The following is a 70,998-nucleotide window of genomic DNA, read 5'->3' on the forward strand; positions in this document are numbered from 1 at the left end:
TGACGGCCAGCCAAGCACTTCCAATCCTCTGCTGCTTTCCCAGGCACAGCAGCAGGAAGCTGGAGCAGAAGTGCAGCAGCTGGGACTCCAACCGACCCTCGCATGGGATGCTGATGGCCTGGGTGACGGCTTAGCTCACTATGCTACAATGCCAACCTCTGGTCTGAACTTCTGCTTGGAGGCGGAGATTGAGGAGGGGCCTCAGCAGAGAAAACAGCATAGGCAAGTTGTAGCTTGGAAAAGAAGCATGCTGGTGAGACGGGGAGGGGGTGCAGGAGGCCCACCGGAGCTGGCAGTCAGCTTGGTCATGGACTGCAGCTAAGGAGCTAGGAAGATGCATGGACGCCATGCAGCTCTGTCCCAGGGAAGATGCCACAGGACTTTCAGCTAAGTCACGCTTCCAAGTGCAGGAAAGGGGGACTCTTGGGCCAGCTCCAGCGGCCCCTGCCTTTAGCTTCATGGAAGTCAGATAGATGCAGTGCCCGCATGCCCCTGCAACCTCACAGCCAACGCAGGGTAGCACCTGCAAGACTACCCTGCTCTGAGGCCCCCGGAAGAGGGCCCCCAGGTTTGCTCCAGCACTGCTCCATGCTGTTGACACACTGGCACGATCGGGCTCACCCTGAGCCAGCCATGCCTGGAGCCGTTCCCCTCAGCACCCAGCAGCACCTGGGTTCGGTACCACAGGTGGCCCTCCTCGGGAAGCGGTAGGGGGAGAAGCCGTCAGGACTCTCTGCAAGCGAACAGTACTGGACATCCAAGTTCTCAGACATCTACAGCCAAAATAAGAATAAATAACAACAGACTTGGACTCATGACCGATCACCCTGTGGTTTACAAACTTGTAAACACGGCGGTCTTCCAAACTCAGCACCCGGGGCACCAGCTTGCGATACATGTGATGGCCCTGGGTCTGCATCAGCATGGTCGGCGGGGGCCTCGGCTCACCGGTTCCTCGCCATCTGGCCTTCACCTGAGCCTGAAAGCGAAGCCCCGGCCCCAGGACAGAGCACTCGGCTTCACACTGTGGGCAAGAGCTCGCTTCACTGCCAGTGTCAACATCCTGATATTTAGGGAAAAGGCGAACCAGCCCAGCAGCGATGAACACCAGCAGCGGCTCATGTCCCACGGGTCCCTCCTTGACGGGGAGGGCGCTGGACACTTTCTCTCTTGTGGGAGCAATCCTATGTCATCTGTGACCAGTTTCATGCTTGGGGCCTTGTTCATTTGTTCCCCCCAAGTCCTGGGTCTGGTGTCTGGTCCCAGATGTAGCAGGTGCCCACCAAACCTGTCTCCTGTGACTAAGTGAGCATCCTTGCTGAAGGTCAGCATTTGCCCCAGCCCTGAGGACCCTGTTGGGGGAAGAAGGAAGATGCACCATGCAGAGAGCCTGGGCAGGGTTGCCCGACTCCAGCCCTCACCAGCAGGTACTTTACGCAGGTCACGCCCCACCACTGAAGCAAAGAGCAGCAGTGGCTACTCCCCCACACTATAAGGTCTTGTGAGTGTGGCAATGGGGATGAAGCACCTGCAAGGGAACCCTACTGCACCTTCTTCTGCTCTGTGTTGCAGAAGGCAAGATGAGCAGGACTGGAGGAGGAACAAGGCCACAGCTTCTTTTCAGAGCCTGACCGGTCAGCAGAGTAGAGCTAATGAATGCAAGACCACAGAGGAAAAGGCTACAGGGCCATGCCTCCCTGCTCAGGGCACCGGGGGCGGGAGCATGGCTTTTGGAGCTAGCAGACAGTGCACAGAAGTGTGTGAGGACTTGCTATCAGGTGACAGGGAACTGTGGGGCCTGCGGCCACCTGGAGCGGACACTGGAAAGACTGCCCCTTCGAGGGCTGGCAAATCCATGAAGACAGTAAACAACCCACAGTGCGTTCTTCGTATGTGAACCAACCAATTCCAGGCCAGCCTTCATCCAGCCACCTGCCCTAATTGTGCCAGGGTCAGGGACCAGCCCGCCAGGGACAGTCCCTGTGCTCCTGAGCCCACCGAGAGGATTCAAGCAGACCAGTTCAAACTACGTTTGCCCCACTGCTGTCCCAGGCAAATCCCCACACGGGATTCCTGCCCCACACTCTCCTTGGCTCTGCTTGACCCTGGTCCTTCCCCTGGGGGGCGCTTTCTCCTCTTGGGAATGAGGAACCCGTGGCCTTGGCAATGGCAGTGGCAGCCAGGACTCCTGACCTCACTACACCTGAATGCTCAGGGAGCCACATTTTTAAATGCCTACAGTGGGTGGATGTTTGGGACAGTAGTCTGGATGCTACTGGGAGCCCTGGTCTCCTGTAACAGAACCCCTTGGTTCTGTTCTCAGCTCCATCCCGGATCGCAGGCAGCAGGCTCAAGTACTTGGGACCCCCCACCCATGAGGGAGACCCACACCGATTTCCAGCCTCCTGGTTTTGGCCTCGCAGAGCTTTCCCGGGCATTTGGAATATAGAATAGTGAGTAGAACGTCTCTGTTTGCCTCTCTGCTTTAAAGTAAGTAAAAATTCATTTTTTAAAAATATGGATAAGCTCCACAGTTGCCTAAGTTCTCCCTACCACTGGCTCCTGGCCAGCCACACAAAGTCCCTGGCTTATCACAGGTAACAATTTACATGGAAGGACGGACAGACATAGGGATGAAGGTAGGGTTTAGCAGAAGCACTCACTTGGCCACGTGGGTTCCCAAGGCTTCAGTCTCACTTATGCAATTGCTCAGGACCCTAGATTCCGGGTAAGGCCTCAGCCCGCCACGCACTGTGACTGCTGTCACTTTGGACAGTCAGGAGGAGGCAGTACATGGAGCCATGCTTGCTGGAGACAGCTGGGATTTAAAACTCTGCAGCTCAGGGCCCTCAGCAGCTCCTACGGGGGCTGGGTGTGGAGAAGGCTTTTCTTTCCAACCTTCTGGCCAACTCTGGCTATTTCTCTGATTCAAGGGCTTATCAGTGCTAGAAGGAGTGAAGTCAAAGAGAGAACCCTTTGGTCATCGGGTCCTGCCCGGGACAGGCTCTCCAAAGGCAACTGGTTGGGTTGCCCTGTACCTCCCTGTGTTTGCAATGGGGCATGGCGGATCTACACCTCTGTATGATCCCCACTGGTCAAGTGCAAGTGCAGTTCTAGCACTTGTATTTTTTTCAGCTTTGCTCTTAAAAGTGCATTAAGAACACTGCTTGACAAAGGACCGAACGTCTCTGAAGACGAAGACAAGGCCCTTGGATGCCAGTGTCGCTGCCTCACTCTGGGTCCTATAATGAGGCAGGGAGGGAAGAAGAAGCAGCCAGAGGCCGGTGTGGGAGCAGCAGCCAAGGGGGGCGTCTCCCTTACTCGCTGAGGTGCCACTCAGCAGTGAACGCAGCTCCCCAAGCCACCCGTCCCCCAGGCCCATGGAGGGAGGGCTGGAGCCCAATGAAGAAACAGGCTATGGAATCCAGGACTCTGTCTGAGGGTGCTGCGGTCAGGGATGGGCATGTAAGTTGCCTACTCAGAAAGCTCCTATCTCTGGTTTGATTGCTAAAGTGCAAAGCCAGCAGGGGAGATTAGCAAGTGGGCAGGTCTCATCAGGAGGGGCAGCAGTAGCAGTGGAGACTGGTGGCCCTGTTTGCACCAAAAGGAGTTCTGAGTTTAGCAAAGCTTGCTGGGGAGCCCTGGCAGCACCCCACACTCGCATGGCAGAGGCACTTGATGCTAGGAATGCAGCACCCTGGGCTGGCCCAGACACCGGCAGAGCAGGCGTAGTCACAGCCTCCTCTCCTGAGAAGGGCAGACACAAAACTGGCCCTGCTTCTCTCTTGCTGGAAACTCAGGAAAGGGTTAAGCAGCCCAGCAATGGCAGGAGCAGCGCAGAAAGGGTCTTGGTGGGACCCCAGGAGGCAATGGATGGCAGAAGAGGACTGTCCCCCAACGCCCCGTCAGTGCCTAGAGCTCCCAGACGATCCCCCATGTGTCTCCTTGGCCACTCTGCTGGAGCTCCTGCTTCTGCCAAGGTGAACAGTCTGAGTGGCAGAAAATGTCAGGAGGGCAGGCAGGTCCAGCACCAGCCCACGCACAAGGAAGCAGCACCCCTGAACACGCTCACACTCAAGCACCCCCACCCTCACCCCTGAGCCACAGCTGGCAGTGACTCGCGTCTTCTAGGATGTGTTCCCAAGAAGTATGCAACCCAGTGTCTGGCCTGATGCCCCAATTGGTTAATCCTTCACCTGCAAGTGCTGGCATCCCATCCAGGCCCTGTTCATGTCCCAACTGCTCCACTTCGCATCCAGCACCCTGTTTGTGGCCTGGGAAACTAGTAGAGGAAGGCCCAAAGCCTTGGGACCCTGTACCCACGTGGGAGATGTGGAAAAAGCTCCTGGCTCCTGGTTTTGGATCAGCTAATCAGCTCCAGCTACTGAGGTCATTTGGGAAGTGAAGCAGTGGATGGAAGAGCTTTTCTCTGTCTCTCCTTCTCTCTGCAGATCTGCTTTCCAATACAACTAAAAAAAAAAAAAATGAAGAAGAGGAAGAAGAAGGAGGAGAACAAGTATTTAGCCCAAAAGGCAACCAACAGACAATACCCTTGGAAAGCCCATGCCAGCAGGAGTTAACTTGCCAGGTGGACCTATGGACACACAAGACCCTGAAGCACAGAGAGGCACAGCAGGCACAGACAAGGTCAGAGACGGCCATAGGCTTCACCTGGTGGCCTCACAAGAGGTTTAATCAAGTTCTAAAACTGCTCAAAGTGTCCAGTGTTGAAGGAATGTCTTGTGAACTAAAATGCCAAAGCTATCGGTTTGTTTCGTTAAGGGAAGATTAGCCATCATGCAAAACTGGTCAAGCAGTTAATAAAACAGGCCTATCCCACAAAAGGGGTTGTACATCCCAGTCCTTGCAAAGAGCAAAGCGATCCTAAACCCCACACGGTCCGGACAGAGAGGTCCCCAGCTTCCTCAGGCCGGCAGCCCCGGGTTCCTGGGGCCAGGGCCGGGTCAGGTGTTATAGATTCTGGAAGCCCTTTTGGCTGCAGTTTGAGTATCGGGCGGGTCTTCTTCCTCTTCCTCAGTTTGCTTGTGTTTCAAAAACAACTCCGACTTCAAGAAGCGGCTATAGCTGTCATATTTCATGAGATTGAAGATCTGAGGAGGAAAAGAAAATGATGCTGAAAGCTGGGGCTAACCCAGGCCATGAATCATCCCAGCCAATATTTATTAAATATCTAGTGTGTGCCAAAGAAGACAGAGACGTAGGAATAAACATTGGGAAAGCTCGAGTGAGCCATGCCAGACAAGAGCTCCTGCACGGCCTTGGTGGATGTGCAACAGCTCAGCGGGACACAGCTCAGGGCCACGGGAGGGGAGAGTCCCACAGCCCTGATGCACATCCTCAATGCAGGGGCTCTGCCAGGAGTCTCCCCTGCACTTGGAAAAAGATCACAAGGACAGGCTTCTTCAAGGACAGAGCTGGCTGCTGCCATGGCAGGTGATTCAAAAGTTACTGGGTACCAGATGAGGGCAGTGTGGTGAAGACCCCCATCTGCCTGACATCTGAGATCTTACACAAGCCTCTAAGATGCCAAGAAGCCAAGCACAGACAGAGCAGCCACAGGAGCATGTCTCGGGGAGAGAGACCTGCAGCTGCTATGAACACAGGCAGGGCGGCCGAGGGGATGGGTGTCAGCTGGGAGAGGGAGCCCAAGGCGGCCTTGGGTCCCTTGGATTCGAAGCTTACATATGCTGGCACCACAGCGGGTCCTGGGGCTTCCCAAGCACTGACGTCCCCCTTGCTGTCCTCTGGACCTTCTCTGGGGTAGGGTCCCTTTGCACAGCACCCACTCTGCTCTCCCACCTGACCCCGCACCAAGGCTCCTCTCCTGGCCCGCCAGCGGGAGGGAGGAAGCACAAGGGCAAGTGTTTTCCTGCTGGCAAGGGCCAACCCTTCATCTGTCTCTTGGATCTGTTTTTAAAAACACTACATTTATTTGGGGAAGGAGGGCACCCCTGTGGCATAGCAGGCAAAGCTACCACCTGTAGCACTGATATCCCATACGGACACTGGTTCGAGTCCTGGCTGCTCCACTTCCGATCCAGCACCCTGCTAGCAGTGGACAACAGCCCAAATGCTTGGCCCCTGCACCCAAGTTGGAGATCCCGAAGAAACTGGATCTTGGCATTGGACTAATCCAGCCATGGCCATTGCAGCCACTTAAGGAGTAAGCCAGAGGATGGGAGATCTCTCTCTCTCTCTCTCTCTTTATCCCTGCTTGTCTGTCTTAAATAAATAATCAATGAAAAAAATTTTTAATGTATTTAAAATGATAAAGAGAGATCTTCCATTGGCTGCCTCACTCCTCAAATGCCCACAACAGCCAAGGCTGGTAAGCCCAGAATTCCCTCCAGGACTCCCACGTGGGTGGCAGGGACCCACATTCTGGAGCCGCCCCTGCTGCTTCCCAGGGTATCTGTTAGCAGGGAGCTAGAACTGGAGGTAGAGCTGGGACTCCAACCCAGAGACCCAGATTCGGATTGAGCAGGTCCAGGGCAGCACCAAACACCATCCTGCTCTCAGGCCTTTTGACTCAACTCTCAAGAAGATTCGACAGGGCAAACATCCACACCGTGCACCCTGGTGCCTTCCCTTGTGGCATGCACACAAGCTCAACCAAGCGGAATATTCCAGAAGTGTCTGGAATGTTGCTCACTGCCAGGTGGGGCTGTTGGGTGAGTAGCAAAATCCTGACATCCTTTAAACTCACTCCCTCCCAGTGCACTTATGAACAGTAAATTAAGCATTTGATGGGTTCTAATCATTCAGGACACCTGCTCCAAGCGGGGCTGAAGAACCTAGCTGTCTGAGGGCACCCAGCCCTGCACCGCCTCCGTGCCAGTTCCACGAGAGATGGCACCCACCACCCGGCCTGAGCAGGATGCGGTGCAGTCGGCAGCATCTGAAACCTGAACGTGTGGGAGAGAACATCCTGTTTGCCTGCCGTGAGTCTGAGCCTCCGACTTCAAAGGAGGGGAGAAAAACGGCATGAGCGCAGGTCGTCGGGGGGCCAGAGACGGCGGGGAGCGGAGAGGCTGCTTGGGCATGAGGAATGGGGTGCAGGGAGGACTCACAGACACAGATTCTGGCTGCCCCAGGCTCTTCCTTACACCATTCAGCACACACCAGGGGCCAGCTCAACAGGAGGGGGCTGTGAACCACTGCACAGGCACACCGGGCCTGCTGTGAGTGAATGCAAAACCCAGAAGGCCCAGGGGGCTACCTCCCCCAGGGGGACAGCTGTGGCCACCAGTCCCCAGCCAATTTGTGGTTCCCAATTGGGCAACCCTCCTGGACTAGGCAGCTTGATGGCTCTTCTGGACTGCAGGCTTTCCATGGCCACTGGTACAGCCTAACAAGGAGTGTATTATAGAGCCGGTATGGGGGCACTTGGCGAAAATGATGGTGCGGTGGCTGGAGAAGAAAACCACATCAAGAAGGTGGCCGAGGACAGTGCAGCAAGCTATGGACCATAGTCCGGGTTTCCAGGGCAAACGGCCATGATGGAGGTCCAATGCAGGCAACCCTAAGACACACTACCTGGGGAAACCAACCAGGGTGGGAGCACCCTGCTGGGCGTACCTGTCACCACGCCTCTAGCCACACCTCAGGCTGCCTGGGTTCCAGGCCCAGTTCCACGTCCAAATGCAGCTTCCTGCTCACGTGCATGGCGGGGAGGTGGTAGGTGACGGGTTCAGGAATTGTGTCCCCGCCACTCACATGCAAGACCTGGCTTGAAATGCAGGTTCCTGCTTTGGGCCTGGCTCAGTCTCCAGCATGGCAGCTGTTCGGGGAATGAACCAATAGATGGGAAAATTCTCTCTCTCTCTCTCTCTCTCGCTCTCTTTCTCTCTCCTTGCCACTCTGCCTTTTAAATAAATAAGTAAGCAAACCTCAGAAACAAATGTGATTTTAATTGGACAGAGGGCTGGTTAAGAGTCCCAAGATGAGATCATCCTACATTTAGGGTGAGCCTTAAATCCAAGAACTGGTGTCCTTCAATCAGACAGAGACACACAGAGGAAGTGGCTGGACCAGCACGAGGCAAAAAAGGGTCCTCCCTACAGGCAGGAGGAAGGGGCTCGGTGCTTCAACCCACGATGTCAGACCCCTGCCTCCTTCACTACCAAGGGCAAGCCCTGGCAAGCTCCAGGCCCTTTGGGTGGTGGCCATCTGCTGTGACAGCCCAGGGAAATGGGCATGCCTGCTTACTGACGTCACTGCACCCCCACTCAAGCTGGCCCCCAGGCATCACAGCAGAGTCCACTGAACCGGGATGTGCTGATGGGGAGTGCAGGCCTTGCCACAGTTGGACCGTGACCGCCACAAGACCAGCACTGCCAGACTCCTCGCAAAGTCTGCAAGCAAGGAGAGAAGCAAGCAGGGACGAATCTGCAAGGAGAAGCCTCTGGCTGGGCAGAGGCAAAAGACCTCGGAGCACAGCTAAGCCAGCGATTGGTTTGAGGTGGGCAGCCAAGAAGCCAGAAAGCTCCGGCTCTCAGCTGAGTTTCATGCCTTATTTTTTTCAGCCAAGACAGCTGTGGCTTTGCACGGTTTCAAGTTTTGGCAGCCCCTGCCCCTATGAGCCAGATGCCTGTACTGCAGAGTGTTTCTATCTATTACCGCATTATCCATCCTACACCCAGACTGGTTTGGGGGCCGAAAGACAGTGGGAAAAGTGGAGGCCCCACCCCTACTGCCCAGGCAAGAACAGAATTCTGGGTACTGTGCAGGCTGTACGGACAAGGCACTCACTGCGATGCCGCCGCTCTGGAGGTGAAGACTACCAACCCCTCCCCCTACAGCACACAGCAGGTGCACGAGGAAACCTGAGAGCAATCGGTAGACAGCACATGCTTGCCCTAAGGTCCCACATGTGCCACATGGAAGGTTCTGTCCCCATGGATGACATTCCTATCCTGCAGATTCGCCTGCTTGAGGTGGGAGGCAGGCTAGGGCTGGGATCAGAATTTCAAAAGCAGCCTGGAGGGAGAGTGAACCACTTTCTCATGAAGTCCAAGGCAAAGCCCCAACAGTACGGTGTTTCCCACCTGCAGGGAGGCTGTTCTGCTTTGCTTCCACCATCAAAGGGAGGATCAAGGGCCCAGTGGCCCTAAGAAGCTCCCAGAGTATTTCCAACTTGATCCTTTATGCACTGTCCTCCAAAGCAACAGGCTAAGGAGCCAGCCTTCTGTCCACTTACAAGCCAAACTTCAACCTGCCCTTCTGGCTTGTGCATGCTGGGAAATGAATTCTGGGCTGGGTTTGGTCTCTAGCAAAGAGTATCAACTGACACCTGCAACAGGGTGACACCCTGAATTCCAGCCACTGGCTTCCTCCCCAGCCTGAGCGAGTCAGCTGCTCAGAGTGGGCTTGGGCCGAGGTCCCAGTCGGAGAAATGGTTGGTGAGAGCAAGTGGAGTTCCCAGCCCTGCGCACTGGGTGAGGCAGTCTTCCCAGCTCAGCCTACCTCTCAGATTCAACTCCCAAAAAGGAAACGCCTCTTGCTGCTTGGGTTCTGCGGAAATTCAAAGAAACTGCAACTTCAAAAGGGGCCCAGCTCAAGGTTCCTTTTTCTGCAAAGGTGTGGCTGGGAACCCCAACACCTCTGTGAGCGCCAGCCAAGCATCCAGGCAACGATGCAGCCTGCACTCTGCCTCCCCCCGGCCGACCACCCCTTCCCCCAGTCTGAGAATGCGATGTCCACTGGGGCCTGCTGAGGGTGTCTGGGCAGCCATGAAATCTTTTCTTAAGGTGTTAGCATTGGAGCTCCTAAAATTAATGGAAGATGAGCACCCCACTCCGAACCGCTATGTCTGTTACACGCATGCGGAAAGCCAGGATCTGCGGCTGCTGCTTGCAATGGCCTTGCCCCCTCTCTCTTCACCACTTACTGCTCATGTGTCAATCAGTGTTCCTGAACCCACTGGAGCAGGACCCCTAAGTTAAATCTTTCCTACAGGACTACACCGGCATCCCACATCGGAGCACTGATTCAGGCCTGGGCTGCTCTGCTTTTAACCCAGCTCCCTGCCAATGCACCTCGGAAAGCAGTGGATGGGGAGCGGGATTGCACCATGGTGCACAGGATAAGCCTCTACCTGCTGCACCGGCCTCCCCTTTGGGTTCTGGTTCAAGACCCAACTGCTCCACTTCTGATCCAGCTCTCTACTAATTTGCCTGGGAAAAGAGCAGTAGATAATCTAACTTTTCACTCCCCTGAAAACACATAGGAGACCCAGAGGAAACTCCTAGATCTTGGCTTCAGCCTGCCCCTGCCCCAGCTAGTATGGCTATTTTGGGGAACACACTAATGAATTGAAAATCTCTGTTTCTCTCTATTTTTATCTGTCACTCCAATCTTTCAAATAAATATAATAACTCTTTCCTCTAGCACAGCCCATATCATGAGTACACTTTTAAGTGTTCTGTTCTTTCTTCTTCTTTTTTCTTTTTTAAGGAAGACTGATGGGTCTAGTGCAGTGTCTCAACTGGCTAATCCTCCCCCTTTAAACATCGGGATCCCATATAGATGCTGGTTCGTATCCCAGCTGCTCCACTTCCCATCCAGCCCCCTGCTTGTGGAAAAGCAGTGGAGGACGGCTCAAAGCCTTGGGACCCTGCACCCACATGTGAGATCTGAAAGAAGTTCCTGGCTCCTAGCTCCTGATTGACTCAGCTCCAGCCATTGCGGCCACTTGGGGATGAACCAGCAGACAGATCTTCCTCTTTGTCTCTCCTTCTCTCTGTAAATCTGCCTTTCCAATGACAAAAACATAAAAAAGAAAGGAAGAAAGGTACAATGACAGAGCAAGAAAGAGAACCACCTGCTGGGTCACTCCCCAACAAGGCTCAGCAGCCAGGGTTGGGCCGGGCCAACACCTTGAGCTAGGAACTCCATCTGGGTTTCCCATGGAGTGCAGGTGCCCAAGTACTTGAGCCATTTTCTGCCACTTTTCCAGCCCATTAATAGGGAACCTGATAGGGAGCAAACCACCTGGGACTCAAACCAGCACTCCGCTATGGGACATCTGTGTCGCAGGTGACAGCTTAACCCCCTGGACCACAACACCATGCCCCAGTCCTGTGCTTTTACATCTTCCCAGTAATGTCTTCCAAGATCAAGCCAATGAATTTCCCACTAAGGAGAAGGCATAAGGGTTAGGCCTAAGGGACTCTAATTTTACACTTCACACCCTCTGAACCACATAAACTTTATCATGAACGTGTACTAATTTGTCACAAACCATTTTAGGGTGGGTTTTTGGTACATTGGCTAAGACATCATTTGGGACACCCACTGCGATGTCCACACCCCATATTAGAATGCTAATGAGCACCCCGAGAGGCAGCGAGTAATGGCTCAAGTAGATGGGTCTCCATCACCCAAGTGGCAGAGCTGCAATGAGTTCTAGGGTCCCCGCACTGGCTTGACCCAGTCCTGGCTTTCGTAGGCATCTGGGGAGTGAACCAGCAGGTGGAAGACATGGGGGCAATGGGAGAGTGGGGAAGAGCAAGCTGAATAAGAGTCTTGCACTTCTGTTCTGTTCCCAGTTTCTGCAGGCTACACAACCTTGGGCTGATCATGGTGCCCTCCTGTGACCTCGGGCTGGTCATGCCCTCAGCTGCAGTCAATCTTCTCATATGTACACCAAGGTACCAGGTCCCACCTTCCTCGCCATACATCCTACTATCCTCCTAGGTGGACAGGGCCTGATTGCCTGATTGCCTCACTGCACACACAGAGGCCGGCCCTCTGTAAATACCAGCGGCATGAAAGAATGAATGGAAAAAACATCCACAAACCAGCAAGCCAACCAGAACCAAAACACATCTCCCAGAAGTGGGCTTTAAAAGGAAAATTATGTGGGCCCAGCACAGTGGCTCAACTGACAAATCTCTCCCCTTCAAGTGCTGGAATCACATATAGGCGTTGGTTGGTGTCCTGGGTGCTCCATTTCCCATCCAGCTCCCTGCTTGTGGCCTGGGGGAGCGGAAGAGGATGGCCCAAGGCCTTGGGACCCTACATCCCCATGTGAGAACCAGAAGAAGCTCCTGGCTCCTGGTGTCAGTGAACCAGCAAGTGGAAGATTTTTCTCTCTCTGTTAATCTACCTTTCTAATAAAAATAAATTAATTCATTTTTTAAAAAAGGAAAATTGTGTAAAATGACACTGTCTGCAGAGAATGGCAATTCACCAGAGAAACCCACACTTTGCAAGCTGGCCGCCTACCTGCCTTCCAGATTCGTACACTTTCTGATTATCGGCAGCAGCCTCTGCTTCTGGCCAGCGCAGTGCTTGCTGGACACACAACCAGGTCAGGCCTGCAGAACTGGAGGAGGTGAGAGAACGGCCTCTTTCCTTACAAGAATTTTCCAGATAACAAAGAGCTAAGCCCCCAGATCTCTTTGAAGTCATCCTGTATGACATGCTTATAAAAACCTGGCACCTCCACTATCATACTGCAGGTGTGAGGTCACCAGGCTCCCTGCTCACACAGCCGCCCTTCAGCTCAGACATGCCCACTGTGTGGCAGACAACAATGTGGGTCCCCACAACCCATGACTCCAGTCTCTTCCGGCCTCTCACACCTGCCCTGAACTTAAAAACGGGGACCTGTCCGAACCATGTGCAAACTGAGAGGAAAGATTAGGTGCCAAGGGAGAGGACAGCAAGCGCTCCTGCCAGTCCTGGGGCAGGTGTGTGGCCCAGCAGCCAACACACAGGTGAAGGTGCCTGTGGCCCCATCAGAGTCGCCTGGTTCCATGCCCAGCTCTGGCTCCTGACTCCAGCTTCCTTCTCACAGACCCCAGGAAACTTGGTGATCGAGTCCTGCCACTCACATAAGGAGACCCGGCCTGAGTTCCTGGCTCCCAGCTTTAGCCACTGTGGGTGCTGGCAAGACTGAGTGGAGAGGAGCTCTCTTTTGAACAAGTGATCAATATGGTGTGAGGATATCAGCCAACCAATCAAGCCCAAGAAGGACAGCCCCACCTTCTAGATTCCAGCTGTACCCCTAAAGCCAAAGCTGCCCATCAGCCCCTCTGGAGAGACAGAGCCCTGCCCCTGCCACAGGAAGCCCACTCTGTGAGCGCAGAGGGCACAGAAGGCAGCCCAGAGGCAGCTTTCTGAGGTTAGGACAACCGTGGCCACCAGCTGCTCCCCCCTCATTGCACATCCCGACTCAGGGGACCAGCGCACGGGGGGAACTGAGAGCCACATTTCCAGTTACCAACCGTGCCCCAGAGGCAGCATTTTCCAGACTGAATTAGAACCCATGGCCCGGCTTGGAGTCTCAACATCTGGGTTGGCTAAGCTATGCCATAACACCCACTGGCAAGTGCCAGAACTGGGCCCAGGTTATGCCAGGCTGGACCATAATACCCCTGGCAAGTTCCATGAGTCAGGACTAAGAGCAGGCCTGGTAGGAAAACTGTGGACACCACTCTGTTATGCTGCAGCTCTCACTTGTGAGCATGACAGCCAGGGCAGATGGTGGACTGGGCTGGGCAAGGTGCATCAGCATGCATGTGGGCCAAGTCTGGGGGCAGAGTGGGCTGGGCTGAACTGCAGCGCCCACAGGTATGCATGAAAGCCAGATGGGAGGTGGAGCAGACTGGGCTAGGCTGCAGCACATCCCAGCACACACAAACTGGGGTTGGGGCATGGGCTTGCGGGGGTGCTCACTGGGGGGTTGCCATGGCTAGGCCACAGCACCTGCTGGTATGCATGAAGACCAGGCCTGTGGCTGGGCTAGGCTAGGCCACAGCAACTGACAATTAACATGACAGATGAGAGTAGGGGTGGACTTGACCAGGCAGCTGTATCCACCGCTACGTACACTGGCTGGTATAGGTGACAGACTGAGCCTGACCTTGCACTGGCTGGCACACACACAAGAATCGAGTCTGAGATCAGCCCAGGCAAGGTTTTTATGGAACACTTTCCAACTAGACTATTGACCTCAAGCCCTGGCCACAGGGAAAATCAGAATATATGTGGTCTGACCTTGGAGTACATGTTCTGAGACTAGGTCTCCTCACATGCTGATGCTTGTGTAATAAAAAGTGCACATGGAAGACACCAACTAGCTCATCTGGGCCAGCAGAGGATATCAAGTGCCCCATCAGAGGATGGAAAGCAGAACAGGTTGGACCACGCTCTTGGCCAAGCTTCACAGCAAGTATCTGGGTATGTGGATGCACTAAGGTGGACTTGGTCAGCCAATACTCTTGGAAAGATTTTTCTCCACCCTGGTGCAATGAAACCTACAATGTCTCAGAACTATCAAAACCACTCAAGTAATACCCTCGGAACATTCTTCCCCACACCAGGGTGTCTAAAGTGTCATCAAATGACCGTGTCCCCACATCTGGCTACTGATACAGTAAGGAGCGGCCCCCTTCCCTTTCCTCCCTGTGGACAGGGGAGGAAAAAAAGTTGAAACCTTTATCCCACCCACCTTCCACCATACCTCCACCCTCCTGACCCTAATCAAAAACCCACATGGTGTGCAGCCCTCTCAACTATGCAAACAATGTTAAAAGTAATAAAAATAAAAATAAAAATAAATCTGATTTGCACCCAGTCATGCCTTGGAGACAATCATCACAGCCTCTTTCTCCTTGTTAATCAAAGGGTACAACTGTGCTGTTCACATTCAATGGCTTGAAAATCACATCTGGAGCCCGGCACAGTAGCCTAGCGGCTAAAGCCACCTTGAATGTGCTAGGATCCCATCAGGCTGCTGGTTCTAATCCTGATGGCCCCACTTCCCATCCAGCTCCCTGCTTGTGGCCTGGGAAAGCAGTCGAGGACAGCCCAAAGCCATGACCCTGCACCCATGTGGGAGACTTGGAAGAAGCTCCTGGCTCCTGGCTTCCATTCAGCTCAGCTCTGACTGTTTCGGCCACTTGGGAAATGAATCAGTGGACGGAAGATCTTCCTCTCTGTCTCTCTTCCTCTCTGTACATCTGACTTTCCAATAACAAATCTTTTAAAAAAGAAAATCGCATCTGGTGTGTGTGCTCATGTCACTTAGTGCTTCTCCCAGGTATGGAACGGTAAGGGCTTGCCCCCTCTTTATATTGTAACCCCTCAAGCTTCTTTTGTTGAGCATGTATGCCTTTCAAAGTTAGGCATGAAATATGTCAAAATGATTGGGAAAGTTTGCAATTAAAAGGTAAGCTTATTTTGGTGCTAAAACTGGTGAAATCTATGCACTCAAGAGTGCTTCAAAGAGTCCACAACACGCATATTACGAAAAATACCACATGGATTTAAAAGTTTTCTGCACCAAAATAAACTTCTCCCATGAATGCTTTGAAGCTGCATGTGCATGCTACGTGTGGCAGGGAGCTCACCAGGACAGCTATGGGTAGGAGGGTGCTGTGGCTACTGAGACAATCTCCAGCACAGGGTCAGTCCCCTAGCCCAGAAGGAACATGCTTCAAGCATGCTGGGCAGTTCTACAGACACTCCGAGGTCCCTGGTGGGGCAGACACCCCCACAAGACCAAGGCCACAAGAGCTACCTTTCCAACACACTGGTACTTCCATTTCAAGTCCACATCAACAGTGTCCCAGACCTTGGCTCAACAGCGATACCTCCAGGAGGCCCGGGAGCTGAAGCTCCTTCGACGCCCCCATCTCACTCCAGAGGCAGGTGGAATCTGCACTTGCATTGTGCTCACTGGAAAACATTTTCAAATTCCTTCCTATGTTTGCATTTCTTTTCCAACGCTGAGGTCTCTTGGCTGCTGGGACACATAACCGGGGATCAGAGCCGACCAAGCAGGCAGCCAGCGAGTGTGTGCAGCATGGCCTGGGGAATCTCAGAGGCAAGTGGCCACTCTGGGGCCAGGCCCCACCACCTGTTTTATCAGGTTCTGCAGGTGCCCGGGGCTGCCTGACTTTGGCGACCTATTGAAACAGATGCAGAAGCCCTGCCTGATCTGTCAATAGAAGTCTAGAACATCCCCTCCCCTTTAAGTGCCAGAAAGTTGCTGCCCACTCTTCTGGGTCCATCTATTAGTATTGTGGCATAGCAAGTAAAGCTGCCACCTGCGACACCAGCATCCCATAGGATACTGGTTCAATTCCTGGCTGCTCCACTTCTAATCCAGCTCCCTACTAATATGCCTGGAAAAGCAGTGGAGGGTGCCCCCATGCGCTTGGGTCCCTGGACTCGCATGAGAGACCCAGAAGAAGCTCCTGGCTGCTAGCTTCAGTACAGCCCAGGTCTGGCTGTTGTGGCCATCTGAGGGGAGTGAACCAGTAGATGGTAGACCTTTCTCTTTCCATCTCTCTCTTCCTAACTCTGAGTTTCAAATAAACCAATACATCTTTTAAAACAACAACAAAACACCTGATTTCTCCTGCAACGAGCAGTGCTGTGTGCTGCCCACCGGTGCTCACACTTCCGTTCTGACGCAGGGAGCATGGTATCACGCAGTCAACAGTCAACAATGTTGGGCCAGCAGAAACAGATGGAGGCGTCTGGGTCCTGCCCAGCAGCAGCCCAGGTTCCCTGTCTCTGGGAGCCTCTGAGCGTGCATCCCAGGTTTTACCAGTTAGCACACACAGGCTGCTTCCCCGCGCTGGTTCCTCAGAGAGCCCCCAGCCACCCTCTGCTCTGGGTGTGGAGACCCAGAATCTGCTGGTTCACACTGTGCACAGGGGGTGAGCGATTCTGGCAGGTAAAGCCCTGCCCCGGGGGGAGGGAGACGAGTCTCCTCCCTGGCAGCACCGCGACCCTCAGCGTGCCTGGATAACTGCAGGCTCTCTGGGAAGTCATACCTGGTCCTGAAGTTTCTGGAACATCAGCGGGTGTGGTTCTTCCAGAATCTTCTCGTTGAGCCGAGACTGGCCCTCCACGTTGACCTGTGACGAGGCCTTACTGGACAGGAAGGTCACGTAGATCTCCTTTGCCTTCTCTTGCATCTGCAGGAGATGGGGGGACGGGCTGTTATCTCCAAGCACAGCCCTTCCTGACCCGAGCCCAACTCCACCCCCATCCACACCCCAGCCAAGTCCGAAGTTGTCACAGTAAGAGAAGAAACGACCGCACTGCCTGCAGCCACTCCACAGCCCGACTCCACCTGGGAGGGCTGCCAGCGGCCGCATCCTTCCCCTCCCCTCTTCCAAGGGTCTGTAGCCACATGTCCAGTCAGACACTTGCTACACTCGCTGCTTGGAAATGATGACATATGGTCATCCTGTGACTCTTACAAAGCAAGAAGTCATGGGAATATTATGCAGCCATGAAAGAAGTGAAGGTGTGAGCCGAGCTACAGCCTGCCTGGACCCTGGGAGCAATCTGTTACATGGAAGAAGTCCTAGGGCCGGCCGACTCAAGTTCTGGCTCCTCTACTTGTGCTAATCTGGGAAAGACATGGCCCCTGGCTTCAGACTGGCCCAGGCCTGGCCATCCAGGGTTATCAACAGATGGAAGTTCTCCCTTTCTGTCACTCTGCTTTTTGAAAAAAATAAATCTTAAAAAAAAAAAAAAACCCAGGCTGTAAGAAGCCCAGCCCAGCCCAGCACGAAGGCCAGGGTAGGCGATTTCATTCCTTCCAAGAACGGGGCAAATCCACAGGCAGAGAGCTTGGCGGTTGCTGCCAGGGGCTGAGGGGCAGAGACGTGAGGATGATGCTCCATGGGCACTGGGCTTCCACGTGCAGGATGACACCAAGTCCTGGCAGCAACCGTGACAGTGGCTGTCCAGCACCACAACTGCACTCCACACTGCTGAACAGGCATCATGAGGGTCCACGATGGCTCAAAGGGTCGATTCTGTGTTACATGCATTTTGCACAATTTTGCAAAACAAATTCATTAGGGCCTGGCACAATAGCCTAGTGGCTAAAATCCTAGCTTTACATGCACCAGGATCCCATACAGGCACTGATTCATGCCGCGACTGCTCCACTTCCCATCCAGCTCCTTGCTTGTGGCCTGGGAAAGCAGTGGAGGATGGCCCAAAGCCTTGGGATCCTGCACTTATGTGGGAGACCCGGAAGAAGCTCTGGGCTCCTGGCTTCGGATCGGTTCAGCTCCAGTCATTGTGGCCACTTAGGGAGTGAACCAGCAGAAGCAAGCTCTTCCTGTCTCTCTGTAAATCTGCTTTTCCAATAAAAATAAATAAATCTTTTTAAAAAATCAAGTTCAGCGATGCACACTAATCCCTATAGCCATAAGCACCATTCATGCTTCAGACTGGAGCTATGTGTGGCTCCCTCCATCCCCTGATCACGCCCCAGAGCCGGAACAGGTGGAGTGGCCGAGGAACCTCCAGGGGGCATCTCAGGTGCCTGCCCAGCCTCCGGGGCAGGGTTCCTTCTTCCCAGGAATGAGGTACTGAGGGCGAGCCCTGGGGAGCACCTGCTGCCTGCTTGACCTCCCAGATGCATCACTGCACAGGTGCCTACATCCTGGTCCCTTGGCAGGACCACCCAGCCGGCTACCTCCTCTACAGCACAGCGGCTAAGTCACCGGCCCATTTGCACTCCTGCTTCCCGCAGAGCCAGCGTCCCAGCCCAGGCCCAGGTGCTGACAGACAGGGCAGGCCAGGGCAGCCGGCAGTGACAGAATCATGAGGCCTTCTCCTTCTGGACTTCCCACGCAAATTTGTTCTTTCAGAAGAAAAGGAGACTTCCTGGGCGAGAGCCCCCAGGGCAGGCAGAAGTGAGGCTGTGGCTCCCGATGTGTCACCTCACCCTGAAGTCAGCAGAGACCACGAGGCTATGATGCAGGAGGTGCTGGGACGGAGGAGAGGGAGGGCTCTGGGAAGCTGCCTTTCTCTCTCCAGCACCCACCTGGGGCCTCCAGCATGCTGCAGGAGCTGGGCTTGGGGAAGCCACTAGAAAGCTCAGTAACTGGGGTTCTAGGTCAGGAGCTTTCTATGGCCGCAGTGACTTGACACGGAAAGAGCCCAGGACTGTTCAGCTCCACCGCCCCTCATAAGGACAGCCTCTCGCGCTTGCAGGCAGCTAACCGGGGGAATCGAACCCCCAAAGCCAGGGGGCCTGGTCCTCCGTGACAGTCAGCAAACCCACACCAGCCTCAGGGGGCCTTTGGAGGCGGACTCGGTTGTTCCAGACCAGGCAGAGCAGCACTGGGGAACTAACGTCTCGCCTCGCCAACAGTAACGGTTCTCCCCACCCCCCACCCGGCCTCCCATCCCCATTCTGTCAGGAAGGAATATTTTTGGAAAAACCACTTCCTGTTTGAAAGTTACTTCATAAACGTCCAATGTCAGCCGCCAGAGGAATGAACACCACGCAGGTCTCCGGGGGGCAGTGAGCACTCCACCCCCCACTCCACCTCCACCTACCCACCCACTTCCGCCGGTTCCAGGGGCCGGGGTGCACAGGTGCACAGGAGCGCTCCCTGCCCCAAATGCAGTATGACTGGGGAGGCTCAAGATGGGGGTGGGAGAGGACCAGAGCTGCAGGTCTCCAAGCCCTGGACACTCTGGGCTCCTGCCTCTCCCCCTGGCCAGCCACCCCTCATGGGAAGGTGGGTGCCCAGGGCAGGGTGACAGAGCATGCGTCCTGACTACAGCTGCACAGGCTTATCTCGGTGGGACTAGGAAGCGTGACAGAAAAGGGAAACCCTGAGACTGGTGACCGCAGGCCAGTCACGGGGAGGCCTGCTGCCGGGTCGAGAACGCTGGACAGGAAAGAAAAGCCAGGGTGTGCTGCTATTCTGGTAGATTGTTCCAGAGCTGTTAACCCTAGTGTAGCCATCAGGAGCACACTCACGGAAGTCACCCGCTGGTGGATGGGGGAAGAGCAGGTGGTTTCTTCTTCCTCACCCTGCAGGTGCACCTGCCACAGCACAGACCACACGTGTCCCGGGGCCGTCCCCACCCCCGCCACTGTGCAGAAGGGCCTGTCTGTACCTGACAGGCTTCCTGGCTCGTGTCAATGGGACTGTCCTTTCCTACTGCCCCTGTACCCAGGCCTGGCAAATCTTTGGCTGTGGGGCCAGGGTTCAAGCAGGAGTCAGCACCTGGAGCCTGCTGCCCAGGAAAGCACATCCCTTGCACTGGTGCCCTGTGCCAGGAGCCCCAGAAAGCCCATCTGCAGGGGAGCAGCTGCGGGCTGCCCAGAGCCCCACGGGGCATGGCTGGGTACACTGGCTCTCCTCCCTCATCAAGGGAAGCACTTGAACTGCCCCCAGTGTGCAAAAGCCAAGAAACTGCCTGGATGTCACATCTCAGAACAGGTGCCCACCTCACTTCCTTCCTTCACTGATGCGCTCCAGGGACTCCCCTTGGTGGGGGGCCCTGCCCACCACTCTCTCCTCTACCTCTTCCCGTCAGGCTGGGGAGAGTCTGGTTCTCTCCGGATCTGCCAACACCTTCTAGCTCCTGACACAGTCCACCCTCAGTCCCTTCCTGTTCCAGCCACCTGTGACCTGAAGGCTCAGCACAACCTTCTCCAAGCAGCTGGCCAAGAGGCCGACTTGGATGTTTTTTAGAGACAAAATTTCAACCTCTTGATTCTCTCCTCAAACACTTGCAATGCTCAGGCCTGGAGCCGGGCAACCAGGACAGCTCTTCCACCTGGGTGGCTGGGAGCCAATTACCTGATCCACCCGCCCTCCCCCAGGATATGTATCACCAGGAAACTGGAATCACACCCAGGCACCTGATGCAGTACACAAGTGTGTTAGCTGCAAGACAACCAAGCCTACCAGTGTGGACACTGATGGTCCAGATACCCTGAGCTTACCCCAAAGGTAAGGAGCGGACTCTCCTGGCCTGAAGGTCCTGCAGTCTCCACCCCCAAGAGCTGCAAACGGGGATCCCCTTCAACGCCTCCTCACCCCACATCCTGTCACCAGACTCTACCCCCATCAGCCCACCCCCTCCCTGCTCCTCTCAGTCTGCCAGAGATGGGCCGGGGACAGAGAACGCATAAGAGAACGAAAGGACCCCTGTCCGCTCTAGAAAGGGAACGAGGCAGAGAAAATACCTAGGACCCCAGGACACTTCTGAGAACTGGCTCAGGAAATGGAAAGCAGCTGGAGGGGAACAGGTGATACTGCAGACAGCAAGAACAGAGCTGGGCCTCTGCAGGGCTGGGGAGGGGTACAGGGCAGCAGAACCACACCCCAGCGTGGCGGGCGCCCTGCAGTGAGGGGTAACCCACATGCCAGCGTCCTGAAGGGCAGCCAGAAGGAGCTAGTGAGCCCCAGGTTCCCAGCCCCCACCTCACACCTGTGCATCCAGGAGACATTTCAAAAACCGACTCAGGGGAACTGCAGGGTAGAGGCCTGATGGGGAGGCGAGGATGACAGAGAAGGGCAGAGAAGGGTGCTTGAGGGAAATCCAGGAGGCAGAGCCCAACCAGCTCCTCCCAGGCCACCCAACAGCCTCTGTGTACTCACAAACAGGAGTGTGTGGTCCACAGGCAAGCGAAGACAGCGATGGGAACAGAGTAGAGGGGGAACTGCCCAGGAGCAGGGACCACAAGGCCAAGAGGCAGAAACTCGGGAGGAAAACAAAGAAAGGGCTCGATCCAGGGCCACGGGACATCCCTGGGGGACAAGTGGAAGGAGGGAAGCCACGGAGCTAACAGCCAGAGCACATTTCCCAGACATGGAGCGCAGAGGGGAGGAGCACCACCACCACACGGTTTGAGAACACAGTGATGAAAGGCCCTATTCCAGCCAGAGGGGAGCAAGCAAACGAGAACACAGTTTACACACAAAATACACTCAACCAAAGAGAATCTCCAAAAACCCGAGTGTAGACCTAGAACCTATAAGGTTATCAGCGTCGTGGGAAAGTGGGGGAACACATTTTGACTCTGCGGCTTTCACATGCCTACCCGCCAGGATCCCTGTCTGCGGCGGCTAACAGGTTAAGCATTCCCCACCAGAAAATCCAAAACCCAAAATGATTTTCGTGCTGACACGATGCCACCAGTAGAAAATTTCATGCCACGAAATTTTATTTTGTGCATAAAACTTCTTAAAATATTGTGCAGGGGCAAGCACCATGACATAACAGGTTAAGCCATTGCCTGTGAGCCATATGGGAACTAGTTCGTGTCTCAGCTGTTCCACTTCTGCAACTGCTAATGGCCTAGAAAAAGCAGCAGAAGATGCTTCAAGTGTTTGAGCCCTGTTACCCACGTGGGGGACCAGGAAGAAGCTCCTGGCTTTAGTCTGGCTCAGTGCTGGCTATTGCAGCCATCTGGGGGCTGGGATGAACCAACGGAAGAAACTAGCTCTCTCCTGTCCTCTCCTGTCCTCCCCTCCTCTCCTCTACTGTCTCTTCCTCTCTTCCTCTGTCTCTATCATATCTCTATAACTCTTTCAAAATAAGTAAATAAGTCTTTTTTAAAACTACATACAACATTAAGAGCTGGCATTTTGCGAAGTGATGGAGCCACCAGTTGAGATGCCCACCTCCCATATCAGAATCCCCAATCCCTGGTTCCCGCTCCTGACTCCAGCTTCCCGCTAATGCTGACCCTGAAAAGCAGCAGTGATGGCTCAAATGACTGGGTTCCTACTGCCCACGTAGGAGACCTCCTCTGTGTTTCTGGCTCCTGGCTTGAACCCCAACTTGACCCTGGCCCAGTCCCACCCCCCACCACTGCAGCTGTTTGGGGAGTGAACCAGCTACATCCATTATGGTCACTTGGGAAGTGAATCGGCGGATGGAGGATCCTTCTGTCTCTCCTCCTCTCTGTAAATCTGACTTTCCAATAAAAATAAATAAAATTTTAAAAAACCTTAGAGTAGTGATAAAAAATGATGAAGACACAGAAGCTGGAAGGGTAGCACAGTGGGTAAAGCTGCCACCTGTGGTGCCAGCTTCCCATGCAGGTAGTGGTTCAAGTCCTGGTTGTTCCTCTGTTGATCCAGCTCCCTGCTAATGTGTCTAGAAAGGCAGAGCAAGATAGCCTGAATGCTTGAGCCCCTGCACCCACATGGGAGACCCAGAAGAAACGCCTGGTTCCCAACCAGCCCAGTTCCAGCCATTGTAGCCATTAAGGGAGTGAAACAGTAGACAGAAAATCAGTGTCTCTCCCTCTCTCTGTAACTCTGTGTTTCAAATGGCTAAATAAATCTTTATATAGATATATGATGAAAACAAAGTAGACAGTCAAGAGATGCCACCTAAACGTGATGGAGGAACCAGAGTGGTCAATACATTTTATCTAGAAGCACATGTTAAGGACCAGGAGAGGCAGCCAAAGCAGTCAGAGAGGCAAGACATCAATTCTCTGTGTGTTCACTTTAACCTGAACCTCAGCTTTCCCACCCCTAAGATGGGTATAACAATACCACCTGCCCTGCAGGTCTTCTGAGGATTACATAAAATAACCCATATAAAAACTCTTGGAGCAGTGCCTGGGACAAAACAGACATAAATAGACAGCAGCCACTGTTACCACTGGCACCGCTCTTACTTCGATCATTTAAGATTCACATTCCTTGCTTCAGAAGGGGAATCTAGGGGGCTGAACCTAAGGGACATTTTGAGAACTGTCAAGCTTAAAGGAATCCAGGAACTTCCCAGGGAAAAAAGCATCCACTGGGTTTCATTTCCCGATTTTGAAAAGGAAGGCATCTCACTGGTGCTTTCCTAAGGCATCAAGGGACTATACCCACCCTCGCCAGTCCCCACGCAGAGCCCAGGGAACAGCTGCGGCCCTGGGCAGTGCAGAGCCAGGCCCCCAAACACCACAACAGGCAGCTGGGTCCCCCAGGTCTGAACTGGACTTAGCCACATGCACATCAGAGGCCATGCGTCAGAACCAGTGTGGTGCTGAGGCTGGCAAGCAACCCCAAACCCAAAGGTGCCCGAGTGAGAAATGGGGCAGCCGGGATTAGAACCGGCACCCGTATGCACCCAGTGCATGCAAGGTGAGGACTCCAGCCGCTAGGCTATCACACCAGGCCCGAGAAAAATCTTAAATCGCAAGGAAAGTGAGAAGGAAAAGAACTATTTTAAAAGTTGACTGCTGGGTCCTGGCACAGCAGCTCAGTAGCTAAATCCTCACTTGCACATGCCAGAATCACATAGGGTGCCAGTTCGTGTCCTGGCTGCTCCACTTCCCACCCAGCTCCCTGCTTGTAGCCTGGGAAAGCAATAGAGGATGGCCCAAAGCCTTAGGACCCTGTAGCTGCTGGGGAGAGCTGGAAGAGGCCCCTGGCTCTTGGCTTTGGATCAGATCAGCTATGGCCTTTGTAGCCATTTGGGGAATGAACTAGCAGATAGAAGATCTTTCTCTGTGTCTCCTGCTCTCTGTAAACCTGACTTTCCAATAAAAATAAATAAATCTTAAATTAAAAAAAGAAAGAAAGAGAGAAAAATAAAGTTGACTGCTGAATACAGAGCACAGGAAGGCACGACAACCACACACCCCACAGAGGGCACAAGAGGTGTCACTGTCCCCGTAGACACCCCGTGTCAAGCTCCTCCTATATTAAGACTTGGGAAGACACCAGGACACAGGGTTTCTGGGAACAAAGCCCCAGATGGATAGAAAGCCTATTCATGTCTCAAGCCCATGGCCCCGACCAAGGTCACAGCACAGGGCAACAGATGTGCATCAACCACACAACTGCCCCAGCTGACCCAGGACCGAGAGAAACCCCACCACGGATGCCCTGCCCAGCAAGATGTGGTAAGTTTGATTGTAAAATTCCGTTAGTCCACTGCTTCAACTGCTTCAAGCGCCTGCAGTCTTCTCCAGTGTTCACAGGCTGAGCACTCATACGCAGGTCGTACTCCCCACAAGACAGAATGCCCAGGCCTGGAGCCAGAGACCCACCCTGCCTGTAACAAGCCTCAGGTAAGGAACAGCTGCCCCAGGGACCCCCAGCTGGGGGCTGCCTCCACATAACCTGCCCACCTGTCTCATAGGGGGTTCTGGGGGAAGGCTAAGTACTTAGGGAAGCTCTGTCTATAGGATTATGGTCTTACAGTAGCTTTCCTGGGCCAGCATGCAAAGTTCCCCAAGGTTCCCCAGCCTCAAATACACCATGACAGCTTCCCTCCCCTCATCTGGCCTCCTCAAGCCCCCAGTGCTGCTCCCTACCAAGGGAAGACTGCTCTGAACCCCCCACTTCAGATCCCATTTACAAGTTACTCCTCCAGAGGGTCTCCCTACTGACTCAAAGTCCATGCCCTCACTGACCCAGCTCTAAACTCACAGAACCTGCAAAGCCTTCCTCCCTTCTCCCAAGATGCTCATCTGGCTCATCCCTGGGCTTGGCACAGCACCTGGTGCCCAGCAGGCACTCCATGAGGGTTGGGTGACTTTTGCTGAACCACCACACAGCAGCAGCAGGTGGACAGGAGATGCCCAGGGTGACCTCTGGGTGCTGGTTCAAGTCCTAGCTCTGTGTCATGTGAGGGGCAGATAGCAACCTCCTCATCTACCCAGCATGTGAGGCCTGGCCTATCCCGCTCACTTGCTCAACTCTGAGCTGGTCACAGCAGGTGCACACCATGGCCTTGTCCCAGTTGCTGAGACACAGGAGAACCAGGAGTCCTCATTTTCCCAGTAGGTCCTTCGACTTGCTCTCACTTCCTCAGGGGCCTTCACTGCCCAGGAGGCCCCAGCCAAAGACACCCTAGGGGAGGAAGAGGCTGGAAGAAGGCAAAGGCCAAGGGGCCCACCCAGAGAGGGCTTTTAAAACAACTAAAATCCAAACTAGAGGGAGCCCCTCTTAGAATCTGTCCTTGCCACCTGCAGAGGAAGGCAGGAGCAGGGGGGTCACACCCCTCCCTCCTTTAGACCTGCCCAATGAATTACATATTCCCACCTGTTGCCTGCAGACCTGCCAGCCCCATGACTTCAGCTTTTGCAGGCAAAGGCTCGAAAGCTGGCAGCTCACAAGCCACATCTGGCTGAGGCTGTGTTTTGCTTGGCTGGCAAGGCTGCAAATAAAAAAAAAAAAGTTCCACCACCCCATCACTGCCCGCAGTTTCACTCATTCACATCATTTCCTGCCTGGCAGGCAGCCTCTTGGGAATCCGTGGACACAGGCCCTAGAGACCCACCACAATGAGCAGCCTTCTTGCTCATAACCTCATCCACCTGCTTGCCTCCAACCATCAGCGGCAGAACACTCAACCAATGGGGATAAGAAGCTGCTCTGAACACAGCACTCCCTACCCTAGAGAACATTCAGCAGCTTTCTGTGCAGGAGAATCTAGGCAGGGGCCTGGATGGAGGCTCTGGGCAGGTGGGCAGCGCCTGAATGGAGGCTTTGGGAAGGTGCCTGGATGGAGGCTCTGGGCAGGTGGACAGCACCTGAATAGAGGCTCTGGGCAGGTGCCTGGATGGAGGCTCTGGGCAGGGGACAGGTCCTTGAATGGAGGCTCTGGGCAGGTGCCTGGATGGAGGCTCTGGGCAGGGGACAGGTGCTTGAATGGAGGCTCTGGGCAGGTGCCTGGATGGAGGCTCTGGGTAGGGGACAGGTGCTTGAATGGAGGCTCTGGGCAGGAGGGCAGGTGGGCAGCGCCTGAATGGAGGCTCTGGGAAGGTGCCTGGATGGAGGCTCTGGGCAGGAGGGCAGGTGGGCAGGTGCCTGAATGGAGGCTCTGGGCAGGGGGCAGGTGCCTGGATGGAGGCTCTGGGCAGGTGCCTGGATGGAGGCTCTGGGCAGGTGCACGGGCAGACAAACCTATCAGATACATACAGTCCTTCTGTCATGACACAACTGCATCCAGAGTTGCCAATGGGACAGATCTCCAAACAACATAAGCAGTTGTTTCTACTTTAAACCTTGGTCCACTTGGACAGCTTCCTTTAAAACCAGCTTACCTTACTCCTTTTTGAATTATCAATATTTGATCAACATGAGAGACCTGATCTGAAACTGAAATTTTCCCTACAATCTAATTGGAATCAAGTTTCCTTAGATAATTTCCAGGTCTACCGGAAAGGCAGTTGCGACTTCATAACCACCGGAGGAAGACAGTGATGGGCCAGCAAAGGGGGTACCTGCTTCTTATCTTCCATCTTCTTAAACTCTTCACACGCCAGCCAAAACAAAACATTCTCTTCGCTGAACTCCTTTTTTAAAAATTCCTGTGCATAAAGACAAAAACCAATCATTCAATGAGTCTCCTTTTCAGAAATAATAAGGCAAGTCCCTATGATCGCCGAGTTAACAAAATTTACCAGCTGAACATGGTCCAGTCGCCCCCTAAGAACTCCACCCTGAGAAACAAGGAGTATGTTGAATGTACAAGCTAAGATTTCATATGCATTTGACCTTAACGGCTTTGACGTAGTAAGGAAGAATAAAAATGAGGTTGGAATCTACTCACATTGCTTAGCTGACAATAAATTACCAAAAAAGTAAATTAAAATGGGAGATACATTAGTTCTTTCCAGACAGTGTTTAAACAAAGTGCATTCCTCTAAAATCAAGCCCATTTTTTTTTTTTCAAACAAAAGGAGGGGGAAAAACACATCAGGCTTGTCTACAAATGCCAGGAAGAAAACTACTTTGAGTTAAAGGTGTGTTTCCATTTGGCCGCAACTGGAGGCTTCGTGGTACAGAGAGCCACTCCGTACTGTACAGGCCTCCCTGAAGTTGTGTGAGGCTCACAGTGGCCACTGGGAACTGGGGCCTGGCACAGGAGCCTGGCAGCATGAGGGCTCCTCCTGTCTGACTCATGACCTAACCATAGAAGTTGCTGGAACACACTCAAAATTCACACGTGGCCTTCCCCCTTATCCCTGAGGGTGGCCGAAAAAGGGACTTTCAGGGGTCACTGACGCCCTCCCCACCTCCTCCTTGCTGAGTCCTTGACCATGCATCCTGAGACTTCCCACTTCCCCCCTCCTCCAGGGGTCACACAGCTGGAAACCCTCCCTAGAGACCCCAGCAATGTCATGTCCCTAGTCTCCTAACCCCTCTGCCCCCAACTACACAAAAACCAGGAGTGGACTGTAAGCGCCCTTAACGCCATCTGTGCCAGCGTTGCCCATGTGGTCACACTGACTAACACCTTCTTACCCTCAAGCCAGGACAGGCAGAGTTTAGGATCAGCCTGTCCCCTGCTCCCCGCGCTCAATACAGGCAGCCTTCTGTAGACCCCCATCAACCCTAATGAACAGTGAGAAAGGCAAACCCTAAATCTTTTGACGCCTTCTGGGTCTTCCAGCAGATTCTCCAAGGACGCTGCCCATCTGGCCGTGCTCCTGAGGCTCTGGTGGCTGCTACCGGAGCTGCTGTCGCTGTCATGGAGGTCTGCAAGGCACAGCAGAGACCGCATCACAGCCGGCAGTACTGTCACGTGCATAGCACTGCATGGCTAACACACAGACCCTGGCACAGGCCAGCAGATACTGTCACGTGCCTGTGGGCCATCCCCAACCACCAGCACCACACAGCTGAAACATGTCAAGTTACATGTACAAGTGATACTCCAGGCGCCTGGCAACATGGCACATTATAGGAGTCCCTGCTCTTCACAGAAAGGAGAGCTGAGGGTGGCGGCGGGGTGGAGACTTGCCTTGTACCAACATGCGCCTCTCCCACTCATCACCCCACACCTGGCTCAGTGTCCCCTCCCAGGGAGCCCAGATTCAGCCGCCCACCACACTGTGCTGTATCCATCTCCCTTCCCCTGTCAGATCATCTGGAGCAAGACTGGGATTTGACTTGGGGCGTAAGACTTAAGAAAATTGCCAAAACACTCAGGCATCAAGATAAGCCATGTTTTCTGACTTTATTTAAATCCAAGCGGATATAAAAAAAAAAATTCAGTGAGCCAAATAGCCAAAGCTTACATAAAGACGAAATTAATCTGGCTGCTTTTTCCTTTCATCTGGGTCCCAGCATCTCACGGTCGCCTTTTCTGTCTGAATTTACAAACTTCTGATGTTGAGTTCCTCGGGGAGGTTGGTGCGTTCATTTCGCTCCTCGCTGTCACTTGATTCCTGGGAGTGTAGGCCAAGGTCATCCCCCGCCAATGCGTAGACAGACTGTACGATGGTGCCGCTGGCTCCTTATCCCCACTCGCTGACTCTCACAGGCCTTCAGGCCCAGAGGAAAGGACAGCGACCTCCAGCTAACACTAACAGGGGCCACAGACAGGCCTCATTCAACAGAATTTGATTCCTCACTGAAGTCAAGGAAAAAAATCACAGAATGTCACTGTGGCTGGCTCAGTTCTAAACCCAGCTAAAGCAACTCCAACGGTTAAGACCCAGGCAAAATCTGTGTGTGTGTGTGTGTGTGAGCTAGCTCCCCCACTCAGGGTCATCCCACGGCCATGGAGGGGAAGCACACCAGGCCCCCAGCGGCAGGCCTGGCACACACACACTCCTGACAAACTCAGCACGTCCTCTTCTTCCCTAGACAAGTTAGCCAGAACCTCTCCGGCTAATCACACTCTTTGCATTGTTGGCATTAATGTTATTTTTTTTAATTTGTTTATTCATTTGAAAGGCAGGGTTCCAGAGAGAGAGTTTCCATTCCTGGTTCATTCTCCAAGTGGCAGCAACAGCCAGATCTGTGGGGTTTCTATGAAGATGACCATCCAGTGTTCTGGAGGCCAGTCCAGCCACGCTTGACAACTTGAGGCCAAGTCCCTGTCCCCAAGGTGAGAGGAACATGCAGCACTGAGCATGTTTCAGGAACCAGAAACTTGTGCCTCTGTGTTTCTTTGTCTTGTTAGAGATTTATTTGTTTTTATTGGAAAAGCAGATTTACAGAGAGAAAAGACAGAGAAACATCTTTCACTCCAGTTCACCCCCCAAGTGGCCGCAAAGGCTAGAGCTGAGCCGATCCAGAGCCAGGAGCTTCTGCTGGTATCTGATGCAGGTGCAGGGTCCCAAGGCTTCGGGCCATCCTCCATTGCTTTCCCAGGCCACAGGCAGGGAGCTGGATGGGAAGTGGAGCTGCATGAATCAGTGCCCATACGGGATCCCGGTATATGTAAGGCATGGATTTTAGCTACTAAGCTGCAGCACAGGGCCCGCCTCTGTGTTTCTTAACGCACAGGCCTGTTGGGGAGACGGGGAAGCTGACACACTGTGCTCCCTAGTACAGAGCACAGGCATTGCTGGAACGCCTGAAACATGCACCTCACTGTGGAATCTCTTGTCCCAATCAACTTTTAAGTAGATGTGTGCCTCGTGGGGGAGACACTCAAGGATTCCCAAAAAATGTGGGGGCCCACGGGCCATCCGTGAGCCAGAGTCGCTTTAGCAGACAGCAGTCTGACAGCAGTCTGAGTGAAGTTTGCTTCTGAATCAGCTGTGTGGCTTTGTCCACAGTTCCTTACCCGTGAGGGCTGAGGCACAGGCCCTGCTGGGGTTCTGGATTCTGCTCTCTTTTTATCTGAGGCCAAGTTCAGCCAGTGCATGTCAAAATCCAGGTAGTTTCCCAGATGCTGGGATGAAGAGATGGATGGAATATTTTAGTCCCAGCAGAACACCATGGGTCATAGCTCTGATAATATTAAGTCTACTGTGTTATGGAATTAATTTTCATTTTTAGCTATGTGGCTGCTACCTATTTCCAGCAATATCTCTCTCTCTCTCTCTTTAAGGCATTTATTTACACAAGAGGCAAAGGGAGAGAGAGTTCTTATCTTTTGGTTCACTCCCCAAATCCCGGGACTGGACAGAGCCCAAAGCAGAATCTGAGAACACAACCCAGGTCTCCCACAGCGCAGGCAGGAATCCAATCACCCAGCCTCCCCAGTCTTCATCAGCAAGCAGCTGGAGTCAGGTGGCAGAGGTGGGTCTTGAACCCCAGGGCACTGCAATATGGATGTTAGGGCTTAATCATAACCATTAGGACAAACGCCAGCCTCGGAGTACAGACTGACCTCGACTGGCAGTCTCTGCAAGGCCCTTCACTTAATGGCATCTCTTCTTCAAGTCATTACCCGCCAAGGAGATTGATCCACCCGCTCTGGTCCAGCTCTCAGCTCTCAGCTGTCCCTTTACCTAACAGGCCATGTGCAGTACTCAGGGCCCTCCCCCCGAGAGACTTCTGCTGCTTCCCTACAAGAGCCAAGAGTGGGATTTCTAAAGACCACAGTCAGTCCATCGATGTATATGCGAGATCAATGACCTTTCTTTAAGTAGCAAGCAATCAAGCTTTTGAACTTAAGAGTTAAGCAATCGCAAGATTTCACAGCTGCCCACTTCCTGGTGCTTCAGCAACCCCCCATCTCTTTCCACTGGTAAAAGTGTCCATTTAGGAGGATTCCGCCAGATGTTGCTGGAACGCAAGATGGAGGCAAAGTGCTCAGCCCACCGCCGAACAGCTTCAGATAACACCTCAGATAACACCGGCTCCCTCTTTGGCCTGCTTAGCTGCCCTGGCCTGCTATTTTGTTCCATTATAAAACACATTTGCAACAAATAAAGGATATTTTGTTGTTGTTTTTTTAAGTGCCTGAACTCTTTTACATCATTTTAGACCTTTCAGTTTCTGCATGTCCAATATTTGCTTTCAAGAAATTCATCTTCCTATTCAATCTGTCATCAGGGAATACTTGAAGAGCTAAGGTTTCCAAAAGTGTTTGCCACATGCACTGCATACTGCGTGGAGCTTTCTGTGTGGGTTCAATCACCCAGTTCTCACAAAAGTGTCCAACACGCTCTCCCCTTCCAGATGAGACAAGTGACGCACCCTGGAGATGGAGAATGCACACCAAGGCCCCCGCTTCAAGAATGCAGGAACACAGATGTCTGTTCACCTGCTCACCCACACAGGCGGAGGGGGTGGCCATGGTGAGGCTGGCCACCCGGGTGTCCCGTGGAGAAACGAAGTCACGTGAGACAGGTGTGAACCTCTGGCACACACGTACCACGTGCACACACTGTCCACTCCTGTCTGACTTCAGGAACATCATCATTTCAAAGACAGGCATGGTACCACAGGGTGGGGGGACAGGGAGCAGAGCTGGCCGGGCGCAGCCTGTGGCGTGCCACATTACAGATGCTGTCACATCATACCGAACAGGGACCACTTCCAGATGCTCATTGCTCAGACTCGATCCTCACAAGGCATTTGTGATGCTGGTTAGAACAAAGTGCTCATGGCCAGGGGTTCTGCTTTTTAAAAAGCTGCAGCAAAGTGTGTGGCCAGTGAGACCCCCATATCCAGTTTCTCAGCCTGTCCATCTTAAGTACACCCTGCCCCCTCCCATTCAAACTCACAGCACGGCAAAGAAAACAAAGTCAACATTCCAGTCCAGGTAAAAGCTGAGACGTTGTCCCTGTGTTTGCAACTGGCTCACAGTCACCCACACACTACACTCCCTGCAGACACTCTACTTGGGGTTCAAGTTGCAAGGAAAGTATACAGCCCATAAGACATACTGAAAACCTCCCATCACCCACCCTATGTCAAAAGTATTACATTAAGAAACAAAAGCTACCCCAATTTCAAATCAGCAGTCACTGGTTACCCCTGGTCACATGTAGAAAGCTGCACAGGTCATGGAAACACTGTATCGAAAGGTGACTTAAGTATGTGTCCACTGAGCACCTAGCTCGAGAGAACTCCCAGCAAGGCAGGGCTGCAGGAAACACAGTGAGCAAATAACCACAGGATAACCGTAATGGGAGCCGGCATCCAAGACAAGACAGCGCAAGAGGGTGGTATGGCTGGGAAGGGGCATGGTGGCATCCTCACAGGAGGGCCCAGGCTGCAGAGGAATTCAAGCACCCACAGCGGCTCCTCAGGGTCACCTGTGCACCCCTGTGTCTGCCGGCACACTCCAACCTCCCACTCCTTCCCCTCCCCAAGCCAAGAAGCAGGCCAAGGCCATGGGCAAGCTGAGGACACCAGCTGCAGGGGGTGGGGAACCCATTCCTTACGTTCCATGCTCTGGGGTCCACACAGACCAAACTCCACAGCCTTCGGGGAGCCGTGGTACTCGTGAGCACTCTCGGGAACGAAGGCAGAACAACCCCAACATCCTCTTCTGACTGGACTAAACAACAGATGGCCACAGTCTCCAGCCTCCGCCAGAGGGAAGGAAATAGGCACACCCACAGCTGTCTGCAGCCACCTGCAGTCCTGGCTTTCTAGGCAGAGCCTTCCCCAGAGGCGGTCATGAAGACCCGCCACGGACAGGCTCCTGGGCCCAGCGACCCTGAATGCCCTGTGGAGGCCTGTTCTCAGCTCCTCTCCCCAGCCCCCTCCACCTGCCACCTCTGGCACCAGTCAGACATGTCTGGAGAGCGAGGGCAGAGCCTACCTTGGGCTCGGCACGGCGTCTGGCACTGACGTGTGTCCTACCCTGATCAATGTTGCCCAAGGAACAAGCAAAGCCAGGACTGGGTGAACAGAGGGTACAGAAGGAAGGGCGACACTTGACAGACACACCTGTGTTCACTGTGCATGTACCAGATCCCATCTCTGCTTTCCAGCAGCCCCGGGGGGTGGGGTCATCATTGGCCCCATTTTACAGAAAAAAACTAAGGCACAGAAAGGTTAAGCAATTGACTACTGCTGTTACTGCTACTACTACTAATAATAATAATGTTACTACTAATAAGAGGAACAGGTTCTGTGGCACAACACCCACATCCCATCCAGAATCCTGGGAGGCAGCAGTGATGGGTCCAGCATTTGAGTCCCTGCCACTCACAGGGGAGACGTGGAAGGAGCTCCTGGCCCGACCCCCGTTCTATGGTCATGTTGGGGGTGAACCAGCTGATGGGAAGAAGTGAGCTCTTAGTCTCCCTCTTGCTGAGCCATTCAAATAAACACAAATAGAATAAACAACTTTGAAAGAAATCAGGTTTGGAAGGGGAGGAGCTGAGACCCCCCCCAGAGGAAAGCTCAGGGGAAGCTGCGTGAAATCAAAGGTAGAGGACAGAGCTGTGACACAGCTGCCAGCGTTCATATCCCAACTGAGCCCCATCCTGCTCCTGGCTAATGTGCCTGAGAAAACAGAGGATGACTCAAAGGCTTGAAACCCTGCACCTGCATGGGAAACCCAGAAGCTCCTGGCTTTGGATTAGCTCGGCTCTGGCCATTGCAGCCATCTGAGGAGTGAACCAACAGATGGAAGGTCTTTCTGTTTCTTCTCTCTCTCTTTGTAAGTCTTTCAAATAAATAAGTAAATCTTGAGAGAGAGAGAGAGAGAGAAAAGAGAGAGGAGAGGGAGAGAGAGAGAGAGGAGAGAGAAATGGAAGGTGGGAACCCTTTCCCCACAGCAGGGAAAGTGACCTAAGGAGACCAGGCTGGTGAGAAGCTGACCCGAGTGGAACATGAAGAAGCGGCAGAGGGGACAGAGGAGTGCTATCTGAGCCTTGGTCAATTCGGTTGTCCGTGGACTAGATCCGACCTGGCTGTGTGCCTCTTTTTTTTTTTTTTTTAAACAGACAATGGTATTTATGGTCGTCCCCTATGTGAGAATCAGTTTGTCTCAGCGTCACTTACCTGCAAGACAACCACAGTCCCAACATACTCAGTGGAAACTTCCAGAAATAAGTCATTCGTACTTCTAACTTTATTTCAGTATGTTACAGTGGTTCTGTGTCAATCATCAGTTGCTGCTGCGAATCTCTCACTGTCCCTAATTTCTAAACTAAACTCCAGCACAGGTGTCTATACAGGAAGAACACAGCATGAGGGTGCCTGACAGAGGATGGGAAATGAGTTACAAGATAAACTTATTTTGGTGCAGACATTTTCAAGATGTATGCATGTTTTTTTTCTGATTATTGGCAGGTCCCAATGTGTACCGTGGGTTTGGGACCACCCACAGTCTCAGGCAGGCACGGCGCTCAAGAGCCACGCACAGGAGCCCTGAGCAGCAGTCTTCCTCTTGTCCCTGCCCCCAGCCGCCTAAAGCTTCTAGAAGATTCTTGGGCATCAGGCCAGGTACCTGGGATTCCATCTCTCCTGCTGTTTGGGCTATTGGAACGCCCTTTTGGGAAATGATAAAAATGGATGGTAATGGCTTCATTTGTTTTTAACTGGAAAGAGGAAGAGTGGGCAAGAGAACAGCCATCAGCCCTCCAGCTGGCTGGAGGCCATCTCAGCAAGACGACCACGGAGGGGAGGCTGGGCGCGGCAGGCCCTACCCTTCCAAAGTGGTCAGCACTAGAAAAGCTGCCAAGCTCTCCTGAGAGGAGGGGGCCGCTGCTGCTCAGACAGGTTGCACTCGACAGCCAGTGGCGGTCCCTCACTGGGCAAAGCAGAGGTGGGGACGTCCAGCTCCCCAGGGAGTGTGAGGGGTGTGAAGAAGCAGGCAGGTCGGACTTTGACCCAGCACTTGCAAGAGTTCCCCCCACTCCCAGACCAAAGGGGAGGGGAAGTGGCCAGCAGGGGAATGTGCCCCTCAAGTCTGGAGGGACGGGTTCACTGTAGGGGACACCTCCCACCAGCCGCCTGCCAGTCTGGGCCCCTTCTGCCACCCTGGGCGGCAGCAGCAGCCAGGAGCTATCTAAGGGAAGCAGAAGGAACCAGAGGGTAAATTTAGTGTTGTTTAAACAGCAAGTTCCCGGAGTCCAGCATCCAGGGGCTGTGAGCGTGACTCAACTTGCAGAGGGAAGTGACTGTTCACCCAGGAAACTCTAGAAAATGGCCACCTGCCTTGGACCCCACATGTTCAGCCAGTGAGAGAAGCAGGCCGTAGAGCAGCTAGAAATCACACTAGAGACAAACACGACCTGCCACCACGCAGCTGCTCTGGGGGCCAGGGCTGGCTCCTTCGCCCCAGATGCTCATGGGCCAGCCACACACACCTGTGCCTGGACTAGCCCCACCTCGCTGTCCCTGCAGCTCCAGGCCTGGGCCACCAAGGATCTGCTGGGGAAGTCTCCCCTGAGGCTGGAGCTGCTGGTGAAAGCAAAGACATTAAGTTGGGAGGCCAACTGTCAGCTCTAAATAAAAACTTAAGCCCCACCATAAATCTGAAACCATTCCCAAGGGTTTAATGAGATAATGTGCAACAGGCCTGGGTGGCCTGCCTAGCAGGGGAAGGATTCCCCTAACTGGCACCCGTTGGCCTGGCTGCAGGGTGAGGGTCCAGGGTGCAGCCCAACCTGGCGGCTTATCAACAAAGCCAGGAGCCATGGGGGTGGGATAAGCAGACAGACTCCTTGCAGGGGGGTTGCTTCAGTGGCCCAAGAACTGGCATGCCTGTCCCTCTTCCCATCTCCAAGTTACAGTGGTTGGGTCTGGGGCTGAGACCTGGGAACCTGCATTTATCAAGACCCCTTCACCCTCTGTGGTGGGTAGAACACACTTTAGAAAAGAATAGCAAGGCAAATTGGGGAGTCCCATGTGGAAAGCCGGGTAACATGGGATCAAAACTGTGAAGGTTTGAGCTAAGGTCATGTCTTGAGTAAAGTTTTGGCCCAAATCCCAGGAAAGGCCTTAAGACAAGGTGTTGGGGAGTGGGGAGGGGAGGCAGGGCAGCAGCCAAGTTCAAATCAGGGGTCCCACAGAATGGGTAACTTGACGCAGGGTCTGAAGGCCTCCTCGGCTGGCCCCTCCATCCCCTGAGCCTCTGTGTGGTGAGGGCTTGGCTCGCCACCTGTCCCATTAGGGAGAAAACACCATAACCCTAAAAAGTACAGCAAACCAAGACCCCAGCTATCCGGCATGCCCCAGGATACTGGTCACCAGGTTTGTTGCCCTCAGGGCTGACACTCGGCCTAGATGGTAAGCCACCTCATGCTATAGTGGGATGCCTGGGTTCCAGTCCCAGGTCCAGCTTCCTGTTTATGCACACCCTGGGAGGTTGTGCCAGGACCAGGGGCCCTGCCATCCATGGGACAGACTCAAGCCGAGTTTCTCAGCTCTCAGCTTCAGGCTGACTCAGACCTGTTTACTGCTGGCGTTCGGGAGCAAACTAGCTAATGGAGGTTTCTGTCTCCCTACTTCTCAAATCAACATTGTTGCCCTGGGCTTGGCACAATAGCATAGTGATTGAAGTCCTCGCCTTGCACGCACTGGGATCCCATATGGGTGCTGATTCTAATCACAGCAGCCCCGTTTCCCATCCAATTCCCTGCTTGTGGCCTGGGAAAGCAGTCGAGGACAGCCCAAAGCCTTGGGACCTGCACCTTTGTGGGAGACCAGGAAGAGCTCCTGGCTCCTGGCTTTGGATTGGCTCAGCTCAAGCCATTGCGGCCGCTTGGGGAGTGAATCATCGGACGGAAGATCTTCCTTTCTATCTCTCCTTGTCTCTGTATATCGCCTTTCGAATAAAAATAAAATAACTCTTTAAAAAAAAATTTGCCATAAAGTAGCTAACTCTACTGATGTCCCTAAAACTGTCCTCAGTTCTTTCTAGGGATACAGACAGGTTAGAGGTAAAAGAATACAAATCCATATTAACTCCCTGGACTCAGTGGTTGTTTTGGGGGATCCCGGCAGCCACTCATGGTTACTATGCATTTATTATGTGACAAGCTTTATACAAGGGGCTTTGTGTATTCCCATGTATTCAATTCCACCACTTTATGAGACCCATTTCACAGATGGGAAAACTCACAAAGGGGCTGCTGGTATATCAGCTTGTAGTGTGTATATGTGAACAAACCTGGATTTTTAGCATTTGCTGATTTCCATAATGTAAACATCTCGTCACACCTCATTTCAAGCTTCCCAAATAGCCAGTCACTGGCTCCTGCAAGCAGTGTGCAGGACGAGGACGAGCCTAGCAAGGCACTGGACATCCCTGGACGATGGCTACCACCCTCCCTTGCTATGCTTGTCCTCGTCCCACGTCCTGCCTACTGAATGGGAAGCACCAGATTAATGCATCATTTGATGGGCAGGCCCTGAGGGGTGCTTCCAGAGATGGGGGCTGCTGCGGGGCATCACCATCTTGCATCTTGGTCCCCACGATGCACAGAGGGAAGTTCCCACGGGCAGGGGTACAGGTAAGATGGGGTCCCAGCTACTCAGATTCCCATCTCTTAACCACAAAGTTCCCTGCTAAAACGCCATGCTCCCAGGAAAAAGGAAACGAACCTGCATCACCAACCAGAAGTGAATCCTGCGGTGGATGTCACAGGGCCACTGAACTCAGACATGCTCCCCAGCACCTGCTGGGTCTGACTTAGGACAAGTTACCCAACACCCACGGCTCCAGGTCCCTCTTCTTTCCCTTGTTGGTCCAGACCCCCGCAAGCATCAACAGCAAAAGGCTAAGGGGGTGTAACATAGAGTTGGGGGTGGGGGAAGAAATCTCTGCAAGGGTTTTTTGTTCTCTCAAGTGGCTCCCAACTGCGGTCAGGTCGGTCCCAGGTGACAGCCGGAGGAACCCTTCCCAAAGTTAGAACGTGGCTGGCGTCAACCACAGACGCGCCTTCGCCACCTAGGGGTTCTGTCACCCACGCGGTCCCACATTTCCGCTCGGCGGTGCAGAACCTCAGCCCCCGCCCGCCCCACCGCTGGCGCTCCAGGCCCCACCGCCGCCGCCGCCCAGGGGACGCCGGGCTCCAGCCGCGGCTGCTCCCGATGCACGGCATCCGTCCCACCCACGCCCGCAGCCCAGTGGATTGTAGCGCAGGGAAGCCGTCCGCTGAGGAATCTGGATCCCGCTCCATCTCCAAAGTTTGAGAGTTTGCATCTCCTTCTTCGCCCAAACCATCACTCAAAAGAAAACTGCCACCGTTCGTCTTTCAAACTTCCTCCCCGGGAGCCCCTCCAGGTTCTGGAGCAAGACTGAGCGTGGAGAAGCGCGCGGCCGGCAGGGTCTCCCGTCGGGGCGCACTGCCCAGCCCCGCCCGAGCCCAAGAGGGAGGGATGCCCCGCGGACAGCACCGGCCCGGGTGGCTCCCTGGGGCCGCTGGGGCTCCCCGGGGCCGCTGGGGCTTCCTGGGGCCGCTGGGGCTCCCCGACCCTCCCAGCACGCCGACCCCGGGAGCCGCTTACCTGACGGCGGCCGCTTCCTGCTCAGCCGGCTCACGGCGCGGTTAAACATCGCCGCGGGCACACGGGGAGGAAGGAGGAGCAGGCGGCGCGCGGCTCTGAGCCCGAGCAAGGCGAGGAGGAGGAGGAGGAGGGCAAGGAGGAGGAGCCGGCTCAGCGCCGCCCCGGCGCGCTCCGCTCCCGCCCCGCCGCCCTCCTCCCCGCTAGGCGCCGCGTGGCGCGCTCCTTGCGCCCTGCCTGCCCCCACCCCAGGGTGCCAGGAGCCGGCCCCGCGCCCCGAGTAAAACGAACGCCCCGGGTCTTGGTTTCCCTGGGTGCGTGTCCTGAGGTCCATGTAACCTGCGGCGAGGCTTGCCCGCCCAGTTTCCAGCTCCCGCGTTCTCCCTCCCACTCGCTGCCCCAGAGAAGTGGGTACGGCGCCGGGACGCTCGGCGCGTCGTGGCTCCTAGCGCGCCTTCGTGGGCGGGCGGCCGGGGTGGGTCACCCCCTGATCACGGATCCGGACGCCTAGGCCACGCCATTCTGCGCAGTCCGTTCGCGGCCTGCCCTGCGGCCTTGGTCTCCTGGCCCGCCAGCCTCGATCCACCGAGCGCAGGACCATGCACGCCGCGCCCGCAGGTGGACGGTCGCGAGACCCGGGTCTCAGTGCCCGCACGCGAAGAGAAACGAGTGACCACGGGTGGGCGTCCTCTGCCCGGCCGGAGCCCTGGCACTTTCTCCCGCCCACCTGGCGCTCCTGGGCCAAATTCTGCAGAAACCCCTCTGGCTCATTTTCTCACCAAGAGGTTGAGCGACAACGCGGGTGCGCAGAGGACTTCTCTAACTTTGGGGACGCGTGGGCGCAGCCCCCGAAGGGCCTTGGCGCTTGAGTAGCTCAAGGGTCCACCGCGCTGGCTGCGTGTCACCTGCTCTGCGCCGCCACGCGTGTTCGTGCCTATTGTCTGCTTCTTCTGCAAACCAGCCCGAAAAGGGCTGTTATTAGCCTCGTTTCCTCGAACATTTGGTTTGCAAGGAATTGTCTTCTTGGCGACTTTTCTCTTTGTGTATCTGGCTTTGTCTCCAAATTAGTCTTTATTTTTAGCTGTACTAATTGTTATTTTTCTCTCCGGGCCCCGGTCCTCGCCCCGCCACCCTCCCGCCAGCCTGGTGCAGTATTTGCACTGGCTGGCACTTTCTTTCATGTCTGCTATTCTGAGCTTCCCGCCCGCCCTCCCTGTGCCCAGCCCACCGTCCCTAGGCCACCCCAGCTCAGGCCCTCCTCCGTGGATGTGTCTCCGTTCTCCCTCTCCCCTTCATCTCTCAAAGTCCTTGTCGCGGGTGTTCCCGTAGCACCATCGGCTCCCCCTCTGTCTCCTCTTCCCCCTCACCAAAATGATTGGAGCAGAATTCCAGGCTCCTGAGGGTCACAGCTGCTGTCAGCTGCAGCTGCGGAAACCATGGTGACTTAAGAACAGGGTTGCAGCCTGGCACACCCTGGGCTAAGTGACCCCCCTCCCGCCCCGCGGCCCTTGCACTAGGAGCAAATGTCCGTCTCAGCGCACTCCTCCGGAAAACGCTGACCGAGGCCTGCTTCCAGATGAGCTCATTCAGTTCTAACAGCAATGGAAGCCTGGAGGCACACACACCTCCCCGGAAATGCCTGGAAACCAAACTGAGACCCTTGCCTGGGAAATAGGGAAACTGACAGGCACTGCCGGATGGGAACAGGCGCTGCTGGATGGAAGCAGGCTCAGTCAGCTCCCGACTGCCAGGTCCTCCTTTCCCACCAAGCCCACACACAACACTGGCATGGTCTAGACATGCCTGAGTCCAGGCTTCTTTATAAACAAATGAGAAGATGACAATCTCAAGTCATGCTTACTATCCTATTAGCAGACCACACCCATGGCCGAGGTCTAAAATACCAAGCTGGGGTTGGCCACCATGGCAGAGCAGGTTAAGCCTCTGCCTACAGCCCTGGCATCTCACATGGGCACCGTTTCATGTCCTGGCTGCTCTACTCCCCATCCAGATCTCTGTGGCCTGGGAAGGCAGTAGAGAATTAACCAAAGCCTTGGGACCCTGCCCCAGCATGGGAGACCTGAAAGAAGCTGCTGGCCCTTGGTTTTGGACCTCCTAGTTCCGGTCATTGTGGCCATTTGGGAAGTGAACGAGTGAATGGAAGATTGCTCTGTCTCTCCTTCTCTCTCTGTAACTCTGCCTTTCAAATAAAAATAATAAATCGTTCTAAGGAAAAAAAAATACCATAGTTTCCAACTTTGTTTTGGGGACACAGAAAGACAACCTTCATGAAGTTGTTACTAATATCTGTGTTACGTTTCTAAAGAGCCAAAATCTTTCATCACACACTGCAGACAGGCAAGCATAGTGATGCAAGGCTGGCGCCCCATACGAACACAGGTTCAGGTCCCCAGTACCCCTCTCTGCTCCAGCTCCCTGCTACTGTGCCTGGAAAAGCAGTACAAGAGGGTTCAAACGCTTGGAAGATCCAGATGGAATCCCAGGCTCCTGGCTTCTGCCTGCCGCAGCCCTTTTGGGGAGTGGAAAATACAGAAAAAAGCTCTTGGCATGAAGTCTAGAGACCTGGCCTGTGTGCCCGCAGACGCCTCACAGCTCCATAAGACAGAGCAAGGAGTGAATGACTCCTGCATCCCAAGAGGGTAGCACTCAACAGCAATAAACAAAAAAGCAGGTAGCATGGTGCCCGGAATAACAGGGCACACAACAAATCATGGCAAACTGAATCATTCTCATCCATCCTACACCTCTGTTTAGGTGAGTAGTAAACATTGGCTTCCCTGTCCAAAGTTGCTTGTTTTAAATTACAGCAAGTTGGGAGGTTAGTAGGAGTGGACGCTCACTTGGTGGAGGGAGGAAGCAGTAACTTTTACTCCCCTGCTGAAGTCGAGGGGCAGGTGTGTTAAGATGTGAATGTGGCTGTGACTCTCAACAAGGCTGCTTTGTTTCTTACATTTCTCTTTCCTATCCTGAAACTGCTATAAGCCCAGGTTTTTGTTACCACTGAAGTCAGTGTGATATTTCAGGTACAGTCTTCTCAACAGCTTGGTACATGACAGGATGCCTTTTCAACACCAAATAGTACAGCAATTCTTGCCTGGCAGCATAGACTGAGAAACCACATCTAATTTGCCATCCAAAATCACTTTTCCTGTAAACCCCACTCCTTCAGATGACTAGACATTGTAGAGAAATCTAACATGCCTTTATTCTTTCTACATCCCAGTTTACAAATGCCACTCTTCATGCAGTTAACTACACATGTCACAAATCTGCATTTATTTTCCTTCCTTTAACTCGTGCTTATAACTTAAAACAATAGCAACAAATTTGTAAAAATACATGGCATATTTGTATATCTGTGAGTAGTTGTAGATTCTGTTGTTAATAAATGCATTTTGAATTTTTAAAAAAGAAGAAGGAAAAAGAGAAGGAGGAGAAAAGATGTATATATAGGGCCTGGCGCAATAGACTGATGGCTAAATCATTACCTTATAGCACCAGTTCACATCCACTTCCCATCCAGCTCCCTGCCTGTGGCCTTAGAAAGCAGTCAAGGACCCTGCACCCATGTGGGAGACCCCTTAGAAGCTCCTGGCTTTGGAGTGGCTCAGTTCTGGCCATTGCAACCACTTGGGGAATACACCAGTGGATGGAAGACCTTTCTCTGTCTCTCCTTCTCTCTGTATATCTGACTTTCCAATAAACTAATCTTTTAAAAAAATGTGGCAGGGCTGGCATGACAGTTCACTGGCTGATCCTCTGTCTGCAAGTGCCAGCATCCCATATATGTGCTGGCTCGTGTCCTGGCTCATGTGCCATCCAGCTCCCTGCTTGCTGCCTAGGAAAGCAGTGGAGGATGGCCGAAGTCCTTGGGAGACCTGCAGGAGGCTCCTGGCTCCTCACTCCTGGCTTTGGATCAGCTCAACTCAATCCATTGTGGCCATTTGGAAAGTGAACCAATGGATGAAGATCTTTCTGCCTCTGTCTCTCCTTATTTCTATAAATCTGCCTTTCTAATAAAAAAATAAATCTTCCAAAAAATGTTTATGTGGCAATATGAATCAATCTTCAGAATATTTATAATGCTACAACTTGGCATTTGTGCTAAAGGAGGAGCAAGAAATGCAATGATTTATGGGTCAAGTTTAACTTCATGCCACTTCTTTGTATCAGAGCTATTCATAGTAGGCAAAATGCATATTTAGAGAATGACCAGGGACTGGTGTTGTGGTACGATAGGTGGAACCACTGCTTACAACTAGCATTCCACATGGGGGCACCAGTTCCAGTCCCAGTAGCTCAGCTTACAAATCCAGCTTTTGCTGCCACTCATGGAATTCCTGGCTCCTGGATTCAGCCTGGCACAGCTCAGGATGCCACCGCCTTATAGGGAATGAACCAGCCAATGGAAGATATATCTCCTCCTTTTCTCCCGTACTCTTTCAGATAAGTAAATCTTAGAAAAGAGAGAGAATGCAATCAATCCTGCTGGGTTCCAGTACGGTAGCCTAATGGCCAACATCCTCACATTGAAAGCGTCAGGATCTCATATGGGTGCCGGTTTGTATCCTGGCTGCTCCACTTCCCATCCAGCTCCCTGCTTGTGGCCTGGGAGGCAGCAGAGGATGGCTGAGTACTTGAGTCCCTGCACCCACAGTGGAGACCGAGATGAAACTACTCCAGACTCCTGGCTGCAGACCAGCCTGGCTCCAGCTGTTGCAGCCATTTGGGGAGTGAACCAGATGGAAGATCTCTCTGCTTCACTCCTCTCTCTGTAAATCTTCCTTTTAAATAAAAATGAATAAAATTTTTAAATTTATGTATATTAAAAAAAAACAAACAGAAAGAAGAGCAGGACTAAGCTGTAACGGGTCCTAGAAAACACGATGAGTGACAGCAGCCCCGCCCCTACTCCCACCCCTCCCGCAGGTTCACTTCCCGTGGACGCAGTTACTTGCAAGCAACTCAATATCTGAAAATATGACATGGGAAATCTCATAAATAAATAATTTGTGCCTTTTTTATACTTTAACATAATTGTTCTATTTTATCATCTTACCGGTGATTTCCTGTTGAACTTAATTTATAATTGAAGTTTTATGATAGGTACATAGATAATGGCACATACCTAGCACATGAAGGGCTCAGTACTGTCTGCCATCCCATGCTTCCATGGGCGTCTTGGCAACAGCCCCGTGGGGAAGGGGAGGGCCCTGCGGCTGCAGAGCATTCTGTGAACTGGGGATGTGCTTATGACAAAGGGGGCACTGAAAAAATCAGGATGCCTAGGGCAGGCATCTGGTACCATGGAAAGGTGCCTCCTTGGGATACACACCCCTCCCATATCAGAGTCCTAGGGTTCACGTTTCCCAGCTGCTGGGAGTTCATTAACTGCCTGCTACAGTGTGCCCTGGCAGGCAGCAGACAATGGCTCAAGCACTTGCATGGTTGCCAGTTATGTGGGAGACCCAGACTGAGTCCCAAGCTCCCAGCCTTGCTTACCCAGCCTTGGTGAATGCGGCATCTGGGAAATGAATCCGCAAATGCAATCAGCCTCCATCCTCTCTCCCTCTTTCCCCACCCTCATCGTCTTCTTTTTAAGATGTATTTATTTTTATTGAACAGGCAGATTTACAGAGAGGAGAGACAGAGCGAGATCTTCCAACCACTGGTGTACTCTCCAAATGGCTGCAATGGCCAGAGCTGAGCCACTCCAAAGCCAGGAGTCAGGAGCTTCTTCTGGGTCTTCCATGGGGATGCAGGGTCCCAAAGCTTTGGGCTGTCCTCAACTGCTTTCCCAGGCCACAGGCAGAGAGCTGGAAGGGAAGTGGAGCAACTTGGATACAAACTGGTACTATATGGGATACCGGTGCTTATAGGTGGAGGATTAGCCATTTAAGCAATCGTTCTATCCCTCCCCCATCTTCCTTTCAAATAAAACTGTAAAGCATTTTTAATTAGAAAAAATCATGATATAAATTATAAAGAAAAGTTTTCGTGGGAAGAAGTGTGAGGAAGAAATATTAGTGTATTTATGTACACAAAGTGGACAGTTAATTACACCAAAATATTATTAAAGTTTATCTCTGATATAATAACAGATGACTTTAATTTTCATTATTATATTTTCCTGTTTTGCAGAATGTCTGCAGTGAGCATATTTTTTTTTTAAGATTTATTCATTTTATTACAGCCAGATATACACAGAGAAGGAGAGACAGAGAGGAAGATCTTCCGTCCGATGACCCACTCCCCAAGTGAGCCACAATGGGCCGGTGCGTGCCGATCCGAAGCCGGGAACCTGGAACCTCTTCCGGGTCTCCCACACGGGTGCAGGGTCCCAATGCATTGGGCCATCCTCGACTGCTTTCCCAGGCCACAAGCAGGGAGTTGGATGGAAAGTGGAGCTGCCGGGATTAGAACCGGCACCCATATGGGATCCCGGGGCTTTCAAGGCGAGGACTTTAGCCGCTAGGCCACGCCGCCGGGCCCCAGTGAGCACATTTTTATACCAGAGAGAAAAGTGGTGGTGATCAAAAACAGGCTGGAATCTGTCAGGTTTCAAGCTGCAGTTATGTGAGGAGCTGGTCGCCATGCGCGGCCTTTTCCATCTTCATCTCCCCAGCATGTCCCAGCGGGGAGGATCCGCAGCATCAGCATGTCCCACAGTAGTGCCGCAGACTAGCCAACCGATACTCAGAGAGGAGCTGGCTCTATGCTAGCCCGGACGAGGCTCCAACTTATGGACCCACAGGCAGGGAGCTTTCCGGGCACAGCTCTCTCTACCCCATGCAGTGCTGCCCGCTGGCAGCAGTGCCTAGCAAGGGGGGACCTTCATGCAAGTTAAAGATTCTAGCGGCAGGAGCGGGGGCAGGAGAGGCTGGACACCAGCACCCCTCATCAGCGTGTCCCAGCTGCTCCCCAGTCCTAGTTCAGCCAGTGCAGAACATGGGAGGCAGCAGGGCTGGCCTTGTGCAAGGTCACCATGGAGGTCCCTGGCCTGGCCATGGTCAGCCTGTGTGTAAGTGGCTCCCTCGCTCTTGAGTCCCTTCCTTGGACTTCCAGAACCCCAGGCTCTCCCCCTCCAAGCCTGTACTCTACCCCACGCCTGGCTTTTGGAGTTTGTTTGCTCACTCTCTCTCTCCCTCCTCCCCGTCCCCTGATTGTCACATCAAGCCTGGTGGCTTGGAGTATTACTTCTGTAACCCAGGCAGCCTTCTGTTAAGAGGCGTTCAAGGGCCAAAGAACCCTGCCATTGCTCAGATAAGCAGCCCTGGAGCCACGTCTCACACTTCCCATCTCCACACCAGCAGCCCCTCAAAATAACCCAGAGCCCACCCACCCTCCACCTGCCCTGCCACTCACTCCTGCTTGCCTTGAAAAGGCCACCATGCACCCACAGTGTGGTCCTAGCCCTCTTCATCTTCACCCCAATGTTGCCTTCTCAGGGAAGTCCTGCACCCATCCCTCCTGCTGCACGTCCACCCTACCTCAAATCTCCACAGCACACCCCACCTCTCCTCTCCTCTTGTTCCATGTGTTTGCCTCCTGCATGGTCCCTGCCTGCCAGGCAGGTGCTTGTCTCTTGGGTGTGGGCTGGGTGAGGGTGAGGATTCCTTCCGGCAGCAGACACCTGACTGGAGAAGGCATGGCAGAAAGGGGGCAGTAGGGAAAGAGACATATTGCCCAGCACACAAGGAGCCACCATCTAGGGTCATGCGGGCACAGGGGCAGGTGCAAAGCGCCAGAGGGGACTGCAGACCACCAATCCGGACAGGGAGGGGCTGTAGGCCACCAGTAGCTGGAAGGCAAAACATAGGACAGAGAAGAGTGGGCCCTTCAGGAGGCCTCCCCGACCCAGGGAATAGAGACGGTTGGGGCCCAGGGGCTCTGGTTTCAGGGCCAGGCCAACAGTCTAGATAAGCTCAGGGCTGCGTGAACTGAGGCCCTCCTGGTGGGCCCCTTTCTGGCGGCCAGGAATCTCCCTCTAACAGCAGAGGCTAACACTTGGGGGCCCCCTGGATAGGACTGCTCGGTCAGGGTGATAATGCAAATGACAAGCCCCTTTCTCATACATGGTGTCCACCTGAGCTTTTGACAGCTCCCTATCAGCTATGAAGGCTGCATGAGGTCACAGACACTTAAAGGATGGCTTAGAAATGAGGGAGAGAACTCCACTGCTGGTGGGGCTGCAGGCTGGTACAGCCTCTATGGGAATCAGTATGGAGAATATTCAAACAACTCAAAATCAACATACCGTATGATCCAGCAATAGCACTTCTAGGAATGTATCCAGAACAATTGTTTTATGAGAAACCAACATGCACTCCTATGTTCATAGCAGCACAATCAGTAATTGCAAAAACATGGAAGCAGCCAAAATGCCCATCAGCAGAGGATTGGATAAGAAAGCTATGGTTCATCTACTCCATGGAATACTACTCAGCTATTAAAAAAAACAAAATGCAGTTCTTTGTGGCCAAATGGGCCAAACTGGAAACCATAATGCTAAGGGAAATGAGCCAATCCCAAAAGGTTAAATACCACATGTTTGCCTTAATTTAATATGATATGATGTTATGTATAACATGTTATGTTATGTATGTTATATGTTGTGTATAAACTAAAATTGAAATGTCAATGAGGTGGTCACAGAAGGTGGCTAGGAACTCGCATTTACTTTTAACATATTGGTTACTCATTACTATGTCAATTAATTCCATAATGATGTAAATTTTTGCTGATGGTATGTTGGAGCTTTTAATTGACTGGGATGATACTCTGCTGGCTCTGTCTTCAGACCAGAAAGGGTATACCTAAGAAGCCGTTGAACTTGACTGGACAATAAGATGCTGGACTCTATGTTTGGTATATGCTTGCAATGGGGGAATCTCAACTGAACTTGAGCTGTGGTTATGCAACAAGGTGGAAGAATCCACCATGGTGGGAGGGTCTGGGGAGGGGTGGGGAGAACCCAAGTACCTATGAAACTGTGTCACATAATACAATGTAATTAATGAATTAAAAATAATAAATAATAATAAAAAAATAAATGAGGGAGAGAAATAGCAAATAGCAATATAGGATACAGACAAGGGAGAGGGTGGAAATAACTACAATCAAGGACCGGCGTAGTGGTGGAGTAGGTTAAGCTGCAGCCTGCGAGGCTGGCACCCTCTATGTTCTCTGGTTGAGTCCTGGCTGTTCCACTTCCCAACCTGGAAAAACAGCCGAGGACAGCCCAAGCTCCTGGGCCCTGCTCCCACATGGGGACCTGAAAGGATCCTGGCTTCAGCCTCACATAGTCCTCATTGTTACAGTCACTTGAGGAATGAACCAGTCAATAGAAAAATCTCTCTATAACCACTTCTCAAATAAACAAAAAAAAATTTAATTTTAAAAATAAATAAAAACTAGAATTAGAGGAAGGAGAAAGGAGGAACAGAAGGCCACCTCATATGCAAAAGAAAAGAGATTAAAGTATAAAAATAGATAGACAGCTCCCTGCTTGTGGCCTGGGAAAGCAGTCGAGGATGGCCTGAAGGCTTGGGACCCTGCACCCGCGTGGGAGACCTGGAGGAAGCTCCTGGCTCCTGGCTTCGGATAGGCTCAGCTCCGGCCGTTGCGGTCACTTGGGGAAGTGAATCATCATACAGATCTTCCTCTCTGTCTCTCCTCCTCTCTGTATATCAGACTTTCCAATAAAAATAAAATCTTTTAAAAAAATGTGGAGACAAAAACACTCCAGTAAAGGGTTGGAAAGTGAAGCCAAAAACTGGAAAAAGCAGAACAAAGAAACGTAAAATGGGAGAAGGATTATACAACCAGCCCGAGGAGCAGGCGTTCCAGCAAGCCACTGCCGAGGTGATGCTGGCGAGGAAATCCCGGGCTAAACCCCGGAGATGTCCCCGGCCGCGGAGGAGAGCCCTCGATGCCAAAGAAACCCAGAGTGGGCACAAAGGCAGACCTGGGCAACAGTACAGCCGCAGGAGGCCTCGGCGCCTGAAGACCATCTCCAAATACCTTCCCCAGAACATACTCTGGGAGGGAATACACAGTCACTCCAGAGAGCAGTTTAGAAGTTTTTTAAAAACTTGAACATATGCCTGGCACTTCATCTCAGCCTTCCACAACGAGGTATTCATGCTAGAGGAACAGTTGGACACACACACACGGTGAAGAATTACTGACCCCTTCAACAGGCAGATCTCACAACAATCACTCCCAGGAGCCAGATGGAAAGCTGCTGGTCCTTGTGGTTCCACTGGTTTAAAATTCTAGAACCTGCACACTGAGCGGCAGAAGCAGCCCTGGAGAGGGTGGCAAGGCTTCCAAGAGGACGACTGCAACGTGGCTGTGTTCAAACTGTCATCCAACACTTTATACAAAGTTTCATGGAAACGTCAAAAAGTTCATGGAGATGCCAATCTTTCCCATGTAGTTTCATTTTTGAGTTTGTTCATATAGGTGACAAGAACACATGCCCATGAGGACCACTGATTAGGATAGTGAGGGTCGGGGTGGGAAGGGGTGAAGGTGGTGGGGACGAAAGCTTCCAATTTGCCTTTTCTTCGCTTTTCTTCTAAAAAGCACAGGGGAGGAGGGAGGAGTAGGGAGCCACTCCCAGCTGCCAAACTGCATCCGTACCTGGGGATGGGGAGATGTCCATCTGATGCCATCTTAGAAACCCCAATGTAGAGAAGAATGTTCCGAGGGTATCACTTGAGTAATCTTGATAGGTCTCATTGCTCCAAGATTGAGAAAATCCTTCCAAAGTCCATTGGCTGACAGAGTCCACTGCAACAGATACCTGCTGGAAAAGCTTGGCTAGCAGAGTTGTCAAATCTATTCTGCTTTCCATCTTCTCGATGCCATTTGACATCCTCTGCAGGCCTTAAAGGCTGGCCATATGTACCTGGGAATGCCATCTGCTGCACAGGCATCAGCAGCTGAGGAGCCCAGTTCCAACACATGCACTCCAAGGTTGGATCACAAATCCTGTGATTCTCCCGGTAGCTGGAGTTTTGGATCCAGTAGTCCAGTTTGGAAGTCCTCCAAGAAGCCTCACCTGGAGTGACCCTAGACCTATGTCTTGCAGCTAGTACAGTGTCAGATTTAACAATCACTGTATCATCCTATGCACACATGCTGATTGTAATTGCCTGGTCTATTCCATCTCCAGCACCATGTCCCATGCAAATCAGTGGGTGCTATGGTAGCCCAACCCAGCATGCCCCAGACCTGTCCCTTGCACGCATCAGCAGAAACTACAGCCTAGTTGGGGCAACCACCCATAATTCCCAACAGACCTGCTCCCAGCCCCAGTCCCTGTGCATGCCAGTACATGCAGCAGACTAGTCTGGGCCATGCCACATCCAGTTGGGCTCTCATATGCACCTACAGGTGTTGCACCTTAACTCAGCCCACCTCACCCCACGAAGTCCACATATATACCAACAGGCGCTGCTGCCCTGTTCAGCCTGGTCTGCCCCAGCCCTGGCTCTCATGCACATCAGAAGGAGCTGTGTTCCAGCAGGGGAGGGAGCGCCCAGTTTCCCTGCTAGCCCAGTCCCAGTTCCTGATCTTGCATCTGCAGGGAGAACTGTGATCCAAGCTGACATGACTTGCACCCTGTCCTGGCATTTGCCAGTAGATATTGTGGCAAAGACCAGCTAGTTAGCACTTAGGCTGCCTTCGCATACTCCAGTAGATGCAGTTGCCGGGCCTAGCCGGGCCGTCCCCCAAACCCAGCTTGGATGCAGGCCAATGGCTGTTGCAGCCCTCCTCAGCCTGGTCTGCCTCCTGGCTCTCACGCTCATCAGTGCAAACAGTGGCCCAGCAAGGGAGCTCTTACAGTCCACCTCCCCACCGGGTTTGCTCCCAGCTTGGGGGTCTTGCATGCGCCAGTATGTGCTGCAGTCCAGTCTGGTAGGTATTGTCTCACCTCAGCAGGAAATGACAATTATTAAAAACCATGCATGAGCTTCAGCTTCAAAATAAATTCACCTTGGGGTGCCCGGTACGATAGCATAGTGGCTAAAGTCCTCGCCTTGAAAGCACCGAGATCCCATATGGGTGCCAGTTTTAATCACGGGGGCCCCACTTCCCACCAGCTCCCTGCTTGTTGCCTGGGAAAGCAGTTGAGGACGGCCCAAAGCTTTGGGACCCTGCCCCTGCATGGGAGACCCGGAAGAAGCTCCTGGCTTCAGATCGGTTCAGCTCCAGCTGTCGCGGCCACTTGGGAGTGAACCATCGGATGGATCAAAGATCTTCCTCTCTGCCTTTCCAATAAAAATTAATAAATCTTAAAAAAATAATAAATTCACTTTTAATTGTTTTCTGTGAATTCTGACATCCCCTTGTGTATGTGCATTTTATGTCAGTTATACCTCAACCTGTTTATGAAATTATATCCATATGATGAGAATGTAAACAGTGCTGCTGTTTTGGGGAGGAATTGGGCAGTTTCTCAGAGACTTAAACAGAGGGGCTGGCAGCTGTGGTGCAGCGAGTGAAAACACAACTTGCAGTGCCAACATCCTGTGTCAGCAGGCAGGTTGGAGCCCCTGCTGTTCTGCTGAGGATGGTCCAAGTGCCTGGACTCCTGCCACCAACGTGGGAGACCTGGATGGAGCTCTTGACTCCTGGCCTCGAACTGGCTCCAATCCAGCTCGGGTGTGTGTGTGTGTGTGTGTGTGTGTGCATTTTTGCCTTTCAAATAAATACCTCTTTAAAAGCTAGATGTGGAGGTCTCCTATACCATGCTTCTCTCTGTGTGTCCAAGAACAAGGACAGACGTGCACACAAAAATCTGTATGTAAATCTCCAAGACATGCCCAACAGCCAAAGAAAAGATGAACAAATGAGGCCTGTGGCATGGAACACGGAAGGGGACACACCCTGCAACACAGATGGAACTCAAACATTCAATGCTCCGAAGCGCTTGGGACCATCAACTCCAATGAAGTCCCAGATAGGACAAGCTGCAGAGAGAGGAAGTAGCTTTGTGGTGGCCACATCCTGGGAGCTGGGCTGGGGTGGGATGTGGCTGTGAGCAGCTATAACCTTTCCTTCTGGGATGATGAAAACATTCTACAAGCAGGTTCTGATAATGTGTGCACAACAGCCTAAAACCGTTGAATTGTATGCTTCAAACGGTGAGCTCAGAAGTATGTACATTCTAGTTCAACAAAAACTGTTTCAAAATTTACAAAGAGCCAAAAAAAAAAAAAAAATAGGCCACATACAACGAAGCAGGTGTACTTGGAAAGCCACAGAGGATATCCTGCAGAGAAAAGAAAAAAAAATTGAGCAAATGCAAAAAGGAAAAAGCGTGCAGGTTGTCCAGGGAATGGAGTGGGACAGCAGTTAGGTCCTGGTCAGCTGACAAGCTTAGGGCAGTCAGGCCAAGCAAGGTCAGGGGTATGAAGATGCCCGGAGGCCCATTTGATGACTTTGAGGGGTAGGAATTATGCTGGAAGACACTTGAGAAGTCTGTTACTATATTTGGTTCAAGTGAATGACCAGTGCCTTGAAAAGTAACCCAAGAAAAATCAGGTAGTACTAACTCCAGGATTAAAACACACAAAGCATGCAAGACAACAGAATCAAGCAAAATGCAACAGACCCCTTGCGATCAGCATTGCTCTAATTCTTAAACACCTTTCACATATTTGGGGATGAGGAGAGCTAACTCCTGGAAAGTCACGGGAAGTTACAGAAAAAAAGTCATTGTAGGGATGGAGGTTGCTGGGCATCCCCGGATTGGGGTGCCTCAATTTCAGTCTCCACTGTACTTCTGCTTCCAGCTTCCTGCCCATGCAGACCCTGGAAGCTGGCAGAGGGTGCCTCAACTGGCTGAGGCCCTGACACCCACCTGGGAGACCTGCCTCGTCCAGCCCTGGGCTATCCTAACTGCTCCTCTCCCAGCCCTGGGATATTTGAGGCATTTTGGGGAGTGTATTGGCAAATGAGAGGTCTCTTTCTTTTGAACAAATGAAAAAAAAAATGTCAACAGCCTTTTCAAAAGAGGAGTAGCTGTGTGTGTGTGTGTGTATGTGTGTGTGTGTGATACAAGGAGGCAAGAATCGGAGGAAGCAGCAACTCCGAGGAACAGGCCTGGAAGAGGATGGGGAAATGCGTCTGTTTTTCATTAAAATGTTTAGTTCTGTTTTGACTTTCTAAACTATTAGACATCATTTTCATAAAAATAGAAATTAATTTTTAAAAGTTCTGGTAAACATCACTTGCCCAGACCCTAACACAGGTGAGCAAGCTTGGTAACGGAACACAGAACAGACCACCTGCGCCCCACACGTGTTTCCTGGATGCTAGAAACTGTTCCAAGCGCTGCTTTCGGTGCTGGGGTTTTGTTGCTATTTTGTTATGACTGAACCGCCTGTGAGGAGGTTCGCCATCTCTCGCCTGCACTGCCTCTTAGTCGAGTTTTAACTGCTAGTGAAAGTGAGGCTGTTTATGAGTTGAAAAGCACAATTCATACGTGAGTCCTTTGCATTTTTCACTAAGCCTTGTGCATGGGAACCTGCAGGAATAACAAGTTTGAAAAAACTGCTCAGCGTCATCGCAGGTGTGAATGAAAAAGCAGGCCTGGGGTGCTGACTGGCTCATCCACAACTACTCAAAAAAAAAAAAAAAAGACTTCTAAAGGAAATTGCCTTTCAGGAACGTACTTTATAACATTGGTCCCTCCTGCTCATCTGAACTCATCCTTTCAAACATTTTCTTTCTTTCTTTCTTAGAGCAGCAGAAACAGACAGAGAGAATGTTACCACTGGCTGGTTCATGCAGGAGCCAAGCTGGACTGGGACTGGAGTAAGATCTGGGAACTCAATCCAGGTCTCCCACCTGGGAGACAGGAACCCGCAGCCATGAGCCATCAGCACTGCCTCCCAGGGTCTGCATGAACAGGAAGCCAGAGTCAGGATTCAGAGTGGGGTACTGAACGCAGGTACTCCAATAGGGGGCATGCGCTCTGTCACTTTATTTATCCTTGTTTATTTGAGAGGGAGAGAAAGAAAAACACCAACTAACTGACCTTCCATTTGCTAGTTCACTCCCCAAATGCCCACAATAGCCAGAGTTGGGCGAGGCAACCTGAAACTCCACACAGGGCTCCCACATGGGGGAGAGGATTCAACTATTTAAATTACCTTCTGCTGCCTTCAGCAGGAAGCTGAAATCAGAATTAGAGCCAGGATTCAAACTCAAGTATGTGGACATGGGACGCAGGCAGTTTAACCACCTGCCCCCTCATTGGCATGATAACTGCTAGACTATAAAATTCTCCCTTGCGGATTTTTTTTTTTCAGACTTGTTTACTTTTATTGGAAACTCAGATTTACAGACAGAAGGAGAGACAAAGATCTTCCATCTGCTGGGTCACTCCCCAAGTAGCCGCAATGGCCAGAGCTGAGCCAATCCAAAGTCAGGAGCCAGGAGCTTCTTCCAGGTCTCCCATGTGGGTGCAGGGTCTCAAGGCTTTGGGTCGTCCTTGACTGCTTTCCCAGGCCACAAGTTCAGCTCCAGCCATTGCGGCCTTTAAAAAAAAAAATCTTCAAAGACTGATCATTAAAATGTTATCACTTATTTTCCAAATATCATTCAGCCTTCACATTTCAACCAAGATATTATTTCACACATTGTTATAGAAAATGGTTTTTAAAAGGCAGTAAACACTTAAGTCATCTGACAAAAATGCAGGGACTGCAATTTAAGCCACAAAGCTACTTTTCAGAATCACTAATTCTTCGTTTCACGTTGGTCCAGCTCTCAGGATACTTGGGGGTTATGAGTTTGCTATTTTCATCAGGTGTTAAAGGGGCATTATATGTATTATTATTAGTGACTCAAAAGAATTTAGCATCCCCACAAAAAAGCCAAAGTAACAGCTAAAGTTGTACGCATATATGATCTTGGGCATTTCTCCATCCAAGCAAGTCTCTTAATTCCATTTTTTATAAACCAGTTATGTACCCTCACATATGTACCTACATGTATGTATATACAGGTGAATGTACATACTTAGCGGTCAAGGCAGGCCTGCTCTCCTGTATAGTGGCAGAGGCCCAGACACTGCAGCCATTCTCAGCTGTTTTCCCAGACACGTAGCAGGCCTGGAAAGCAGAGCAGCCAGGACTTGACCTGGTGCTCTGTGCTGGGCTGCTGACTTCCCAAGCAGTGGCTTTAACTCACTGTGTCGTAACACTGACTTCCCAAGCAGTGGCTTTAACCCACTGTGTCATAACACTGGCTTCCCAAGCAGTGGCTTTAACCCACTGTGTCATAACACTGGCTCCAGGTCCAGGTCCTTGCCATAATTAAGCTACCTTTACGGGGAGGACACGACCACAGACTTCCGGTTAACACAGTCACCAGCTAGTACACTAAGGCACCGTCACCAATACAGTCCATTCCACATGCTTCACAGTCTCTTTAAGAGCTCTAAGTCCTACACATTTACGTAATAGGCTGCCACGTGCCATCTTGGCTCTAGCACATCTTTTTAAGCGATTTATACATACAGGTACACAGGTATTGCCGGCACTAGTTACAGCCTCCGACAGCATTTCTGACTGAGGCCAAGTCTATTCTTGGCCACTGCTAGCCTCACCCTTTTTTAGTCAGGGTCACCAGAAAGTTGTCTCATCTTAAACACAAACAGCAGTAAATTCTCCAAGTCCACATGTCCACTCTTGACTTTATAGGCTAATGGGTATGTGGTGTGTGAGGACTCAAGATTTGGTAACTGCTCCTTCTTGCAGGCATTCCGGGGGCTGCTGAACCATTCTGTGTCTTTAGGTCTCGTGGGTCTGTGCCATTAGATCTAAAATGCCAGGAGATGAACATCACCTTCCAGCAAACCGAATCAAGAGGCCATGTGCTAACACGTTGATTTAGCCAAGGGCCTGACTCCCCAGCAAACATTCTCTTCATCAAGCTGCTTTACGGAATGCACACTTGCTAAGGCCCAAATGTTTCTAAGTCCCGTTTCTCAAAAGGAAATGTCTCGGAGAAGTTATCCACCAAGGAGAAAGCTGAGTGAATTCCCACTGCATCTACTTCTGCCCGAGAAAGCAGCTGCAGCACAGAGCTGGGTCTTAGTGATGCTTCTCCCGTGTACAGTTCCGTGGGGTGAATTTACCTGTGTGCACTGGAGTTCCAGGAAGCATTCCTGCTGCAATTCTGGAGTTCCTCACCCGTTAACAAACTCTCCTGCCCTCCGCTCCAGCCCCTGGCAGCCACCATTCTTTTTCTGATGTCTAGGAAACAGTCCCCTAAGCAGCCTCAGAGTATTTATCTTCTTACTTAACTAACTAGACTGTTCTCCAAATGCACAGGCAGCACAGTGATGTCAGAATTCCACATCTTTTTTTGCACTGGATGATATTCCACTGGTGTCATGGGCCACATTTTGTGTATCCATCCATGCATCCATCCACCCACCCACCCATCCATACTCCCACCTATCTACCTATCCACCCACCCACCCATCCATCCATCTACCCACCCACCCATCCATCCAGACATGCACGTTGCTTCTACTTCTTTGCTGTTGTGACCAGTGCTCCCACACCCATGGCCACACAAGCCCCTGTCCAAGAACCTGCTGCCAATGCTTGTGGCTATATACCAGAAGTGAATCACATGGTAGTTCGAGAATGAATTTTCTGAAGGAACTCCATACTTTTTTCCATAGCAGTGGCACCTACCAATAGTGCACAAGAGTTTTGGCTTTTCCACATTTTTTAAAAAAAAATATTTATTTATCTTTATTGGAAAGGCAGATTGAGAGGGAAGGAGACAGAAAGATCTTCTGTCCATTGGTTTACTTCCCAAGTGACTGCAACGGCTGGAGCTGAACTGACCCAAAGCCAGGAGCCAGGAGCTTTTTCCAAGGTCTCCCACGCAGGTGCAGGGGCCCAAGGCTTTGGGCGATTCTGTGCTGATTTCCCAGGCTACAAGCAGGGAGCTGGATGGGAAGTGGGGCAGCTGGGACAGGAACTGGCGCCCATATAGGATCCCAGCACATGCAAGGCGAGGATTTAGCCACTAAGCCATTGTGCCAGGCCCTTTTCCACATTAACACTTGTTCTCCTGTCTTGATCAAAATAGTTAAGTATTCTTTTACATTCACTATAAAATTTTCAGTTCAGGCTGTTACTTAAGTTGAAACAAATGGAAGAAACAATGGTCTAAAATGTTTCAATTACTAAAAAATTTAACAGTTGACTAGATCATTGTTTTCAGAACTTAAGTCTGTAACTTTAGGGTCTTTCTTTATTCAGTTTTCCATTAATCCTCTTTTAAAAAATACCCTATATTTATCCCAAATGTTGCTAGAATTCTATCTAGAAAAATCTTTAATGAGAAGCTCATGAGAGGGAAAATGAATAAGGATGCAGCCAACATCCTGAGTAACTGGACAGCAATGGAGAAGGGGCAAGAGACCACAGGCATGACAATGGCACAAGGCTTCGCCCCCAGAGAGCTTCCCTCTCGGAGGGCTACCTTTCAGCAATACCTCGAGCAAGCCCTACTAGGAGAGCCACACACAAGGACACTGTTGAATTTTGGCAATGAAAGCAGCAAGCGAAATAGGCACATGTTGCATGTAAGTATACCTGAGCCAAGTTCCGTGGAAAGGGGGTAACAGCTATTAAAACTGAGCATTGTGGTACACACTTTAGGCTGCCATTTAGGATGGCCCCATCAACTGGCCTCATTAAATCAAACTTCCTGCTAAGGTGCACTCTGGGAAGCAGCTGATGTTGGCTCAATTTCTTGCTTCCGTGGGGACCTAGACAGAGCTCCCCGCTCCTAACTTTGGCCTGGCTGCTGTGGGTGCTTGAGAAGTGAATTATCAGATAAAGGCCAGTCAGCCTGCTTTCCACAAAGATACCTAGAGGGAGGGGTGGGTGTTTGGCACATCAGTTAACACTTGGGAGGCCTGCATCCCATCAGTGTCTGGGTTCAAGTCCCAGTTCCGCTTCCAATTCCAGCTTCCTGCTAATGAGCAGCATGTGATATCTGAAGGAGCCAGACTGGGTCCTGATATCCACAAGACATACATAGATGAGTTCTATGGTTTTAATTTGAACCAACCTACTGCAGGCATTAGAGTGAGCCAACTAATGGAAGGCCTTTTTCCCTTTCCAAATAAGTCATTAAAAACACCCTCCCCCCGCCAAAAATATTCGGGCTTGGCATAGTAGCCCAGTAGCTAAATCATTGCCTTACATGTACCATGATCCCATATGGGTGCTAGTTTGTGTCCCAGCTGCTCCAGCTCCTATCCAGCTCCCTGCTTGTGACCTGGGAAAGCAGTGGAGGTCAGCCCAAAGCCTTGAGACCCTGCACCTACATAGGGACACAGAGGAAGTGCCTGGCTTCAGATCAGCTCAGTTATAGCCATATGGCCACTTGGGGAATGAATCAGGGGATGGAGGATCTTTCTGTCTTTCCTTCTCTTTGTAAATCTGCCTTTCCAATAAAAGTAAATAGAAAGATATTACATATTAACTGCACAGTCTCTAAGCCCAAAACTTCACTGCCGGGAATGGTACCACATAGTAGTAGGCTAAGCCCCTGCTTGTGGTGCCGGCATCCAATATGGAAGCCAGTTCAAGTTCCAATACTTCCATCCAATTCCCTGCTTACAGCCTGGGAAAGCAGCAGGCAAATGGCTCAAGTCCTCAGAACCCTGCATCCACGTGGGAGGCCTGGAAGAGGCTCTTGGCTCTGCATCAGCTTAGTTCCAGCCACTGTGGCCACTTGGGAGTGAACTCTGCCTTCTCAAGCAAGAACCAATCTTTTTTTAAAAAGATTTATTTATTTTTATTACAAAGTCAGATATACACAGAGGAGGAGAGACAGAGAGGAAGATCTTCCACCCGATGATTCACTCCCCAAGTGAGCGCAACGGCTGGTGCTGCGCCAATCCCAAGCTGGGAACCTGGAACCTCCTCCGGGTCTCCCACTTGGGTGCAGGGTCCCAAATCTTTGGGCTATCCTGGGATGCTTTCCCAGGCCACAAGCAGGGAGCTGGATGGGAGGTGGAGCTGCCGGGATTAGAACCGGTGACCATATGGGATGCTGGCGCGTTCAAGGCGAGGACTTTAGCCGCTAGGCCACGCTGCCGGGCCCAAGAACCAATCTTTCTTAAAAATAAAAACTTTATTCCTAGGCATACACTCCACAGAAATGTGCACATTTGTTCCCCTTAACATTTTAAATAATTTTTTGAAAGGCAGTTACATGGAGGATCTTCCATCTGCTGGCTCGCTCTCTTCAAATGGCCACAATAGCCCGAGCTGTGCCAATTTGAAGCCAGGAGTCCCCTACAGGTCTCCCCTGTGGGACCAGGGGCCCAAGGACTTGAACCTCCTTCCATCGTTCCCAGGCCACAAGCAGGGAGCTGTACCGGAACCAGAGTGGCTGGGACTTGAACTGGTGTCCACGTGGGTTGTGTGCATCATAGGTGGAGGATTAGTCTCCTATGCCATGGCATCAACTCTGCTATAAAACATTAAATTCCTAACAGCACTATCCATAATGGCTCAAGTTCTTATGAGTAGATGGACTACCTGTAATGCTTGCACATGACAGAACACAGTAGCACTGAGAAACCGTTACATGTAAAGCGAGCATGAAACTCAATAGTATTGAGCAGATATGCAACACACATTGCTTACTATTTATGCGACCAAAAAAAAGTAGGCAAAGGAGCGTGTTGCCGTGTGCATCAAGCGGAGCGGCGAGGTCAAACTAGGGCCACTGGGGAGGGTCCAGAGGAGCTTGCTGAGCAAAGCCCAGGGCTTTGTGCACACGTATCCTGTTGTCTGTGCCACTTTAGTAGAGTAACACCTAGTGGAGACGACTGGATTTGCAGTACTCTAGAGACTGAAAGTAGATGAAGAGCTATAGCAAGACTAATTTTGGTTATATCCAATCTTGCATCTTGTCACCAGCCTAGTAGATGTAATAAACCAACACATCTATTATTAAAAGGAAACAAAGCACTTGCTGGGAAGAAGCAGTAAATGTGAAGAAAGTATAAACGCCTGTGAGTAAGCAAAGGCAGCTTCCAGATGCTACTGTGTGGCAGATTCAACCGCACCTAGCTGTCACCCACAACGCTGGCATCCCATAGGGTTACGGTTTTGAGCCCCAGATGCTCCACTTTTGATCCAGCTCCCTGCTAATGGTCCAGGAAAACAGCAGACGATAGCTCAGCCTTTTGGGCTCCTGGCTTCGGCCTGGAAGGCGTTTTGGCTCTTGGCTTCCAGCTGGCTCAGATCTGGCTACTGAGGTCATTTGCACAGTATGAAAGACCTCTCTCACACTGCCTTTACAGTAACTTTTTTTCAAAAAACAAAACAAAAAAACAAACAAAAAATGGCTGGGGGGTCAAGACATAAACCACAAATCAAACAATTCAGCTCACAGCTTAGTAAAATAGCTTGGATATAAAATCTTTAGCTTATTTACCCTCAGATCTTTAAATACAAAACAATTGCATTTGATCACAGACTCCATGTCCTTTTTGCTCATGGTTTCAGACTTCCTTCACTCGTATACACAAAAGACCAAAGAAGCAGGAAAAAAAAAACTGGTGAAGTTATCCAAAATTCAGAATCTTAAAGGGTAAAATTCTGCAGCACCACACAATTACTGTTGACAATACTCAGGAGCAGTTGAGACCCACTGGCAAGCTAAGTCCAGCGCACACCAGCAACTGGAAAACATGCCCAGAGATCAGAGGTCGCTTCTAGGTCCTGGCTCTCCTCTAAAAACTGCTTAAAGGAGTGTCCCTTTTATTCATGTTTGCGAACTTTGCAAATTGATTTCAAGATACTATACACTACTTTCTCTAGGGAACATCTCAGAAAAATAATGGTTAGTGCATGTTTAAAACATTTAGCTTAGTGGTTCAGACAGCAGCTGACACACCCACACCTCACATGGGCACCTGAGGGCTCACAGCCAGCTCCTGGCGCTGGCTTACACACCCATACCCCAAACAGGAATACCAGAGGGCTCTCATCTAGCTCCTGGCACTGGCTTACACACCCGACGGGAATACTTGAGGGCTCACACCCAGCTCCCTCCTGCAGATGGGTTCCAGCCACCCCACCATACACCTGGACTGAGGTCTGGCTATTTTAAGCATTTTGGAAGTGAATTAGCAGATGGGAGAGTTCTCTCTCTCCCTCAGTTTCAAAAAAGACGACAAACTGGCAAAATGTAAGGAAATCATTTATTGGACACACGTACTTCGTGAGAATTAGTGACATCTTGTTTGAAAATGAAACCATGACAAGTTGTGCAGATTTCTCCTTCCTCCAGACAAAAGCCTGACTCCACCAAAGGGTCATTTATTATTGGTACCTTTTCCCCCTGTTGAGGTTCCCCCACACATACATTTTTCACCAGCAATCCCAAAACCAGCCATTCGAAGCACCTTATGAATTACGGTATTGAGTCTATCTGCACTTTCAAAATAAACTCAGTTCAGCTAGAACATGCAAGCCCACTGTTCACACTAACACGGCACATTAAGGGAGTGAGCATTTGACACGGCAGTTGCAGAACTGCTTAGGGGACCCAGTGCTGTGGCACAGGTTAGCCCTCTGCCTACAGTGCCAGATCTCATATCGGCTTCCGGTTTGAGTTCCAGCTGCTCCACTTCCAATCCAGCGCCTGCTGGTAGCCCGGAAAAGCAGTGGAAGGTGACCCAACTCCTTGGGTCCTCGTACCCACAAGGGAGACCCGGAAGAAGCTTCAGAATGGCCCAGTTCCGACTGCTGTGGCCATTTGGGGGAGTGAGCCAGTGGATGGAACATCTCTCCATGTCTCCTTCTCTCTCTGTAAATAAAAATAAATACATCTTAAAAAAAAAAAAAAAGACAACTGCTTAGGGAGCCTGTGTACTGTACCACGGTGCCAGGGACTGAGTCAAACTCCAACTTGCTGCTACTGATGGGCACCCTGGCACGCAGCAGGGATGTGTAAGGACCTGGGTCCCTGCCACCCACTGGGAGTCCAACACTAGGTTCTGGGCTTCTGGTTTGACCTGGCCAAAGCCCAGCTCCCGAGGCTGTTTGGGAAGTTAACCAGCACACAGGAGCTCTCGAATAGCCTCTTTGCCTTTATCTATTTATCTATTTATCTATCTATCTATCTATCCATCTATCTATCTAGTCACATTTGCCAATTTGTACCAAATTGTTAAAGCCATAATTTTCTTGCTTCAAGAGGGCACTGATGCCAACTTACCTCATGAGGATCTATCTGAACACAATCACTGACAGTTTATTACTAAAATAGCAAAAAAAAAAAAAAAAAAAAGCAAAAATCTCCTTTAGGCCACTTAGGAAAGAAGGTGTGTAAAATCTAAAGTCTAAAAGAAACATTTTTTGTGTGTGTGCAACTTCCCAATACACAGTAAAAATGCAAAGTTGCTGTTTAAATGTATTAAGCAGAAGCCCAAATGATGACTTTCAATGAATGGCAAAGATTTCATCTGGATCGGTCTATTGCAATAGCATCTAGAACTCTTGCTAAATGATCTCTACTTCTTGTCAAGCATACCCAATACTCAGTCATATACCACCAAACACCAGCCTGGGCATTATGTATTTGTGAATCCCAAAGGAATGAAGTTTTACTACACAAACTTTCATCAGAACACGTTTGCAGAAGCATGCAAATGTCTATTCTTACATATCCAGAAATAAAAGTTTAATCTCACAAAGCTAATGAACTTTCAATACTTGAACACAGCACAGCAGTCAGTCCTGAATATGATGTATACTTCACATCCCTCACTGATGACCTAAAACCCAATCACTCATTTCATGGCAGCCTGGAAGGAATACTGATATAATAAACGACAATAAGAAAAAGCCACTTACATAGTCTAGTCTTTATTGAAAGACTTACTTCAACTGTGGTTTACAGCTTTGGCTTCACTTGGCCACTCATTTTAGCCTTTCACTGCCAGCAGACATAAAATCAAGTGGGAATGGCATGGGGGAAATATTAGAGACAATTAGGGAAAGACAGCCGTCAGAATCACATCAACGAAAGTCCGTCCGCCAAACGTTCCCTTGCATACCTAAGAACCTCTGCTGACGCTGCTTTGGGTGACCCTGGGAAAGAAAAGGCAAGGATTCCTGGGCTTCAATCAGATCAGGGAGCACTCACTCCACTGGCAGAGAAGTGTGTCTGTCAACTTGACAGCAGTATTGTTTAAACCGTATATTTCATCTGGACAAGTAGCTTTACAGTTTACAACCATGTAACACGAAACAACTTCCATTAACTGGTGATGAACTGTTGTTCTCTTTTGGATTAAGGAAAGGACACTTCAGTCATAGGTTCACTATGGCAATAACTAGCCTGGAAAACTTTATTCCATCACAGAACATACAGTCAGGAAACCCTACAGCTTCCATCAGAACTGCTAGCTGTCTCAAGAAGCTACTTCATTTGGGGGCAGACCCCCCTCCCCCCCAAAAAAGGCAAACTGAAAATTCAACAGGTCCTTATCAAAAGCAAGCAAAAATAATCTTTTGGTTCTCCAAGTTTCACACACATCAAGAAATTTTTAACTCAGGGGCACAATTCATAAAGCGTTTTCTCTACAAAATATTCCCCAAAAGACACCACGAACAAAAGGAACTGGGGCATGTTCCAGGAGAGGCAGGTGTAACTGAAGACTAAGGCAGGGAAAATCTAAGGTGCCTCAAAAATATCTGGCCCAAGGATGAAAAGCTCCAGACTGGTTATTTTTTTCATCTTCAATACATTTGGCTGTAGTTGTAAGTGGGGAAAGTAATACTCAAGTCATTGTGGTCTGCAATTTATAAAATAATCATTATTTTAAAGCTAATTTTAAGACTTCATATGTTTTAAGAACAGACACTTCTGGGTGCCAGTTGCATCTCACTACTTAATAAGAATCATTTTCTCATTTTCGTGCCCAGGCCAATATCTGAGTACGTTGCCAAAACACCTGCACCCCCTAACTGCACAATCTATAGACACATAGTGTTTAATCTATTTTACATTCCTGCTTTATAGAAATTTGAGGCAGATTTTTACCCACACAGCCTGACAAACATCTGGGAAGCAAAGTTAATCTTTCTCAACTGACTTTAATAAATTCTGCACACACACAACTTCAGCCACTGCTCGTGCTCGCCATCCCAAGCATCCTACCTACAAGGAAAAAATCAAAAATAAAGAGGCACGACTCTGTGCACTATCTAAACTGAATACCCAATTACAAATTGGTACATCGAACTGTCTAAATAAGGTGTTTTAGCAATCTTGTTAAAAAATTCTTGGGCAAAATATATCTAATTTTTAAAAACACCCCAAGATTTTTAAAAAACACTTCTAACTATACAACTTATAGGAACCTTGAAATTGGTTTATAAGGTTTTAATTAAGGTATTTACATACCAAATAATGTGAAGCAAAAATAAGAAAAAAATTAATTTTCAGTGACATTTTAGAACACACTAATGCATCAAAGATTTTATGAAATTAAAATTAAGGCTTTTTCTGTGTAGCAATTTGTGTAACTTTAATTGTACAAAGTAGCCAACCTTGGAAATGTCAGTCTAAAAACATTCTTCTCAACCCACTGCAGCCAATGCAGTGCAGTATGGTAAGTGTTACTCCAAGTAATGACATCGCTGCTACTGCTATGTTGAAGCATGCTTTTTAAACACTGTAGTTATTCAATATTTACAATGTATATCATTTAAACTTCATGTAAAAGCACAAGTATGACTGTCTGACTGTAATACAAACACCATACTTGTAATCCCCCCCCCAATGAAATGTAGTACACTACAGGTTTATTAATCGACACCTTTTGAAGTTTTAAAAATAGGCCTTAGTGTGGACCATCAGTGCATCCTCACGTAACTCGAGACCACGCTGTTCCTTATTTAGGTGGCGCGCTTTCAGTCTGGCTTCAGTTTCCTTAGGCATAGACAAAGTGTTTCCTTCAAAGCGACTCCAAAATCATGCATTTCTTCTGAATACCACGCTTTTCTCTGCTGACTTCAAATGCAATCCACCTCAGGGCGGGGGAGGGGAGTATCAGGATTCAAGATGAACTTACATGGGATTCCCAGTTTTCCTTGTTCCTCCCTTTTTTGCTCTTTTAAAAACACAGTGAGTTAAAATACTGAACAGCAAGATAAAAATGGAATAGTATCTAAGAATCAAAACAGATTACTCATTTCTCCTATCATATCAAAATGTGTAGGCAGAACTGTCTTTATTGACTTTATTTTAGTTTTTGTACACAAAGAAAAATCATGTTCATATCCATCATGAACAAGAACTGAAAAAGGCAGAACTAGAAGACATGTGTCCTTCACCAAAGCAAAGCTGTGCTAAAGGTTCCAAACATTTCAATTTTTAAAATAAATATTTTCATGTTCCGATGTCTACTTTCATGTCTTCAGAGTGTCACAGGAAATCGAAGCCTATCACGAATGACCATTTTGCCTAGAGTCCCAGCTCACTGTGTTTGGTAACTTGCCATACCATATCCAGCTTGGTTGGGAGGAGGTATTACTGGAGGGGGAGCTTGTCCTTGAGGAGGCTGGGCACCAAAGCCGCCCATCCACGCCGCAGAAGGGGATTGACTTGGAAGGAAAAACAAGAAAACACCACTGGGTTATTCATACAAAAAACCCAGCAAAACCTAAACACAGTACTGACAATGAAAAACAAACAAAAAACAGGAAATCCACAACAGCAGGATATCCTATATGAACAGAATAGATATCCCACTATCAGCCTTAAACTTTTGATTTGATACGATCACTGCTTATCACAATAGCATCTCTAAAGAATACTTGAAAAGTTGACCTTCTATCTGCTTTCTTCAAAAAGTCAGAGCTACACAGAAAGACAGGGACGGTCAGAGGGGAACAGAAAGCAAAGGCGAGCGAGAGAGCTTTCATTCACTGGTTTACTCCCCAGGTAGCCCAACAAGCAGGGCTGAGGCAGGCTCAAGCCAGGAGCTTCACCCAGGTCTCCACAGAGGTGGTAAGGGCCCAAGTACTTGGCCACCTTCACTGCTTTCCCAGGCCATTAGCAGGGAGCTGCATTGCAAGTGGAGCAGCCAGGATGTTAAAGAGCACACATACAGGACACCTGTGCTGCAAGTGGTGGCTTTGCCCACTACGCTACAATGCTGGCCCCAAAGAGTGACTTCTAAAAAACGAAAAATGATTCAATCTATCATCTGCCCATCGCTTATCAAATACATGATCTATCAACTTGTAAAAGATTAGTTTTACACACAAAAGCATGTATTAAAATATTAAAATAAATCTACAATGAGAATAAAGGGCTGGCATGGCCTGGGTTTAAAAATAAGGAACCGGGCCCGGTGTGATGGCATAGTGGCTAAGGTCCTCGCCTTGCACGCGCCGGGATCCCATATGGGGCTGGTTCTAATCCCGGCAGCCCCGCTTCCCATCCAGCTCCCTGCCTGTGGCCTGGGAAAGCAGTGGAAGATGGCCCAAAGCCTCGGGACCCTGCACCCACATGGGAGACCCGGAAGAGCTCCTGGCTCCTGGTTTGGGATTGGCTCAGCTCCAGCCGTTGCGGCCGCTTGGGGAGTGAATCGTAGGACGGAAGGTCTTCCTCTCTGTCTCTCCTCTCTGTATATCCACCTTTCCAATAAAAATAAAATAAATCTTAAAATAAATAAATAAAAATAAGGAACCAACTCAAAGGAAAAAACACAAAACAAACAAACAACAACAAAAACACAACACACAAAGCAAAAATGAAGCTACTTAATTTCACATAAGTTTCCAAACATGTATAAACAAAGATCTTTTCTATGGCAAAATTTAAAATACTTTTACACACAAAATTAAAGTTTGTGTATTTAAGTACAAATTACATATGCACACATGAAATTAAATATTCGTAAAACACACATTAGCCAAATTCTATCAACTGCTTACAGACAGTCGGACACACCAAAGTATTCCCCCAACTTCCCTTTTCATTTAGGTAACGTGAATTTTTTAGTATCATACATCACATTTCATTAGAGTTGTTTCTAAATGCTTACAATGCCAAAGAACTTAATATATTTTAAGTACATGCTCGCTAGGAAAACCTATTTTCTGTTTCTACAGTAGGAAGGACTCAAAACAACTTACTCTACTCCGAACCCTTGCTGACTCCACGGTTGCCCGTACACCCCGTACGGCGGTACTTGCCACCCGTTGGCCATATACTGTCCATACTGCGGTGGGTTCCCATACACCTGGCCCCACTGGCCCCACTGACTGTAGTCGACCTAGGAAAAAGCAGATTATTGTTTTAGGGAGCAAGTAAGAAACACCGTTCTTGAAGAAAGAGTGGGAGACAAGGAAGAGTAAAACTAAGTAAGCACCCTTATGTGAATAGGACTCTGTTATTTATCATTGTCTAAGTTTATTGGGGTGGTGACACCTGTGAAAAGAAAGTATTAAGATTCAGTTAATACCACAAAATAATCAAGTTTGAAATAGCATTAATACAATCAACTGAAAGTAGCTACTTGTTTTACATTATTTATTGCTCAGTTTAGTTTCTGAAGCTTTTATGTAGATATGTAAGATGGAAGCCTTAAAAAGTGCCACAAAAAATTGAATTACCTGTTGGAAGTTTTTAGTCATATCAGGAGATTCTTTACCCCAATAGCATTTAACCACATGTCCTTCAATCGTAGTACCATTCACTGAAACAATGGCATGGGCAGCACTTTCATGGGTTGAAAATCTAGAAGAAAACATTAAGGTTTTATCTTCTGTGTTTTTATTTTAACGTTTACAAACTTTATTGATTTGAAAGCCAAGGTTAGAGAATGAGGGAGAGATTGAGCTTCCATCCACTGGTTCACTGCTGATGGCTCTAACAGCTGGGACAGGGCCAGATGGAGGCCAAGAGATTCTTTCAGGTCTTGTGCAAGAGCAGCAGGGGCCCACTCATTTGGCCTTCTTCCATTGCTTTCCCAGGACAATAAGCACGGAACACAAACACTGCAAACAGCAACTCAAGTCCTGGGCTGGCACTGTAGCATAGTAGCTTAATCCTCTTCCTGTGGCGCCAGCATCCCATCTGAGCAGCACAATGCTCTGCTTTTGATCCAGCTCCTTGTTTACGATCTTGGACCACAGCAGAGATGGCCCAAGGCCGTGGGTCTGTGTACCCATGTGGGAGACCTGAAGAAACCCCTGGCTTCAAAGTGGTCCAGTCTGGCTAATGTGGCCATTTGGGGAGTCAATCAGCAGATAGAAAATCTGGCTCACCTTCTATTTCTGCAACTCTGCCTTTCAAATTAAAAACAGGTCTTTAAAAACAGAAACTACTTAAGGGATCATGGAGGGCAATAATGTAACAAAGCAATATCAAACAGAAGAGAATTCTGACAGTGCAAGCAACGCACTACCTGACAAAGGAGTAGCCCTTCTCGGGGAAGACTCTGATCTCCATAATCTGGCCAAACGGGGAGAACGTCTGTCTCATAAGCTGGTCTGGAAAACAAGACGCGTTTTTAAAAATCCCAGGTTTATAAAATTCCTACTAACAGTGAGGCAGCTCTGCCCAGCTGGGCCTTGGACACCCCACCATACCTGTCAACCCCGAGGCGATCCCTCCACAGTACACAGTACAATTTTTTGGACTTGACTGATTTACTACATCTTCAAATCTCAACTGCTTAGTGTTGTCTGTAAGTAGAAAGGAAATGAACATGCTATTATAAATTATTATAAAACTATCTTCTGTTAATTATACACCACTAAGGTTTGCCTCACAGGAAGATTAATATTTTTCTTGGTAATTATGACTTGATACAGTCAGGTGATTGGTAACTACAAAAAAAAAAAGAAAGAAAGAAAGAAAGAAAAAACCCCATACATCAAAGCCCAGTACAGAATGGTTTCATGCTATGCTAACATTTAAAAAATGAAGACTCTACTAATATGTGAATATGTGAAGATCCAGGATCTTAACGTGCGTAACTTACTTTCTTGTGTGCTTTTAGGTGCAGGTGGTTTACGTGTGGCCCAGTTAGTTCTGATTTGACGACCACCCAACCACTGACCTCCCATATGCACAATTGCATTTTCTGCATCCTAAAAAGAAAAAAACAATCACAAAACAGTGGTTTCCAAGACTCACGAGACAAAGTGAAAGGTCAGTACTACTGGATCCCAAAAAACCTCATGTATGAACGAAACACAAATAACCTACACAAGATTCAAACTTGAGTGATTCATTAAAATTATTTGTTTAGATTTTAAAATATCAAATTAAGGCAAATTCGTTGTATTTTACATATGCAAGGAAAAATAACAATCCCACTGATTAGTCAAAAATATTTCTTGGTTTCTCATGTTTCATTTGAATGAAAAGGAAAAACCCACCAGACAGGGTCATTCTCGAACATCCAGAGGTTACATACGGCTCATTGTACTGAGGCACAGGAGTGGTAACATTTTTATTATTAGTCTCAACTGCCTATGCCCAAAATTCCATCTGTATTCTTTTAGTAATGTAGTAGGATTACAACTATGATGCAAGGTTAAAAGGTCCTTTTAGGGCTTCTAAACTACAAATCAGAACGTTGTAACATGGCTGTCAATAAGAACAAATTCAACTGTCCCATTGATGTCAATTTTCTGAGAGTCAATGAAGACAGAATGCAGCTCTGGCCCTTTTCCTTACCACTCCAATAAATGCAGGTAATTTTTTTTTTTAATTTTTAAAAATTTTGTTGTTTTTCACTTACAATGCAGGTAATTTAAGATACTTATTTTAAATGAAGCAAATTGCTGGAAAGTATTCTCAAATCAACATCCACTGCAAAGTGACAGTGAACACAGATGCTTAGCTCTCGCTACCTCGGTCTTAAAGAAAGCAAGGAAGCGATCAAGATGAATCAACTTAGTTTAATTCACGTAATTTGCTGTAGTCATTATCATCCTGCTTATAGCAACTTAAAAGGAAAACTCCACACTGGGATTTGCACAGTCGGCCTCTACATTCTCAGCTGAGCTCACGCACCTGAATCTTGGCCTTTAACTTTGACTACTGCACACATGAAACTTTACTATTCTTCCTTACAGTGTAATAATGCTATTTTTTCCCCAGCCATCTCCTCAACTTTATGAAAAGGGAATTAATTACACTGTTACTAAAACACACACAAACAAAACATAACTGCTATATTAACAAACATATTTAAGATATGATCAATTAATGAATACATTTAGTAAAACATTTAAACTGAGATGAAAGAACATACCAGTTTATTATAAAAAGATACAAAACCATAGCCTTTGGATTTTCCTGTTGCCATGTCTTTGACTACCCGGGCATCCCTGTGAACAGAAGCACAGCGGTATGAGGGGAGTAAGAGTAACCCCCAAAACAAAAACTAAAAGGAACCACACACACTGTATTGTGAGCATTTTTTAAAAATAAAATTTCAGTCAGCCCTAATTAACTACAGCCCTTCCTAAACTCTCCCTAATGCTTCTTCACCTGTTAGAAAAAAGCAGTAGGACAAAAACATGTAATAAACATGCAACCTAACACAGAGCCTGTGCTTCTACAACTCAACACTCAGATCTGAAGATTAACAGGAACAACATTTCCCTTGGCTACTTTCTATTGGCTAGTGTCCTCTAAGGTTTACTGATTCTATAAATTACTGCAACAATGCTAACTACTTTACCATGCAATCTCTATAAATAGTTAAATGTCTTCTGCCTAGTGATACAAAATATATGAAATATTAAAAAATTGAAAAAGAGGAAAAAATAGGAATTAAAAAGGCATACATGGCCTGTTAACAGATTTCTTTATTTTTCTTGGTCAATTCTCTATCATCATTTTGGAGTTTGGGCAGCTGTAAATTTTGAAAAATTGACATTTTCAGAAATTTAAGAAAGGAGAATAAAAAACTAACAACAACGCTAAGCACACCAGTACGAAAACAACAAATTTACACAGAAATTTTAGTGAGTAAGTTAAAATGATT

The 70,998-nt window shown here is 50.3% G+C and overlaps 2 protein-coding genes across 8 annotated transcripts in view; both read right to left on the bottom strand.

Moving 5' to 3' along the window:
- Nucleotides 1–4,648: 4,648 nt before the first annotated feature.
- Nucleotides 4,649–39,012, bottom strand: RGS10 (regulator of G protein signaling 10). Its single transcript, XM_004579776.3, has 5 exons — nt 38,880–39,012; nt 28,138–28,256; nt 26,999–27,085; nt 16,815–16,958; nt 4,649–5,111 (listed from the first exon to the last, which is right to left on the bottom strand). Exons 1-5 carry the CDS (start codon nt 38,926–38,928, stop codon nt 4,965–4,967), a joined length of 546 nt encoding a protein of 181 aa, XP_004579833.1. The 5' UTR covers nt 38,929–39,012; the 3' UTR covers nt 4,649–4,964.
- A 26,197-nt stretch (nt 39,013–65,209) lies between these two features.
- Nucleotides 65,210–70,998, bottom strand: part of TIAL1 (TIA1 cytotoxic granule associated RNA binding protein like 1) — a 22,250-nt gene continuing 16,461 nt past the window's right edge. For 4 of the 7 annotated variants that reach the window (XM_058671573.1, XM_058671575.1, XM_058671574.1 and 1 more), the window contains 7 exons: nt 70,261–70,336; nt 68,980–69,088; nt 68,585–68,680; nt 68,401–68,485; nt 67,607–67,730; nt 67,127–67,266; nt 65,210–65,587 (listed from right to left, as the gene is read on the bottom strand). In XM_058671573.1, the coding sequence (XP_058527556.1) occupies nt 65,461–65,587; nt 67,127–67,266; nt 67,607–67,730; nt 68,401–68,485; nt 68,585–68,680; nt 68,980–69,088; nt 70,261–70,336 (757 nt within the window). In that variant the 3' untranslated portion in view covers nt 65,210–65,460. Of the gene's footprint in view, nt 65,588–67,126; nt 67,267–67,362; nt 67,422–67,606; nt 67,731–68,400; nt 68,486–68,584; nt 68,681–68,979; nt 69,089–70,260; nt 70,337–70,798; nt 70,867–70,998 lie in introns of those variants that run through there. The other 3 variants (XM_058671579.1, XM_058671578.1, XM_058671577.1) reach the window with 2 other exon arrangements.

This window comes from Ochotona princeps, chromosome 13, assembly GCF_030435755.1.
Source record: "Ochotona princeps isolate mOchPri1 chromosome 13, mOchPri1.hap1, whole genome shotgun sequence".
Taxonomy (NCBI): Eukaryota; Metazoa; Chordata; class Mammalia; order Lagomorpha; family Ochotonidae; genus Ochotona; species Ochotona princeps.

Bases quoted from the DNA above. Each gene is read 5' to 3' on its own strand.
- RGS10 (XM_004579776.3), bottom strand. From the start codon at position 38,928: ATGTTTAACCGCGCCGTGAGCCGGCTGAGCAGGAAGCGGCCGCCGTCA. The intron at 28,257-38,879 runs GTAAGCGGCTCC...TGTGCCTTGCAG, and splicing joins CAGGAAGCGGCCGCCGTCAG to ACCTCCATGACAGCGACAGC. The intron at 27,086-28,137 runs GTTTGCCTTTCT...CTTTATGCACAG, and splicing joins AAGGCGTCAAAAGATTTAGG to GAATTTTTAAAAAAGGAGTT.